The sequence below is a fragment of the Talpa europaea genome (genome assembly GCF_964194135.1).
Source record: "Talpa europaea genome assembly, chromosome: 7".
In the NCBI taxonomy this organism is placed as follows: Eukaryota; Metazoa; Chordata; class Mammalia; order Eulipotyphla; family Talpidae; genus Talpa; species Talpa europaea.
Window position 1 is genome coordinate 75,820,890 of NC_140074.1, and position 72,089 is coordinate 75,892,978.

Genomic DNA, 72,089 nt, shown 5'->3' on the forward strand with positions numbered 1-72,089 from the left:
GACATAACCACGTAGTTATATTATTTTTTATTCATGTTAGAACTTCTATCAGTGTTTGAACATTAATATTTAGAGAGTTTGTACATTTTCATCTTCCAAAGTTTAAAATGAGAACCACACTAGGTCACAAATGGTATCTAATTCATGTTTCATAATTGCATGAATATTCACTCGATCTCACTCTCTTAACACTGTTAACATTTTCTTTTCCTTGCTGTACTTTACAATGAAAAGTGTGCCCCACTCATGTCTCAGCAAAGTTCCAGACATTATGGATTCATCACATATAAATTCTTTAAAAATATACTTCTGTCAAAAGACTTGACGACTACTATGTACACTACAAAAATAAATTTTCATATAAATAAATTATATGGCATACTTTTATCTTTGTAATTGAAATGACACAAACCCATTTCCACCAAAACTGGCAGACAATGAGACCCAGTTTGAATATTTATTTCCTTTAAACTCCTTACACTAAAACCTACCATGAGTCCTTAATGAAAATGTTATATACTCTGAACTATTTAACATTAGTAAGCACTCTATACAAATAAAAATTCTGTTCAAAAGTAAAACATAGCTGTAATAGTGTTTCCAATAGAAATAAAATCCCTGCATTTTTTTCTGTTATAAACTGGCATGACAAATACTGTAGGAAAACATTCTTATGATACAAAATTATAAATATCAGCAAAGATTTTTTTAAAAAATTAAAACATCCAAATGAACAAACAAGACAGACAAAATAAAACTATTTTAAAAAGAGAGAGAGAGACAAATTCTAATTGCCTGCCAGCCCAGAACAGGTTCTTCACTGTGCAGCGAGCAGGGGCTGTGCAAAGCCATCACTCACCACACTTGCCGAGCTGGGGAAGAAGGCGGGCACGCCCAGAGCCAGAGGGAAGCAGGCCTCATCATTTTGCATCATCTCTCTCCTGAACACAAGACCTAAGTTTTCTGAGCAGAGCTGGGTGTTAGGTAGACAGACAGTATGGCTGACAGAGCCACCAAACAGTAGCAGTGGGGCGATCAGGGCCCCTGGCATATTAACACACACAAACTTAGCAGCCACAGGTGGCTTCCAATTATTATCTTACATATTTGTGGAGAGTTGTGGGGTCTGAGGTTACTACACTGCTGGTACTGCTGGGGGGCCTTGGTCTTTTGATGAAGATTTTCCATGTAAAACAGGAGGGCATCATGGGGCTGCCATTGTGCACTCCAACAGTAGCTTAGTCTGGGTACCAAGTGCTCCCCAGACATTGGCTGGTCTCTGGCTATCAGGAGAGGAAGACCAAACCTCAGAGCAGGATGACAGAACAGATACAGAAGCAAATCTTTAGAAACTATGGCTGGTTGAGATCTGCCTCGATATACATTCTTCAGTGGGTACAAGCAATTAGCATCTTTCTGCTCTTCAATCAATGCCACATAGAAAGAACACGAAGAATGATGAGATGAGGGAGATGCCTCATGTGGGAGGTTTGCACCCAACATATTGACACACTGACAAGGATCCTTCTGAAGCTCACATCCTATAGAACTCTGACTCTGAATCACCATATTGGATGCTCACTATTTATTTTTAAAAAAGATGCAAACAGATCCACAAAGTTGCAACCAGCTGTGCAATTTAGAAAGAGAGGGAGTTTAAAGTGTAGGGACTCAAAATATCACCTTTGGGTGTACTGCAGACCCAAAATTAATAGTTTTTTCTACCAGTAGCAGGATCTTTGTATCCAAAAGATTTCTAATCCATCCTTAAATTGGGGTGGCGAGGGGTGATATTGTGTGTGTGTGTGTGTGTGTGTGTGTGTGTGTGTGTGTGTGTGATGAGAGAGGTACAATGAAGGCTGCATATTTTAGAGTACACACTCAGGGCCCCACTGAGGCCCACAACTAAGCATGTGATCTAATTCTTTAACACCAATGAAGATGAAGAGATGTGGGCTCTATACCCTGAGATCTACTGTCTATCACAATGATCCATGAGAAGGAACTTCTGTGAGGCATAAACTGGGGTGCCAGGATGGTAGTCAATGATCCTAAGAGAGGCCTGGACTTGAAGTTAAGTCTGGCAAAAGGATAAGGTGATGTTGAGGGCTCGCCCTCTACCAGCATGAAGCAATGAAGATGTCCTGACTCTTCCAGCCTGACGAGGTCAGAGCCCACTAAGGGTTGCAGACAATGAGAAGAAACAAACAAAAAAAAACCCCATAAATCACAGTATAGTACACTGGGAAATCACACACGTGTTCACACACACACAAAGACTGGAGAACTGCATCTGACTACACCTGGAGAAGCCACCGGGATTAACGTGCTTTCTTCATATCTGCTCATTAAACAACAAAATTATCACGCATAGCGTGTTTGCAAGTTAACAGTAACATTTCATACTACCACAGGGTTGTGATATGCAAATTTAAAATATTTTAAACAGAAATCTTTACAAAATAATCCTATTATATAAGCAATATTTGCATAGAATTATACAAGTAAATTATACAATATTTAAGCAGCAGCAACATATGCTGGAATTTAAGACTAAGTTAAGCTTGGTTGTGGCACAGGGAGGGGCCCTGTGTGGCCTTCATGCCCACTCCGGCAAGAGTGGAGAAACCCGATCATACTATTACTTTACATCCGTTCCTTCTATATTACATATGTGTACACCTCTTAAATATTTATAGAAATATTTCACAAAATAATACAGTTGGTTACAGTAACAATGAACCGCTCTTCTGGTGCAGCACGTCTTTGTAACTCCCAGCAGTTTTCTTCAAGCAGTTCTGGAAAGAGGTGGGGGGAGGGGGCGGGGGGTTTCCAATCTTTGGCCTCTTTGCTTCAGATTTTACTCACCCTGTAAAGGAAAATAAAAGGAAGTCAAACTACGCAGTAAGTGAGCCCATATCTGCAAAGCACAAGAACAGGCCTCACTGATCTGTGACACAGAAATCAAGATAGTGGAGGGCTGGGTGGGGTATGAGGGGCTTTTGGGGGCTGGTCACAATCTCTTCTTTCACCTGGGGGCTGGCAACATGGATGTGTCCACTTCATAAACATGCACTGAGCTGTGCATTTATCATACATACCTGTTATGGCACTTAAAGAAAGACTGAAAAACAGGTGAAATGTGAAGCTGTTAGCTTCTTTAAGTTGCACTAATCCTCAATAAATTAACAGTGAAGGGAGATACCCAACTGGTTTCTCAAGGATGACAAAGCTTGGACATGTCAACCTTGCCTTGGGGTTCAGCTCATATCAATGCCCAGGGGCACTGTAGCCTGTGGAACCCCAGGTGGCTTGGCTCTCTGTGCCCCCCTCTGTCTATAACCCGCCCACTGGCCAAGCACAACGCACCTCAGTTGGAGCTGTTTCCCCGGGGCCTCTCCTCACATTCCACGTCTTGCAGCTCTATGACTTCCACCTTGGAATCCCTCCTCTCACACCGGACGTTAAAAGGCACATGGGGGTCCTCAAACAGCCTGTGATCAGTTTCAGGGTAGTCCTCGTAGCCTGGACACAGCCCCCCTCGGGTGTTCCAACTGGGCCCTGGCCCCGCCGGAGCAGGTGGGGGATGCACAGCAACAGTCACAGATGCCGAGGCCGTCACCGTGGTGATGGGCTGGCAGTAGCCGGGCACAGAACTGCCCATGGCAGTGAACACTGGGTGCCGTGAGTGGTGAGAGCGGGCTCCCCGGGGGCCCGTTTGGTCCCTGCTGCTAGGACCAGAATGCCCTTCAGTAGAAATTTCAAAAGCGTCTCTGCGCGGTCTATAGGGAGGTGGCCGAAAGCCTTCTCTGGGGGGTTCCCTTCGGGGCTGCTGGCCTGGCCGTCTAGGCGGCAGGGACCCTGAGTCCAAGTGGAGCTGCTGTCGAGTGTTTGAGGGTGGGTGATGTCTTGCTTCAGGAGGGACCACCTGTAGAGGGTAAGGGCAGGTTAAGACAGGCCGAGTGCAAACCCCAGGCAGGCATCTCCCCCGCCCCCTAGCCCTCCCTTCTTGGCTCTGGTTTCCGCCTGGCCACCCACATTCAGCTCTTCTTAACCAAGAGCTCAGTCAAATCCACCAAGGACTGGGAGAGGCCCTGGGGAGCTAATGGGAGCCTTCCTCCCACAAAAGAAAGCCCTTTTTCTTAGAATCTCCACGGTATGGGAGAAGAGCACCTAATTTGCACGCTGTCGAGGCTTTCTTCAGCGTAGCTGGCTGGCTGGGTATGGCCACGGACCACAGATGCAGGGCTGTGGTTGGACAATGTCTTAGCTGCCTTACTCCCAAAGTCCACCACCCCACCCTGCTTAGTCAAGGCAGATGGGAGCAAACTGAGCTCTGCCCAAGAATAGGATGTTGGCAGGACTATCTATACCTAGGCTATTGCAGCTGCTAGGAACATATGGCTATTTACATTTAAATTAACTAAACCTCAGAATGCAATTCCTAAGTCATACTAGCCAGATTTTAAATGTTCAACAGCCACATGTGGCCAGTAGTTACTGTACTAGGGAGCACAGAGAAAGCATTTGCACTGCGTGGAAAGTTCTATGGGGCAGCACAGCTCTGTCTGGTTGTTAGGAGTCTGGTTTCTGGGTCTCTATACAAAGCATGGAGCAACACAGTGGCCACATCAATCAAAAGGACCGTGACCAACTTCAAAGTCGTTCAGCTTGTACCTATTTTTAGGCTCCTGCTGAACAAAACCAGATTCACACTGCCGCTCAGCAGGCATCGTCACGGGGGGTAAAAGGAGGAAAATTTAGGTTATTTGGTTGGCCTCTCTCTCTTTCATGGAAGAGCTGCTCTGGCCTGGGACTGGAATACCCATTTCCTGGAGGGACAGCAGGAGGCCCCCAGTCGGAGCAATATGAACCTTAGAACCTTCCGTGAGTTTTGTGGGCTGTGCTTCAAGTCTGGGGGGCCAAGAGCATCCTGCGGAGACAGTCCAGGATGCAGTTCCTGCAGCCTCTGAGAAGGGGGGGCTCCTAGGCTGCTCGGGGGTTTCTTGAATTACCAAAGGCTAAGCATTCAGGGATGGTTCTCAGCATCTCTGCTCCTTCTAGCCACCTAGAATATGTGCTTGCAGCCACAAAAGCTTCTGGCAAAATCTTAGACAACAGCAACTGAAATAATTTTGTACCAAGGACAATAAACAGCAATGGGAAGAAAAAAATCACTTATGCTGGCAATAAAAATACCACTACAGCTTTAAAAATACCATTCTAAAAATGACACACAGCTTTTTAAAAAAAATGCAAAAGAGAGGTAAGGCATGTTTTGCATCTAGTCCTTAAGTTCAAGCTATACTTAGATGGAAACAGATACATGCCCACTTTATGTAGTTACTGTTACTGGCCCTGCCCGTTTTTTAGTCAAGAGTCAAAGAGTGGCAGATTTGTATGATTCAAGCTAACCTCTCCTTTACTTTTGCAAACTATGTGATTTTCTGCTCAGACCAGGCAGGGACTGCCCTGTGGGGTGACTTACAGTGGAGCGGGCGAAGACAGGGTTTTCTGTGGCCTCCACGATCACTTGGTGTGCAGGGCCCCTAGTGCCCTGCTGGGCCTCATAGTGCCGAAGTTCCTCACTGATGCCTGACACTGTCGTCTGAGAACTGTACTCTGAGTCAGAGGAGTCAGACCCGTTGTTCGTGTGACCAGGGGGCACAGCAAACCGGACCACGCTGGGGGGCGGCTCGGGGGAAGGGGTGGGCAACCGGTTCAGCCCATTGGCCGGAGACACCTGTTTAAGAGGATTCCATGTTAACAGTGTTATTTATTTACCCGTTGGCCACATTCAAAGGTCAAAGCACAGTATAATTCAGGGGTCTCTGCCAGCTCCCCCACCACTCACACTAACTTGTAGTCATCCCCCAACCCCAATCTATCACTTTGGGGATCCTCCAGTTTGACAGCTGGACTGTGCCCTTTTCACTCCGGTTTAAACCCAGATAGTCATCTTGAGTGGAAAGTGCTTCATCAATGCAGACCTACAAGATTCAGGCTGCCAATCACTTGGTTTAAGAAAAGATGAACCAAACAAGAGCTACATCCCCAAAACTATATTAAATTGAAAAGGATAAAAAGCCCTGGTTATTGAGATGTTTATTGAAAAAGTAAACAATTAGCAGATGTGGATATAGTTAAATATCTAAATTAAGAGTGACACCAGGAAAAACAGCATTCAGGTGTACTGTGGATGACACATCATGCCTGACATAATTACTGACCTCAGGGTACGGTCCGAAGAAGGACAAAAGAACTGGAAGCAAAACCAGCCCATTGAGAACACCCAGGATCGTCAGGATTGCCAGGACAGCAAAGAAATACCTTGAAGATAAAAGGGGAAGAGGAACATTTACTGTGACAAAAGTAAATTAAGCTACCCTTCAATACCTAAAGATTGCAGCACATCAAAACCCCAAATTAACAAAACCCACAACGGTGAAAAGGCTGTTACAAAACTGCAGTTCAAATCTAGCAAAAGATTAGTTTAGTTCTTTTTCTTTTTTTTTTTTTTTACCTTGTGACTTTGAGGACTATATTCCACAACCCATAGTGTTAGTTCATGAAGGGAAGAAAAAAAATGTTTGTTAATTTACTGAAATCTCATGGCATGTAATGTTATTATGAATGTGTTACACAAACACAAAAATATGGAATGTGAACTGAATGGCCGAGCAGACTGAAAGCACAAATACAATGCAGAGGGGCCCCGTCCATGAAAACCCAGCAGAAGCAAACAAATGAAGTGAAGGGTGTAGAATTTAAACAATTTAGCCCAGAAGGAAAAGCGGCCCACTTCTGCAGGCAGCTAATCCACTGTGAAATGCTTCTGCATCTTAGAGCAGAGGCTCTAATTAAGTCTCCAGCGGATCAGGTAAGGCTTTCCCTGGGCTTTTATTAATCACAACTTTCTGCCTAGAATTCTGTGAGTTCCCGTTTTACCATATAGCTCCCATTGCAACCTTTTTAGAACAGAGGAACCAGCTTTCTGCAAAGAAAGCTCTGCCCGTTCTGTGGGTGCAGGGCATCTGCGGGGGAGGGCAGTCCACAATGGCAGGCTGCTCTGTGGGCCAATCTTTTGTTGAACAATTTAGCATCTCTGAATACTCTTGTTTTGCGTCAGCCAATTCAAACATAAAGGCCGCAGCACCATGAAGAAGAGGAGAGTGCACGAGTGGCCTTGCTTTCCCACCACTGAGGGCTAAGGTCTGGGATCTTTCATGAATACCAAGGTAAACCTGTCAGCTGGGAAGACCCCAGGCCCACACTCCTCCACACAGCTGGAGGGAGTGGGCACCACAAAAGCACAGCCTCTTTTCCTAACTAACAATTTCTAGGGCGATTCTGCTGGAAGCAGGCTAGGTTTTGGGTAGATGTTCTGGGAAGAGGAAGGGCAAGATATCTGTTAAAGTTCTTTTTGATCATAAAACGGAACAGGCACTAAACTATACCATGTCTATATATACTTTGACATTAGATGAAAGGAGAGTGAGCCGCCTATAAAAATATAAATACCTCACAGCTATTGTAAACACTAGAAACTTCTGAGCTGCATTAGTAAAAACCAAGAGGCCAATGTCTTGCTCTAATGTAAACTGCTGGAACTTTAGGTGGAGGCATATATCAGCAGCAGGCATTAAGACATTTGCATCCCATCCATCGAACTGTAGAATAAACAGACCAATTAGATTTCTGACGGCTTAGTGTATACAATGTCTGCTCATTTAGTGGACCTTAGTGAGGGCTTTATCTGGTTAATCCATCCAGTTCTAGAAAACGGGAAGCTCTTTTAAGTGCTTGAAATAAGAACCCTGATATCTCTGGGAGAGAACAAGAAGTCACAGGTCAGAAGACAACTGGGATTCTGCCTTCCAGGGTCCCAGCTGGTTGTGCTAACTCAGGGTAGACTTCCTTCTGTGGCTCCCTCGGTATCCCCCACAAGGTTAAAACATCCTCCAAGATCCTGTCGCACCCTCTTTTTCTCGTATTTTGAATTGTGTGTGAACTTATCTCTCCCCTCCTAGAGGGGGGAAAGGGGCCCTGGTATGCGCTGTGTGCAAAACTGCCTTATGAGGTACTTGTTACATTTGTATTGAATGAGAAGTTATACAAAATAAATTCTATTTGACATAGAGCTTTAACTCCATCAAGGGACAAGTACAAATGTCCAAATAAGTGTATGCGAAGGGAATAAAGGAAAACTTCGAGTCGAATTAAGAGCTTAAAATAAAACCTAGACAGGATTCAAACTGTGACCTAATCCAGACATATTGGTACTGGCAGACAAGAATATACTACACTAAAAGGCTTGCCAGGTGATCAACAACTGTGTGGAGGCCATCAGCCTGGGCATCACCCGGGCACTGGGAACCGGTGAGAAATAGAGACTCCACATCACAAGGAAACCCAAAATATATTTAATAGAGCCTCAAAGGACTCATGCGCTCATGTACCTCAAAATGGTTTTGAGAAAGACTAGCCTACATTATAATAGTAATATTTATTTCACCTCTTTACTCACCCTACACCAAAACTTCAATGAGCAAACTCTGGTGCTCAATCTAGCAGGCTAACTCTTCATGGTGCTGGAATGCCCAATGGGGTATGTCACATACCAATGGATTAATGCTTTTTCCATAATAAAGAAACTATGGCTAAAATTAAGGCTAAAAGTCTTTTTTCTACTTGAAAATGGAAGGTCTACTATCATAGATACACACACCAGGAAAGCCTCGATAGATTCTTTCTCCAGATTATGGAAGCTTCCCAAGAATCCAATCATTTCTCACTTTTGGTTATTTTGCCATGGTTCTAATTCTGACTATCTTTTTTACTTGCTCCTCCATTGTGTCAGAGTCAAGAGAAGCTACTTCATAAAGTTTCAGAGGCTGTTTGGAGAAGAAAACAGTCTTTCCCTGCAGTTCTCAAATTCTTTTCAAAAGGAAAGCTTGTATTCCTTTTATGTTTCACAAAGTCACATTCTTCATTAAATTCACCAGAAATTGCTTACTCTAAGGCCTAGAGAAGTATCCAAAACAGGCTTGGATTTTTAAAATTTGACACCAAATACACACATTAAATGCTTCCTAAATCTTTGGGGGAATAAGAGTATGAAATTTGGGCACATTAAAAGAATAAAATATAGGTGGCAATTTTACGCATTTGTAAGTTCTCCTTTCTATAGTTCTGAAAGAGAAGTGATGGTCAAATTTGTTCAAGTAATGAGGACCAGGGTCATCTCTTCCTAAAGATATTTCTAATCTGGAATACCAATAACTAGGAAATTGGGTGGTACTTCAGTTTCAAGGTGACCTTTACTGCTAGCCCTAAGCTCCCCATCTTTTCTCTTTAAGGTACTGCCTAGAGCAGTCATAGAAGGGAGTTTGTCTTTATACCCGAGTGTATCTCTGAGTTAATAGAGCTACCGATTGTGGTAATCATTGCATAATGTATTTATGAATATCTTAACACCACATTATAACCCTGAAATACAGAAATTTTTGTCAATTATATCCCAATAAAGCTGGGGTGGGCTTAAGAGCAAAAAGACAAAGAAGACATGCTGCAATGTACCAGATACAGAGGCAATAAGCAACAAAAACTGCATGAGAAAATACTAGTGATTTTTAAGACAAGTCTTCCCTTTTGTTCCTGCTTACCTGACAATGAAGTCAAACTCGGATCCTGCGAGCATCAGCACTCCCAGCAGAGTGGAAACAGCACCGTCCAGAACAGGTGCAAACATGTGCTCCAGGGCAAGCACAGCCCTGCGGTTCTTATCGCCGATGGCTGTTAGAAAGGCCTGTGTAAGGGAAGAATTCAGATGATCAGACAGCAGATTCCTGGACTCCACCTGGTCAGTGTGAGTTTTGTCTTAAATGCAGTGAACTGCTTTCTTCTGCCTGTACAGAGCTTCTCAGGTCTTCCTGTGCAGCTATGGGAATGTAGCTCAAACTAGCCAAAGCTAGATTACACTAAAATGACCTGTTCATGAGATTGAGGCTTATTTGATGTTGATGTAAATCTTGAATAACAACAGATGATAAGCACATTCACCTTCAATTTAAAAACAGCACCAAAACTATACATAAGTGAGTAAAAAATACTTTCCACTGCTACTCATCCTCACGTTTTCTCCCCCACCCAAGTGATCTTCCTCTTCTCCTATCCAGTTGGCAAAGGGACGGCATTTTGCCTGATTTTTCTGATGGTCAAGATCTTGTTTCCAAATAGGCCTATTTGCTCATTGTTCTGTGCAACTGAGTGCTAATACTTATTTTGCTCATGATCATGCTGAAGTCAGAATTTCCATCACTGTGTTCAAACAAATGTGTTTTAGTATGTCTAATTATCACGAGGGTTTCATGAGAGAAATACAGGACTGTAAATTCAAATCAAGGTTATTCTAACTATGGGTGGGTATACCCCACCTCCCTTGCTTCTCTGAAGTTCCTTTACATCAAGAATATTATTGATACCATATGGGAAGAGTTTAGAGTAAGTCTTGGAATAACAGATTATGGGTTCTAGAATATGACCCAGACTGTTTTAATGTTAGACCCTACCTGGTTCAACAGTGGGACCCTGACAGGGAAGCCTGAGTTGGGTACAAATTCTCTCTCTGCTTTAAAGGCCAGGCTACCCTGGGATTTGGGCTCAGAGATTTTGGACGTTGTAGCTCCTTAAAAATCAAGGCCTAGAGTATGCTGCAGGGTGCATGCCCATCCCTTATTCCCCTGTGTGAGGACAGGAAGGTTATTTTTAATGAAGATATAGAAGCAGACCAAGACATGCTATGAGTTATCAAGCTTTTCCCTGAAATGGGTCCCATGTACATGTATGCTCTTTTAGAGTTGGGATTTCAGGATCAGTATATTAGCCCTCTTTCTCTTGGGAGAAAAACATCATGATGGTTTGAAACCGTGTTGCTCAGTGCTTAGTATTGGGACCAAGAGGCCATAAAGGTTGGGGTAAGATGATCCTCTCACAGACAACATCCATCATGGACTCAGTGAACCGACAAGAACACAATGATTCTTTAAAGATGCTCATGGAAGAAGTCCATTTCACACACCTTACTCCATCATTTTACAATACTGTAAAAGCAGTAACTGCCCCCTTTAAGGGGACATTCACATAGAGGGCGGAGTAAGAAAACTCAGCGCTACTTGGACAAGTGGTACTGAGCAGGGGTTAGAGCTACAAAATCAAGTTGGCTCTTGAGGCTCCTTAAATTCTTGGAAGCAAATAGTACGTGAATAATAGAGACATTCTTAATTGTTTATTCACCACTGGGGTGGATATTTATGTTGATGCTACCAGCAGGACCCAGGGTGCAACTACAACTTAAAGACAGTAGTTAGCATTTGCAATTTGAAAATCTTCTCTAGGATGCACGTATTTGTAGCGCTAGCTACCAGAAAAAAAGAAAAAGTGATTTTCATTGCATCAGATAAAATGACATGTAGATTCTTAATTTAAATGCCAAGTTTTCTCCTTTCTGAAGAAATATTAGATCGATGTGTTTTTTAAGCTCTAGGTTGGTAAGCTCTTCTTTTAAAAAAATACTCTTTTCTTTCTCCCAGATCAACAGGGGAAAGGAACTCAGGCATGTTCAAAATTTAGAGAATACTGTGTCCAGAGTATCAGATTTTTAGTGTACACTAGTGGAAAAAATGGGAAGGGGAATGGGATAGCTCAAAAAAAAAATTCTTTTGAAACACATTAGTCTACAAATTGCTAAGCTGTATAAAAATGGCCCAAAAAGAAAGACTCCTTGTAAAGGACTCCAGCTTATGTGTGGACACACAACTATCATGTGTTAAGTCTAAAGACTCAACACTGAGATCACAGAAGCAAGGCTAAAAGTAATTAGCCGCAAGTCCAATGCTAGGTTTCCAGCTAGGCATTCCAAACACCAGTATTTATTCAGTCAATAAATATTTATTGAATGTGTACCAATCACCCCCAAAGACTTGGCTATAAGCACAACTGCAGATGGCACATCATTTACACATAATTTATGAGCCTTTTGAACAAGTCCATGATAAATGTACACAATGAGTTTCTCTCAGAATCCTGAAGCTTAGCTTCCTCAACAAAGCCTTCACATGACTGGGCATAGAAAGAAAGAGGGGAAAACATTCCTGTTTAGTGCAACACTAGTTCTCTTACTTTCTGTTGTCATGAATTTGGAAGCTGGGAGGTCGAAAGCGCTGGGTGGGCTTATGGGGAAGAGCCAGCTCTTTGGCAGTGAGCACCTGGGCCTTAGCTCATAGGCCTCAGGGTATTTCCTTGGCTGCCAACTTGCCTCACCCTCAATTATGCCATCTCTACCAAGCCTGTGAGTGTGGTCTCATTTTATCCCTGGCTTTATTGCTGTGGTTTTAAAAAATGGAGTGATTTCGTGCACACATCTGCATAAGTATAAACACACACACAGACACACACACAAGCCATCTCAGAAACAAAACTGACAACTTTAGGACCCATGGCGATACTAATGACAATAACAAATAAGCAGACTTCTTGCCCACTGACAACACTCCCTACTGCTGTTGTGGACCGTTTAACTTTCACTTCTAATGCCCTTCTTAGACATCCCAAGAGGAGAAGAAGTCCAGTTAAATTTCAGTCCCTCTCAGGGAATGGTTATGCTCTAGACTTTTTGCTGTGATGTGTGCTGGGTGTGTTGTTCCTTGAATGGATAAAATTAAAAGGTTCCCAACTTAGAAGCTAAAAGAGCTACAGGAAATATGCTGCCTATTCACAATGCTTCTGCTGCAAACGTCTCCCTACCAAAGCCACGTGAACAGTGAATTCTACTCCGATGCCGACAGATGCGATCAGGATGACTACAGGCACAGCACTCAGCTTGATTCCAATGAGGCCCATCATGCCGAAGAGTTCCACCGTCATTAGAGCCAGGACTGTCACCTTGAAGAAGAAAAAGTGGGTGAGATGCTGGACACAAACACACTTTAGGTTTTGAAAATAGGGGTGTTAGAGAGCTAACATGGCCTCACTTCAGATCTGGCACTGAGAAAGACCTGGAACCCAAATACAATGAGGGTGCTGATTTGCCTTAACAACTGCTTTTACTTTCTCATGTAACATCTCCGTGCTGGGAAAGGAGTCTCTGGGACAACTCTGGGACAAGTGAGGCTGAAATACATAAAGGCAAAGAAAAGCCAGTACTCTACTGTAAAGTGCTTAATATTCCTACTCTAGCAGGCAACAAAAATTCACAACTATTCCACAACTATTCCAGCCAGCTACAAAGAATCACATAAACTGGGGTTTGTTGCTAGATACACATTTAACCTAACATAAAGCAAGGTATTTCCTTCTGTTTTGATCTTAGCCATCCTCTGACTTATAAGTAAGCTGAAACTAGAGTTTTTGATTGCTCACTCTCTATTCTAAAGAAGCGGAGAGAATGGCATGTATATACTTTTTTTCCCCCCTTTCTTTTTTATCTTTTACTTTTACATAAAAGTAACCATGCTTTTGCTTGGAGAGCCCATGGACTAGTGAGGATGACTTGGCAGCAAGTTAAGCAGGGAAACACGGGAAGAGTGGTCAGCTGATACAGGTCAGGTTACAACCTTTTCACTTTGAAGAAATGTGGAGCAAGTGGGATAGACACAAGGAACAGTTAAACTCAAGGACAAGCTTTTTGTTTGCCTTTCATGTGCCTTGTAAAATTTTTCAGGGAAATGGAAAGAAAATCTGTGAGGTCAACTCTGGAGTTGCTTGGGCCAAAGGGGAGAAAATACAAACAAAACAATAAACTTGACACAGATGTAAGAGAAAGAGAGAATGAGTTTTCCTCTTTGGGGGTGGAAATGTGGGCAGTGGCGGGAGGGAAAGACAAGTATAATGAAAGTTTCCTTTTCTTTCTTTCAATAAGCTAATGAAAGATGGACAACATCAATTTCTTAAGGACCATGAAAACTCCTACAGACTAAACATTTACTTTTTAACATACCTGCTATATACAGACAGTTATGGTACAGAAACAAGAACTGGTCTGTTTTTATAATTTTGGCATTTTGAAGGCTATACCACAGTTCATGGAATTTTAAACACTGCCATGATTTTATTAGGCTATACATGAAAACTTACTTAAAATCTGAAAGTATTATACTTGGAGAAAGGATGCAAAAAAAAAAAAAAAAAACAAAAACAAAAAACATTAGTAACAATAGTTTTTATCAGTTCCCCAAAGAGTTAAAACACACCCCAGAAAACCATTTCATCCATTCACCACTGTCCTAACTTTTCTAATTATCCTCTGTTTAGAAGAACTTCCTATATATTAGGTCTGAGATGTAGTCACATAAAAACACTTAAAAAAATTAGGTATGCTCTGAGTATTTGTATTTAATAAATGTTCAGAGCTATTAATGGAACATATGCTATCTTTACACAAAATGTTTAAAGCTGTAGGAGAGGGGACACAAAATTAAAGCCATTAAGGACTCTACCTAACCATGAACCTTCCCACCTCGAGCAGAATAAATATAGTATGGAATGATGCAATCTATACCCTCCTCCAGAGGCCCAGACATAAACAAAACTTCCCGCCTGCAGAAAGAGCTATGCTGAAAGGAATTTGACTTCCACAAAGACCCTTAGAATAAACTTACAATGATCCCAGCCGTCCAGGGGTTCAGGAGGAAGACAGCACAAACCAGAAACGTGCAGGCCAGCACCACGCTGATGGACAGCAGGAGCCAGTGGCGGAGGCCAATGTACTGCTCCCAGAAGAGGAAGGGGTACCCGTTGGGGTAGCTTGAGAGCCCCAGGCTCGTGTAGTTGTTGCAGATTGTTCGGACTTTTTCGATCGCTTCCACAAAGTCTGAGGTGTCACGCAAGCCATTGAGGTAGAAAGGGAACTGAGCATATTCGATGGGCTCTGCTGCAGGGACTAGACAGAGAAGCAGTGGGGAAAGGACACGTTAAGGGACTCCTTGTAAAACTGAGAAAGGCAAATGGTGTAATTCCAGCAGGAAAGAGCTGAGACACATTCTCATTGTTGGCGAGATGTTGTGTCCCCCAATTCTCCACAACTGCAAAGAACAGAGAACGAGAACTCTGCAAGGAAGCCCATGTCCTGCATTTCTTTCAACACAAAGGACAAGAAGTACCGATGATAGTCACTGGGTCTCTGGTATTTTAATCTTTGATTTAAAAAATTTTAACATTAATCAAGCTTTGATTTTCTTTCTTTGGTGGTAGGGGGAGCCTGTGATCTGTTTACTCAAGCTTGATTTAATCTTCTAGAAGCAGTCACTCTTTGTAATAGGTCTAAACAACTTAAGAATGAAATTGTGGCACCAGCTTTTGTTCAACTGACACAAGCGAAAATACTAAGTTCAAACTGCTTTACTCAGTCACTTCTGAGAACAAAATAACTCAAAAGTCATGCTTTGCTGAGAAAAACGCTTAATTTTCTTATCCTTTTAGGGATCTAACACACTTAAACCTTCCATGCTTCTTTTTTAATGCAATGCTAAGTCTTCGGCAGCAGGGGAAGAAATCCTTACACAACAAGCATTTAGTTACTGCCGTTGTGTGTTCCAGACCCTTTGGGGTCATTCAGTTGACTTGCTAAACATGATTTGCCCTATTATAATCTCAACTATAAATTTTCATTAAGACAAGCCTTGGCTGCTTGCCATAGGCTCTGGGGTTTAGAGACAGGGAAGCATAACTCACTTGCTCTCCAGTCACACCGTCTTCTTTCTCACATCCTCCCCTGGCCTAATCAGCAAGGTATAAGTTACTAATATCTCTAACATAGATGCAAATTCAATCCACACAGAACCACCACTCAAAGTCAAAGCTGAGAGGACAAAGGAAGAGGACGCTGTTGTATACAGATTTTTCTGCTCTGGTTTAAACAGCTTTGACAGAGTACAGGTGCTTGGTGGCTTATAGGAATAACCCAATTGCCAAAAATCCCTTCAACACCAGAGTTGACAAAGTTAAGATAAACATATAATCCCCAGCGATAAAACTCTGTAATAGTAAAATAACACTCAACCTGGAGGCGTCCCCAACTTTCATTTCACATGGAACAGCTGGCATTAGAGAGAGAAGCCTGGTGGACGTCTCAGAGTTAAAACTACAAACTGTGATTAGACTCTTATTTCTCAGTGTGATAGAGCATAGGTTGTTCTCCATTACACATCTTCATCTGTCTTCCAGAGTTTTAAACTAAAAGGAATATATTGTTCTGTTTACACTTTTGAACCCTGGCTAGTGTCAACGAATGGGGGTGTGAATGAGCATTAGAGAGTAGGGTAGGTGCCTTTCTGTGCTTGCAGGCTCCTGACAGAAGGCTACTTACTTCTCAGCCTGGTTTCTGGCATGTAGTCAGCTTTGTCGTGGACCCACTCCGGACGGTGAGGCCGGATGTTGGCCTGGGAGGCTGCGTAAGCCACAGGGTCATTGCTGACCCAAGCGGTCAGGTAGATGTAGAAAGCGCTGGGATTAATGATGCCATCTGCATCCACCAGGCGCCGTTTAGTCAACTGCAAAATGGGAGAACAGGGGCTTTCAGAATGGGGTTTGGGGCAAACACACTCCTCCTAGAGAAAAAAAGAAGCAGGGATTTTTTGCACTGGCATTTGCAACAAAGAATAGAATGCCCACTGTTTGAAAGTGTAGAAAATCCTATCAGAACACCTTTGGTTTCTTTCAAAATGCACTCATCGGAGGATGCAATAATCAGTGTGTTTATAAAAAACACACAGTTCTGCAGATGGCCCAGGAATTGACTGAACCAATTAAATCTGAATGCTAAAAGAGTGTCTGCAGCCAAGGCGGAGAATGAACAATCTGGAGAAACATATTTATAGGAGGGGAAGGGGGGAAAACCTGGCAAGAATCCCTGTACACGTCTGTGTGCAGTTAACCTCTGTTGTTAACACTGAAGGAAATGCCACCCAGTAAATGGAGGAGAGCTATAAAAATAAAACAACATCTGTATAAATTTTGCTAACACTAGCCTCCTATGACCTGTGTATTCAAAAAATGTCCATCGCCACAAAGATAGGGGAGAGCAGAGCTCACCACAGTCTTTCTGAGAAATCTGATTTCTGAGAGGCCTGGTCACATTCATGATGCCAAGTCCTACGCATGCTCCAAACTACACTCCTCTAATGTAGGGTCTTGTGGGCTTTGTACGACACACACACATTCTCTCTCTCTCTCACACACAGACACACAGACACACACACACAAACACACACACACTCTTTTCCTGTTTACTTTAGATTCAGGCCTAGTTCCAATTCTTTTCCTTTTTTTCCCTCCTTTTTTAGCAAAATGAAAACACCAGTGACAGCAGCAGTTAATAGAGAATGAAAGAAGGAAGAAAGAGAGGAGGAGAGTGAGAGAACTAAATTTCAGGGATCTGGAGTCAATTAATCTACAGGATATGTAACAATTGTATGTCTTCAAGTCATCCCTGGGATTACCTAGCATGGCTGGCCTTAGTGCGTGAGCTGCTCTCCCTCCCAGGCAGAGGAAATGATGTCCAGGGCCTGGCCCAATCACATGTGCTCCTTGGTGTCCCTGGCCCCTAAAGCCAGCTCTATACCTGGACTTCCCCCCCACCCCCCAATAGCTCTCAAACAGGCACCTCTGCTCACACCTTTGTCAGTCTTGACAGCTTGCCGCATGTACTGTAAAGCGCCATGTTTCACTCCATAATAACTCTGAACAATGTACTTTGTAAATCTGTCACCTTTAATGCCAGCAAAAAAGAGGAGACGATAAACAGAGCTGCTGGAAAGATCATTAGCATGACGATTTTCTGCCTGAAGGTGAAGCAAGTAAGCTTTGTACAAAGAGCAGAGGGACTAGGACCTCGGAAAGCCAGTAGTACTGCTGGACTCATTTGAAACCAGAAGGGCTCAAACACACTCCCTGACATGCCAGAGAAATCAAAAGGGATATGCTGGAATCCCAGCATCACAGAGAATATGCAAATGCAGCTGGAGAACATGACTGTCAAAGAGAGCCCCTTTTTTTCGGGGAGTGAGCAGAAAGGCGAGCCCACTCAGATCCCATGGATTTGCATTTTTGGATGCCTCACTGATGACAAAGCAATCTGCTGTCCTCTTTCTCTACCCCACGGTCCAGAGTGACCTAATTCAACAAATCTCGAACACCTCAGTAACTTCTCCTATCTCCTAACCCATCTACCCACCTCAAATTCTGTTCATTCAAATGACTCGATGAATACATCTTTCCAAGTTTGAATATAATCAAGACCAACATAATAACAAGCATTAGAATACAAAATAATACAATGTAATACAGCACTTCCAACATGTGAAATCCTACACTGCCTCACTGTATTCTGTTTGTGCTATCTGATAGAAGAGCAAACCCTACCCTCTGGCTTGCCTGCAATCACACAATTAGCCAGTGGGATGAAGTGCATTAAAAGCCAACTCAATATCCTTTCTACCAGCTTCAATGATCAGGCCTGCAGACAGCACAGACTGGGGTTGCAGGCTTCAAAATGGCAGCAGCACCAAAGCTCTGCTTAATAGCACCCAAAACTCCCCTGGTGTGGGGCAGTGAGTGTACCTGACTGATGTCGATGGGTTTATCACGGCTGCCAGTTTGTACCAGGAGCTTGTAGGCAAGGACTCCATCATCTGATCCATTTTTGTAATTGTTTGGCATGATTTTCCCAGTTTCCCAGTCACTGTCAAATGCATCCTGAAGTCCTAGAAAAGGCAAATGTGTGTAATACATTATAACTCTTACCCAGAATCATCGTGGTGCTAAGTGGGGTGGGCTGAGCTCAATAAGCAGGACAAGAGAGCCAGACGTGAAGCCAAGCCCTTGGCATTCTACTTGTCTTCTAATTCAAGTTCAAGAGATACTGGTAGATTTTTCATAAATGAAACTTCAAGTTGGTAGTAACCATTGTTTCAAAGGTGGAAGGGGGAAAATACTTGTTTCTTGGCAGCAAATATACATGCATTAACTTAAAAAAAAACACACAAACAACACTTCCCTTGTCTCCCCCATGACTACTCCAAAAGAAAGCGCGAGAAAGAGCTGAGAGAGGACTGACTGGTGGGTGAGGAAGACACACCATTCCCACTAACTGGGGCGTGTCACCAGGAGGTGCTAAGCCATGGGCTCTCCAACACAACCTGAAATCTCACTCAGAGGGGAGAAAACACATTCAGACTCCCAACTTCAAATAGCAACTCAGCTGCTTCTCCAGCTCAGGGTGAGTGAACACGATTCTGTCAATTTGTTCCATCTGTTTGACTTGTGGAGCTAATACAAGCTGTGGGATCGGCTGCCAGGTTGTGTAAAGATCACAGCCAACACCTATTCACTCTAGACTGTTCTCTTCCTCTTTGCCACCCTTACTCCAAAGAGGGGGTGCGGAGGGAGGGGAGGGAGGGAGCACGCTTGTGCACAGGGAAATACCTCACAGGGTAAATTTGGATCAGATTGAGAACAGGAAGCCACAGGCCAATACAAGGGGGCTCTGTGAGAACAGATGACAAACCACAAGCCCAGGGAGGGGAAGGAAAAGAGCTTTCTGGACTTGGGGGATGGGCGGACGCGCCAGCCCACCACACACAGCTGCGCTTGGCCTCTGTAATCAAAACCATCATTACAGACCTGACGGTTTGGCTACAGCTGTAAAGAGATAAGCGTGTTGGAAGAGAAAACAGGGCCCTGGTGACCCGACCTTAGGGTCTGAGTGATCGCTGGCGTGCACACACTCTCCTCTTTCCCCCTTTCCATAGCCCTGCTCCCCCCAAATCACCTCCCAAGTAGAACTTCCAAGCACCAGCGGCTGAGGAAACCACATCTTTGGAAAAAACTGCACATGCCTGGGTTAGGCAAGGCTGGTAAGAAGAGAGCAGGATTTATTCATGTCATGACATGCCTTGAGTGACTTCAAAGATACCCCCTCCCCAAATGTGCTTCTTGGGGTTAGAAATGGGGGGGAATAGGGAGTACAGGGCTCTTTTCCTGTCTCTGCCTCTCTTTAAAACAAGCCTTTCGTCCACGTTGCTGTGGACATTGTTTTTATAAGAACAATTTGGGGATGAGGACCATGGGCTCCGGGGTAAAGAAAGCCCTGGCAGGTGGCAAGTGTGAGGGGGTGACAGGGTTGGGGGGACCACCAGCATGGCTAAGCTCCGAATTCTCACACAGACTTTTTCACTGCAAGGAGGCAAGCACATGACAAGCCACAGTGAACAGATGTTATTTTATTACCTAAAGCTTTTTTTCCTTCAATTTTTGAAAAAAATAAATAGAAGAGGAAGAATAATCTCCCCTCCCCAAAAGAGGCCTGGTCTGTTTTCCTCACCATGATAGAATTTTCATCACTTCATGGCTTATATGGAACTTTCAACCCTCTTAACCTGTTACTCCTAAAGAGGAGCTCATGCTCTTTGGTGCACTGAGTGAGCTATTTTACACTGATTGCCCTTCCTTTAATTCTTCCAACAACTTGGTAATAGAGCCCTATTCATATAATTGTTCCCACTTTAGAGATGGGGAAACTGAGGCTTGGAACAGTGAAGTAATGACCAAGGACCATCCATCACACATGTGTAGGGCTAAGCTTTGAACTCAGACAGCCTGACTCCCACTGACTTGAGCCACCCAGGTTTCAGACTATCCTGTAAATATTTGTTGAAGGCAGTAGAATTAACCTGGGTCTGACAGCAAATAAAAGTGGCCCAAAAATCTAAGTGCAGTTCTAAATATTCATGTAGTAACAAAGGAAGAAAGATCCAATTTGGGAGATCAATCCCAGTGCCAATTCAGCTCATCATTCTCACTGCTGGCTCCCTGGCATGCCACTCAGTCTACCAGGGATTCGATGATGAGCAAGAAACAATCACTGACTGTACAGAGAAGTTGAGTTCTTTCATAACCAGTGTATTATTTTCTGAGTAATTATCCAAAACCTAGTATAACAATGCACACTGGCCTAAGTGAATGCACAGTAAGTACATGATCCTGGACACAAAACAAAGGACAAAGATTTGCTTTCATGACCCCTTGGCCAACAATTCATGTTCCAACACATGTACACTGTAGGAAGGAACTATGACATTTATTTTATAGCAAAACATTCAAGTTTTTGGTCTAACTTTTCTGATTTTACTAAAATTTATTTTCTAGTGAAAAGTTATGAGCTCATTTATCCCAACTGATGATTTTTCCTTACTTGGGACCCTAAAAATAACACATTAACCTATACTTTATTAACCTATACTTAATTCAGTGTGAAATATAAATGAATACCATTTGCACATGACATGCACAGCATGGATTTAAAAAAAATCTCTATATTCGCCTCATTTGCACGCTTAAAGATGACACCTGGGATAATTTCTGTATTATCATTATATATTTTTATGAGTTTAAAAAAAACCCAAAACTATTGGAATGTTGATAAAGATAATAGGATGATATTAAAAAAAAAATGAGGGTTCCCGCTTCCACCATCACTTAAAAACCACACAAAATGTTGGGAAGGAAAGCTGACATGAGGATAAGAGTGTTTCTGAAGAGGACTTATTTCAAAGACAAAATCAACCACTCAGTAGGCCTGAAAATTTCACAAGCAGCCACGAGTCCCGGTATCTGGTCTCCTGTGTATAGGGCTCTGCTAGACCTTTTAAGATCCAATGCAGAATTTCAGGCTGGCTGGGACTCTAAATAGACCTCATGTGGTCTAGGTGGGTGCTATTTACTTAGCAACCAAAACATGATTCAAGTGCACCTTTAAAAAGAGATTCTCAAGTCCAACAGTTTTAGGTCTGTAAAGGGATGAAAGCATAGGAATAACTTACAATACACTAAAAAAGTCAGCCCTCCACCCTGTCTGGAGACAATACTCCTTGCCCCCTCCCCAAACTCAGCCTAACTGTGCCATATTGAGCAGCCAAAGGAATGGCTGAAGACACTGAAATGATTCTACAATAACCCTCCTTTGCTCAGATGCTGGCAGGCACTGCAGATCTCTTTGTCATTTGTGGCAAGTTATTTGCATGTCTTTGGCCAATGGGGAAAAAAATGAAAAGAAGGGAAACTCAACTGTCTGGTCCTCTTTTGACTCATTATCCAAAAAATACTGTTTCCCAAACTACTGTACAAAATCAGACTTGGAACAAATTCAAGCTGATCTCACAAGCATGTTAAAAAATAGTATTAGTGTCATGTTGCTTTCTTTACCTTCCTTAAAAAAAAGTTTCAACCTGGCATACATGTATGAATAAAATTCTAGGAACACAAATCATGGCCAGAAACGATAGGGAATAATTTTCAATCAAACTCAAGTTGTTACTATTTCATACGAACTCACAGGGAAACTGGCAGCATAACCTTGATATTCAAGTGTATTGACTTAAGACCAAAAAAAGCACTTAAATCTGTGTTTAAACAAGCCTAATTAAGTGGGAAATTAAGACAATCATTGGATAACTTAAGCCAAAAAGTGTTGGGGGGCATAATTATTTGGGTATTTCAGTAAAAGCATTTTTGCTTGAATTGTGTGGATAATTATCTTGATTCTCCACTTCATTTTGCATGTGTCAACACAGAATAAATGAACAGATGTCCTTGAAATCACTGAAAACATTCATATTCAGGCAGCAGTCTGAAGCAAATTTAGACCGTTTTTTTCTTCTGCTGACTACCATTTCTTAGAAATATTTCTAAGGGCAAGGCATGAAGCTAAGTAAGGTATTTAAAACAGAATTTGATTATTCATGAAATACTGTGAGATGTGATTAAGCATTTATAAGTTTCCTTCATATGCCAACTCAAAAGGTGGGTCAAACTATGGAATTTTAAATTATATTCACTGATGATACAAAATCCACTGGCAGAATAAGCTATAATTTAGTAATGAGTCAGTCTAGAAATTCCATCAAAACTGATTTCACTTGGTTACCAAACTAAGTACCCTGCCCCCCAAAAAAGCACTGGCAGTATCTAGTCCCACATTTTATGACATAGTTTCCTATTTCCTAATGTGCACTCATAAATTCCTACAGAAGTTCCTGAGTAACCTGCTTGAATTATATGTACCATTTTATAGGTAAAAGTCAGATTTGGGAGGTTGCCCCAGAAATAGCATATGTAAGAATTTGAATCAACACTTAGAAATCAAGAAACATGTCAATGTTACATTATAATCTAACATTTTAATAAAACAAACCAAGGGAACTTACGGAAGTGAAAACACACCAAAGACCAAAGGGTGATTGCTTAGGAAGGACAAAAGCCCCGCAGCATCTTACCTTGCAGCCAGTCTCTGAAGTAGTGCAGCCACATTTTGGGAAGCTGTTTATTTTCTTCCAACATGACATACTTCACATTACTGAAACTCTTATGGAGATCATACAGTAAGTGCTGGATATTCGGGTAGTCTGCTTTCTGGGTGACTATATACATGTTGTAGAAAGAAAAGTATTTGAACTGTGCAGCAATAAAGTCATATTCTCTGGTCTCCCGAGGCACAATGTCTGTAAGATCCAGCCCATCGCGCACTCGTGTGGTCCCGTACAGGCTGACTCCCAGCAAGCCCAGGAAAAGGAAGATCACGACCACCTGCAACAGAACAAGAGGAAAGATCAGATTCAGAGGAACAGAACCAACAAAGACAAGTTATTTGGTTTACACCTAACTTTTACCACCACACTGGTCTGACACAGCATCGAGGGGTCATTTCTCAACGGGAAAGATGTTTAATCACAGCAATTACATTTCATAAACAAGCTAATGAAAAATCAAATGTTGAAAATGTAAGGAGCTGATCTAAATTCACAGAAATGCTACATAGACCTTCATTCCTACAGACAAATGAGCTCATGAAAATGGCTTCCTGCTCTTCATGGATGGACTCCTGAAGAGACCTGAAAGGTATCATGCATGAAAAAGCCATCTGATGAATTCCAAAGGAGCCTGTTATGTCATTTTTTGGAACTAGAAGGAGTCTCCTATTGGTAGATTACCTTGGCTTTTGGTTTTAAGAGGAAAGGAGCATAGTGTTTCTCTGCAAAAGATGAGAGGGTCCACTTGGTGCAGGGGGGTTCCAAACAGTGGAGGCTGGCATCTGAGAACTGGGAGAGCAGGTCCCGGGTGGAGCTGGTACTCTCAGGGCTCTGGCAGCTAAGGGTGTCCTGGGGCAGGGAGACAGGCTGCACGGAGATCTCGGAGCGCGGCTCGGCAGTGGTGTAGTACACGTGCGTGTGGGGGTCGTACTCTGTGCGCAGCTGCACCGTGGACTGCATGGTGATCTGTGTTTCGTGGGCAAAGCTGTGGCTGCTGTAGGGAGGTGGGGGGCTGTAGCGGGTATTCTCCTGAGTCTCCGCGTAGGCCTGAGGTTCAACCTGAATCACCCTGCTGACACAGGGGCTGAAAGAGGGAAACACATCCTTAATGTTTTATTGAAACTTCATTTTTGATAGTGACTGAGCATATCCATTTTACATAGCTCTGATTTAGGAGAGAAATACTGTATCTTAAGTGCCATGAAAAATGCCTGAATTAAAACACAGTAAGTCACAGGAGGCTAGTAGATGGTTGATCCTAAATTTGGCTGAATCAAGTTACATGCTTTGAACCCCTTAAAGAATAATTCATAAGAGCAAAACAAGCAAACAAAAAACCAACACCTAAAGGGCTCTATTTTTTTGTAGGTGGGTATTTTTCAATTTTTGTTCTTCCCTAATCACAGATATAAGACATACTGCCTATCATCAGAATTGCTGGTTCATGATAGAAAAAATGATCATATGTACCAGAACCTCAGGGAAGTGAGAATGTTCAGTTTGGTGGGGGGGGAACCCAGTGATTCTGACATCCCCCCAGGGAAACATTCTCTGTTATTTCCTCTCCCTCCAACACACTGGGATAAACCATGCTAACTGTATTCCCTTCTAAGCCCACAGGCGAGAGTTCCACTCTGAATGAAAGGCACAACAGCCAGAAAATGTACCTGGTGAAACAGCAGAATATATCCAATCTCCTGTCTTCACGTCGGTACAAATCCATGCTGAGAATTGCAGGAAAAATGAGCAGAACCATAGCAAAATTGAAGACCACTACTACAGCGGCCTGGGTGCAGAAAAAAAAAATGTAGAAGTCATCAAGATGTATCCTGACAGCCAAAGGATTGCTTTGAAAATGAACATACTTTTAAACAACCTCTCCTACTTTCCTACTGAAGAGTTCAATCCTGAAATAGATGTGTTTCTCATCATTTTACTTCCTGTCCCTCTGACTGGACTAGGCCTTGCATTCTCATCCTTTCCATCTAATAATTCCATGAGCCCATAAGATATAAACATAGGAACTAAATTAGCATCTCAATAGCAATTTCATAAAACACAATCTACAAAAACAGAGTAGCGAACATATTTGAGATATTTTAAACGAAAACAAAAAGAAACATTCCCTTTCAGAACATTTCTAAGAGTTCATGCAGCCCTGATCTTGCACTTAGAAAATTACATATAAAAGTAGACTAAGTATATCAAAATGTCACCTTTAAAACATGAAGTAAAATTTCAAACATGTCCCCTGAGGTTTTTAATAGGCACATTCCAAATAGCCTCTGGAGGAACCTATGGGGTGCGCAGCACAGTAACATAAAAGGTCAAGGAAAGTTAAGCAGAAAGAAATTCCTGTGTGTGATTATAGTATGCAGAATAAATAAGTACAGATTCAAAAGTCACTCTATAACCTAGAATAAACATGGGGTTAGGTTCTGTAGTGCTTTGGCAAATCTCCTGCTGACCTAGTAAAAATTACACAATTGGGCTGTTAATAGGGGAAAGTCAACAGAGGACAGTTGAAAGGGCTCCCCGTTCAGAACGGCAGGGAAAGAAGCTACACAATAAAAAATGCAACTGGAATGCTAAGTAACCAAGAAATCATCAGAAAAAATTTTAAAAAGTATAAACTCTTAAGAGTTTTTTCAAAGAATTGCCTAGTTCTAAAACCTTCTCTGACTATAACCAAGAAAGCTGAACTATAACTGGCACCTATCAGAATCAGAGAACTTTGCAAAGGGCTTTTAATAGTTATCTTGAGTTTATGCTTGAGATGAAATAGCATGTCTGAGTTCTGGAGCAATGCCTTTCAACAACTAATGCCCTGTCAAGACTACAAAACTGAAAACCACCAAGATCTCGCCACTAAGCTCTCCCTTCTTAGTCTACCTTGAAAACTGTTATCAATTCAAAAATATATAAAATATGCTGACTTACTACTCTAACATATTAAAGCACTTTAAAAACTTGCCTCAAGTAGACTTGTTTTAATAAGCAAAATCACTATTTTTGACTTGAGGATTCAGTTAAGAGACAAATACTTTTAAAAAAGTGGGGATACTGTATGGGTTACCAGAGCTACAAAGATAAATAAAAGAAAATCCTGCTCTCAAGGACTGACATAGCCAGACCTATGAACAAATTACAATTCAGGCTCATAAATGGAACAAAAGCAGTCACAGGGCTCCTGAGCAGTTTAGCAGAGGGAGAGCATGTTTGTGCGCGTGCATGTTGCAGGTGGGGGTGGTTGCATGTATAGGAGGAACTGTATACGGTAGAGTTGTATATGTATGAGGGGGCTATGAGTATGTGTACATGTATGGGGGTGCATGTGTGGGTTACTGGGGATGAGGAGAGGGTGGTCTCAGAGCAATGTTAAAGACAAAAAAGGACGCAGACAGGAATCAGGAGAAAGGTGCAGAATCAGGAGGAAATTCAATAGGCAATGTATTAGAGGACACACCCAGTGCAAGCCACTCAATACCACTGGATTTAAAGTTCTGCTGGGGGAAGAAGAGAAAGGAAAAATGATGGGAGATGAGGTAGTTACTATATGATCTGTTCCATTCCTTCATTAATCAGGATAGATATTACTGCTATTGACACTGTGACCTAATAAAGACCTTATGAAGCAGAGTAAGGCCACCTGTCTGAGGCTACCTAGTAAATCCACTCAAATATAGAGGATGCCAAGACCCCAGCGCAGCTGTGACTGGGAATTCCTGTTAGATCTGGTCAGCTCCTGAGAATAGGGACACAGGTAGAAGGACTATGACCAATCAGAGCAGAAAGACACCAGGAAAAACCGATCTCATTCCACAGGAGATTTTCCAGAAAACCTTTATTCCAGGAGTAGCATCCTTTCAGCCTTTCTTTCTATTACAGTCATGTTTTCGAAATGGAATGCAGACAAGAAACTCTGGGCCTATCTCACTTTGAATAAAAGTTCCTTGGACCAGGGCAGAGACTGCAGCTACAGGCCATGTGGTGGCCCAGGTCTTCTGGCAAAAATGACACTGAAGCCTTCCACATCCCATAGAGGCATGTATCTGATACCAACCTTACCACTGGAGAAATTTAATGGGCTAACACTAGTGATGGGAAAGAAGGGATGACAGGAGAACCCCAAAACAGCATCCCATCTAAATGTACAATCACATGGTATATTTTATATATATAGGGAGAACATTCTGACAAGAAACTAACAGAACCTTAACATCCCCTAAAGTGCACCAAAATAGTGAAAACAAATAGCAAGGATTTCTCAGTAAGGGAGAAGTATCCCTGCACTGTCAATCAATTCTAATTACTGTGCCTAGAAAATGTCCTATTCCTCGCAAAGCATGTATGGTGGCCGTGCTGAGACACTTTCAGAGAGCAGAGATGAACCGACCTTGCCTAGGGGGCCCTAGTCTAAACTCTCTTACCATCTGGAACAATAAGGTGTTCTGTTCTGGGAGTTTTCATAGAAGAACAAACACTATTCAGTTACCAGCAAAGCCGCAGTGTGGGGCATTGGTTCCCAAAGAATTACAGACAGTGCCACTGCTTTCTGGTACAGAGGTGGCATTTGGACAGATGGATGTAAATTGACAAGGAGGTCTAAGACAGTTTCTTTGCCGGGGTAGGGGGGAGAAGATTTCCATTTATTGTAGGAAGGCTACAAAACTGGAAAAGTTCCACAGGGAAAAATCTGAAGGTAATGCGCATAGAATCTGTCTCTCCCTTTTAATGTTTAATCTGTAGGATCCTGAAAATATGAACACAAATGAATACCCAAAGCCTCAACGGTTGGGAAGGGAGAGGGAAGCTATAGAATGGTCAGTTACACGTCAGTACACTTAAAAGGGAACCAGCATAAAATTCTTGATGGCTATTGCAAAAATCATTGTGTGCTCTTTTCCTTTTTTCTCTCATCTCATTCCACCACCCTCGCCCCCCTTTATGACAGAGAATGAGCCAGTGTGATGGGAAGCTGTTCTTTGATTAACGAGGACTCCTGGTAGCTGCAGATGTAATTATCTAAAGTGATCCTCTAGTGGCTTAGAACATAAAATGCAAAACCGACAGTACTCATTGCATCTCAGTAAGGTGCTTACCTTGGGAAAACTTAGTGCACTGGATTTTCTAAGAAGCGTAAGAAAAACTCATGCAGCTTTTCAGACCACCACACCATAAGGATATCATTAAAGAAGAGTATGCCTTGATGAATCATCAGTGTAGTACTGAGAGAGGAGAGGAGAGAATAAGAGAAAGGGACAATAAAAGAGGCGTGTGAGGCCAAGCAGATAGACAGAGAGAGAAAGGCAAGCAGGAAAGGCGAGACAAGGGAGACAGGACCCCACTGTCAAGACTCTAGAATAATTTCTATGTACCAGAACCTGCAGCTTATGAAATAAGAGTAGCACATCACAGGGCAGAATGGGTGTGTCCCTGTGCAGATAGGCATTCTGACACTTTAGTTGTGCCAATAGTTGAGCAGGCACCTTTTACTTATTTTCATATTAGTGAACAGTTAGATATATTTTTATTCTTCCTGTGTTTTAGTCCTAGTTTCAACTTTAACTTTATTCAGTATTTTTCTTTTGGGAGCTGGTAGCCACATCAATTGGTTCAACATCTTTTTCATGTTATAACTTACAGTAAATATTAAACAAGTCTAGTGTCCCAAACACAGTAGGATCATTAGTTGCTTAGGTCTTTGTAATTAGTGAAATGAAATTCAAATACAAAAATTGAAAAAGAGTTAAACATGTTGACAAAAATATAAATCTAATATATCTGTCATTTTCTTCTTGGTCATGGTCCTTAAAATCTGCTGGTAATCAGAAAGAGTAAAGCAGTATGAATAAGCTGAATATCACAACAGTTTAAAATGTGACACTGAAGGTCATCTCCTTTAAAAACCTGGTCACGAATTACCTATCACCTGGGAAGAAAGGAGAACACCACTGCTCCTTTAATCTTACTTGGGAAACAGCTCTTCAGCTTGCATTTAATTCACAAGCTTCAATAAAATCTTTGTGTTATCAAACCCTAAAGCATTTGGGATTTAGGAAGACACAGTTTCAGCTGCAGAGCAATGGCAGTCTCCTGCAGCCCTCCTGTGGCATGCTTGTTCTTGTAATTCACAGAAGCTGGCTCTGTGTTTGGAAAAGCATCTTGATAGCCTCTAGATGTGAAAGGTCTTGGTTTGGAATGAGAGAGCAGAACTATGTGGGCGCCAAATTACCTTGCATAAGAAAAGGAGAGGGATTTTGAGTTTTCTTGGGCAGAGGAGTAGCGGACAGAAAGGAAAAGAAAACCAGAACAGAACAGAACAGACTGAGAAGGCTAACTATGCAGAGGTGCCAGGCAGGGGTCCGGCCAAGATGCCCACACCCCCAGACCCTGCAGGCAGAGGAAGGCCAGTGCATTCTCATACAGTGCCATCTAATACACAAGTTTAAGCTCTCACCTTGGGCTACACAGCAGAATTAGGGAGTCTGCTCTATACCACTGCCTTATATAGGGGCTACTCTAGGGAAGTGAAGAGAGAAGGTGTTGGGCTGAGATGGACAGCAGGAGGGGTGGTAGGCACAGAAACTGAGAGTGCGCATAGAGACAGGTTGCATGTGGATGCATCCAGAGGACTCCTGACTACGTGAAGCAGGGGCTTCTGCGGTCTCAAAGGGAGTGTCCCAGTACCATTTTGGTTTAACTACAAAGGAAAGGGCAGCTCATTGAGGTATCAAATCTTGGGGATGCTTGCGCCACAGGCACCTAGGCTATAGGACTTGAAAGGAAGGAAAGAATCCTAAAGCTTTGTTATTCTAGGGAGCATAGGGTCGCTGCTTAAAAAGGCATTCAGGGCAGGTGCAGGTGATTGAGCAGGTGGTTGAGCGCCTCGCTGTGAAGCTGTCTGCAGCCTCTGCAGCGCTGATGTGATCCCAGCTGGCCGGCCAGCGAGGGTCCCACATGGCATGGCAGACCTCTCCTGTCTTGCCCGCTGCTCCCCTCAGCAGTGTATTTCATCGGTCTGCCTGTTCTGTTCCCCGCTGTCTCTAGTGAATCCTCTCACCCTCCCGTGCATCTGGCCTGTACCCCAGTTCTTGTATAAAATAAATAAATCTTAAAAAAAAAAAGAAAGAAAAAGGCATTCACCCACGAGAGCCCCTAGGCTGGCACACTGCTTTGCTTCACAGCAGGAAGACCCTGAACATCAGGGAAAAGCATACATGGGAGCTCATGTCGGTGCAGTGCTCAGCATCACAGATCCCAGCTGCAGACACTCACCTGAAGGGAGAAGGCCCGCAGAGCAGGGATGGGGATTAGCGCAGCCATAAAGAAGGCGGTGACGTTGCTGATGGATGTGAGGGCCACACTGGCTCCCGTGCGCTTGAGGCACTCCCCGGTCCTGTCCTGAGGATGAGAAATCACAGTGCTGAGAGCTGCACAGATCGTGCGGACAAATCAAATGTGGGGCAAAATGGTTTACAGTGCTGACGTCAAGGCATGAGAAATGCCTTACCCAATAACATGGGCACTGAAAGGGTTTTCACTGCTTTCTACATAGTCATGTGTTGTTCACGGTTAAACTATCTAAAGGAGAAAGTTACAAGATAATGGTTTAAGTAAAATTATAATGATTTAAAAGGAAGGGAGGTCCGTTAGGAACAAAGTGACAAAAAACCTCAGAGAAGCATGTGTGTGCTTTGAAATACAGGTCTTGAGTCTTCTAACTTATCTCTTACGCAGCATACTCTGACTTGAGACTGTAATATTTACCACACCAGACTGAGAAAATTAAAGGACAAATAGGAACAGAAGGGATTCTGGTTGTCCCCAAAGCTTTTTTCTTTTGTTTTTCTATTACCTCAAAAGGGATTCTTTTATTCTGTCCTGTTTCACTAAATGCGTGTGCCAGAAGGAAAACATCATCCACACCAACACCAAGAGCAAGAAACGGCAAAACCTATGATGCAAACAAAGGACAGCAGCATTAGACATGTAGGGTCCGATCATTCTAAACCCATCAAGAAAACAAGCCACCTGCACCTCCAGTAGATACCCATAGGAGAATTTCCATTAACTTATGGTAAAGAATTTCATTTTATCTGCTATTTAAATCCCCAAAGTCCAGCAGTTTTAGCTCACAGTAGGTCTTGTATGTCTCTAAGCTTCATATAAAATAGTTTTTGCTTTTTTTTTTTTTTAACTTAATGAGAAGGAATCTAACTCTTCTAAGTAATGGCATGTGACCCCTGGACCAGCATTGTTGTGAACAGGTGACAATTCAAATTCTCCATCTCCAGCCCAGACTGAGTTAAAACTCTGGGGGTGCGCCCAAGAAGCCCTCTAGGAAACACTAATGCCCACTCAAGTTAGAAAACCGCTGCTCCAACAAATGACCTAAATTCCACTGTAAGGGGAACATTTCTCCTGATCAACAAGCCCGTTCTGACCTCTACCCACTGCCAAGTGGTCCATTTAGACACAGCACTCTCCTGAGAAATGAGGCATCCTGGTGAAAGGCTTGTAGACCCGTTAGGTGACATGGACATAGGAGGCTGGCTGGGCCGAGCCCCAGGAGGGGTGTCTGTCAACACACAGTGGATGGACAGCTCCTTTAGTACCTGAGTTGTTGCAGCGTTAAAGGAAATCCCGATCAATGAGCACAGGCCCAATCCTGCAGCCACTGACAGTGCAACCAACAGGACGCCAGCCAGCCCCACGGCACCCTGGGACTTGGAGCAGTCCCAGCGCAGCATGGTTAAACAGGCATAGGCAAGCTGCAAGCAGAACAATGGGGGGAAGGTGAGGTTGGGGGATGAAGGATTCAAGGAAGGGAGAAAGGGGGGGGGGGACATAAAACAAAAGCCAAACATTAGAATGTGTAAGGATTCTAATGTTTTCCCCCACCCATCACCCCATATCAAAAGGTAGAACTTACCATATCCAACAACAAAAATTTTTATTATGGACACCACACAAATGATACAAAGTCAAAGGTGGGCAAACTGCAAATGGGAAATGCTTTACACAACCACTCTGTGACCCGTTATGAAGCTGAGCTCCCGCTGTCTCAGATGCACGTGGGTGTTAAGAGCAGTTAAAAAGCAGGAGCGGTCATGGAAAGGTACAAAATAAAAAGTAAAACAAAATGATGCCCTCCCCCAGAAGCAAAGGAATCATTACCATGAGTAGGTAGCCGCTGGCCACTCGAATGACGCTGACATCAGAGAAGGACTTCAGGATGTCGTCCAGGGTCGTCGTGGTAAAGGAGAGCACCTTCTGAGTAGAATTCTGGGCAACACTTTGATGAACCACCTGCAGTCACAACATAATGATAAAGTCCCCAATGGAATTAAAGTTTCAATGACCTTGAATAGCACAGACTCAGTGAAACATGCTTTCACCCAAGCTCCACTTGGGTGACATGTTAAAAAGAATCCTACATGACTGGGGCGGGGGTGCTAAACTTGGACTAACAGTAAACAAACAAGCCTGGGCCTAGGACAATGAAGGCTACAGCTAAATAAGAACAAATCTGGTGTGTTGGGGAGCTGGTGTAATTGACATTCACTCCAAGTTCTTTATTTACACTACATCTGAGGCCACTGTTCTCCTCCCCATAACTCTACAACTGATTTCCAGTCCATCGGCTTCCCCTTAATCCAAAACAATTCCCCCTTACGGGCACTTCTCCCCCTTCATTTGCTGGCCACTTTTAAAAGGTCACATGCAGCTCAGTGGAGGTCACTCCTTGGGAAACAAAGGCCAGCTCCTGTCACATGACCTAACTAAGGGGACTGCAGCTGTGAACAGATTCCATGCCTTGCTAATGTTTTCCAGACACCTTTTCTCGCTAACCAAGTGTTTTTCAAAACACGGTTATGGTGTTCAAAACTGGCTACTCAAAATATTTCAGGGCATCCCAGTTGAATGACATTATTTAAGACTTTCAATACCAAGGAGAGAGAAAAAAGTCTCACCCCAGAGTGAATGATCTGTTTTGAAAGTAAATTCTAATGAAAGAAAGTTTTAAGAAGTCATTAGAAGGCAGTATTTAGTAAGGAATTTGTACCCAGATTCCATGGTAGGAGTCAGATAGGTGATGATTTACCTCCACATATGTCCTCTGCCAAGCTTCCAGGATGGCCGCTGCCTTGTCCTCATTCCAGTTGATGTGAGAGACATAGTCATATCCCTTGAAATGTTCATACATTTGCTTGGGTGTCATTAACTGAAACATGGTCTGCAAGGCATGGGCGCTGTGCAGGGTTGATGGGGTAGGAAAAACAACATAAGCACCCCCAGGAAGCAGCTCTCACTGCCTCAAGCCCCCAACTCACTCACAGCCATTCTATCCTTCTACATGAGCATGTTTCCATTAAAAGGGGACTTAGATGGCTATTTTATTTAGTAGACTGATATACCATATTAAAGGTGTAATCTTACAGACCTTTAACAGATATACTCCCAAATTAAATTAATAAGCAATTTCCTTTCTCAATTTCTAGTCAACAAAACAGGAAGGGTAGAGGCACAGATAGCTTGAGCAGATACGCTGGGCTCAGCCATGCACACTGGCTTGTGTGAAGGCCCAAGGGAGAAACCGCAGCCTGAGAGCCTGACTCCTGACATAACAGAGTGCACAGAGCATGGGGGAGAATCTGGGTTTATTGGCCAGTTGCTGGTCTTGAACAGTCTGGAACAGGGTTTAGGGCACATTACTTAACTCCATATGTTATAACTAATGTTTTTTGCCAACTTTACCTTTGCCCTGGTTTCTACATAATGGGTAGGTCTCAAACCCTACAGTCACTAGCTTGCTAAGGAAAACAACCTACTCTTGAAAAATTCCCCACAAGAGCTTTCTCAAGCTGTCTGACCTGCTAATATTTCCCAATACTCTATTACACCAGACAGTGAGCTAGGCTAACAGCTCAGTATTAATGGAAATATACTTGCAGATGTGGGAAAGGAGAGTGATTGCTCAGGAAAGGAGAAAAAATAGACAGCTGGGATTTTCCTGTGTGTTGGATTACCTGACAAGTTTCCCAGTGCTGTTCTTGACTGTGCCACCCACAATCAATTCTTCTTGCCAGTGCATATACTTTCTGGATAATCCATGACATCCACCATTCAAAACAAGGGCCATATCAAGAGGCTAAAATAAAAAGCCACAGAATTACAGGAATAAGTAAGCAGGTCACATGCCTTATTAAAATACAGTGGCTTGTTTGCTTCCAAAAGAACATAAATAATAAGGCTAACTGAGAGGCATATGGCAAATCTTACAGGAAAATTTAGCCTTATAAACAAACTTAGTTGTGGATATTGAAATCTTAAAAATGAAAAGACTATACCTAAAAATGGGGAGAAACATCCCGCCTTCCTTCTGGCCCTCTGGAGAAGCATCAAGAACTGTACTCACCTTGGTTGCATTTTTATTGGGGGCTGTAGACGGGCAATCGGGATCAGCAGGATTGAGGCAGGGCCGGTCCATGTAACCATGACCAACTTCAGCCTTATTCAGCATTTCCTCCCAGCTGTCTACCTGATAGTTTATTTTCTTTAACTCTTCTAGGAATTCCAAAGGGTCAAAGTTTGTCCACTGCAAAGGAGGCTTACCTCTGTGAAAGAAATTAGGAGGTAAGACAATAAAAAGAAGCTTCCAAGCCCTTAGCAGAATACCAAGACTGCAGCCAGGTCACAAGAGACTGTTTGCAGCCCTGGCATGAAAAATGCTCCTTTGTGGCACATATGTATGCAAAACTATACCAAGAAAATAGCTCATGAGTGAACAGGGCAGCACAGAGCTTATAAATTAATGACAGTGCCAAAGACTTCACGTGCCTGATGCTATGTTTATTACCTAAAACCAAAATTAGCCCATGGGTGCTTCTAAGCAGAATACGGAAGTCCAAATGGGGTGGGGGGGAAGAGAAGGAATCGCAATGTCAAATTAGCATTTGCCAGCCTAATAAATACTTTGTAAATGTCATCAATCAAAATATTTTATCTCCATTACCTTTAATAATCCCATACTTATGAGCTCTCTCTGACAGACTGGCAGTCAACCCCACCAGCCCCCTGCTGCCTCTGCCATCACCGCCATCAAGGCCACTTCCCCCACACTCACTTTTGAATTTGTGCTGTTGACAGACCAGAAAGGCTTTTGGCTGCCTGTTATGTGGTTCAAACCACACTGTAGCTGCCTAACCAGGCTGAAGTCATTATTCAGAATCTCCCAACCAGAAAACACAAAACCCCTTATTTCCCATCTAAAACTGTACACTGAAGGTCAGGGTATGGCCACTGCAAATTGCTTTTGCAGATACATGCAAGCTAGGACAGAAACAATAACCCAACCATTCATTCTTGCATAATTAACTGAAAATGTCTACAGTGATTAACAATTATTCTTTAAATGATGCGGTGTATATAATATCCAACTGCTAAACTGTGCTGCACCCCCTACCAAGGCCTTGAAAGATATCGGCTTTCCCCCTTAAATGTCTTTAATGTGATCCAAAGAAAGGTTAGCATTTTACTTCATAAGAAGATCTTGAACTTTAACTCAAGATATTTAGTGCTGACATGCACCTACTAATAAATTTTTTCCGTAAAAAATAAGCTAAACCTACAAAAGGACCTGGTCTGCAAATTTGTGCATGTTTTAAAGAGTTAAAAATCACACATACTCTGAAATAATTTGCATTATATTTGCATATAAATAGGCTGGTAAAAGTGAATGAAACTTAATGATGCCTACAGAACTTTTTTTGCAAAGTGGAAAAACATTCTGCTGAAGCCCCCTTTCCCCCAACTATTCACTTTAAGAAATGCACATGAAATCTCAATGTTTTTATTCCTTACTCAGAACTAAAATGGAACAAGCAATGATTAGGCAGCATCAGAAACATTCTAGAGCTTAGAAATCACAGACATCAGAAAACACTTACAGTAGATATGCTGTCCCAGATTGTAACTTCGCCCCCTCCCAGAAGCAGTCCAAAGGTGTAATAATTAAACAAGGGTAAAGATATTCTATTATCTGTCAAAGTAAAAAAGAATATGTCACACTTTAGGTTACCACATACCAACAGGGTGGTTTGTTATTTTTTTGCAAACAAAAGGAAAACATACCTGATCCATGTAGCCTGTCTCTGTGATAAGTTCTCCAGATTTGTAACACAAATGTTCCAATTTCCACTGCCTATTAAAATAAAGAGCAGAGGCAAAAATTCCTCATTGTTATAAATTCAGTGCAAAATCATAGAACATATAGGAAGAATTGCAATTTCAATCACTCTTAAGTACCTGTCAAAAGGAGTAAAGTTTTTGCCAAGTAGAGACCCTACAAGCTTGCTTTAATGAATAGATAATACTGGATTGCAATTAACATGTGGGGTGTTTATGTAAATGAATGCTACTAAAGTGCTTGAAAAGTCTTGTTTTCTTAAGAGTTCTCCCAATAATCTTGTTTACACTATTAATCTGCCTTTCTACATACATTAACAAACTTCTGAGCAGATAATTTAGAGTTGAATTATCAGAAATTCAAAGCAAGTGAGGACAAAATTAGTAAGGTTTATAATGTATTAACATATAGTAAGGTGGGAAAAATTGTTATTGGCTAATAATACCCTTATTAACAGGTAGTGTTCACAATGAAATTTCCTGCTGTAAATAACACTGCCAAGTAGACTGAGTTCCCACTTCACAGTCTTCTAGTCAAGTTGTGTCCTCTAGAAATACTAAATGTACTATCTCTAATTAACTGTATTATCTATCATCTGTTATTAAAGAGTTCTATTATCTCTATGAGACACAGACAAATGTCTATGACTTGCCTTTCTGAATATACTGTGGAGAGAGTCTAACTTAGAAAAAGAAAAAAAATTAGAAAGGGTGGAAATGGAAAATCCAAAAGAAAAAAGAAAAAGAAAAAACTTCACTTTCCAACTCACTCATCCACCTACCCACCCACCCACCCATCCATCCACCCATCCTTCTACTCACTCATCCTTCCCACTCTCCATAGTCCACCCACCTCCATCTATGCATATATTTTAATTTGATATTGTATTCATACAGACTCTCTAGTATAAGTAGGTTCTCATTTATATTATTTGATCAATTCACTCTTATTTATGCTTGCTTGTGAAGGGCATGGTTGTGCATTACAAAAGCCATTGGACTTGAAGCTATAGCAAAGGTTATGAGGTATGAAACCTGGCAGTTATTATTGAAACACTGTATTAACTTATATATATGCTCTAATTAATATCTAATTGCCAGTTTTCTCACCTAAAAAATGAAATGGGGTTGAAGTAAGTGTTTTTAAAGTTTAATCCAATGGGTAAAAATTCTCTGGTTGCACCTTAGTTCAAGAGTATAATTTCACTGTACAGACCCTCACATCTTTTCCCTAAGTGTGTAAGTGACAAGCTCCCTCACATGAGGGGTCCTGTTATCTTAAGAATGTAAAAATGATTAGAGTGGCCCAGGAAAACCCATTTCCATCTTCTTTATAGGACCTTCTCTTGTAAATTTTGCAAAACTGTACTGGGTAGCTGCTTCCCCTACAGCATGGAACTATGCTCTGGCCTGACAAAGGTGCTAGAATATATCTCCTTACAACTTTCCAGAGCCCTTCCATACATGTATCTGATTTTGTTCTGTTAATCTCTTGAGGATAAGAGAGCACAAATGATCATAAATCTAGTTTACAGATGAGGAAACAAGATTATGTTAAAGATATGTTCACTTGTCCCAGGCCATGCTGGTCCCTTGGCATCTGTCTCAAGCTAGACAGTTTGAGAGCTAATCCAGTTATGTCCAAGAAGAGCTAAGGTTATAGCATGAATAGGTAAGAGTCTTGAGTCCTGTGGCCACTACCTTCCCCTATAAAGAATAAATCAACACATGAACTACTCAGTAGAGGTGTTTGAAAGCCGAGGGGGTGGGATGGTCTGAGGTAAATGACAATTTAGTGGTACCCTGGAAATGGAGCTTAATGAGAGCCATCTCAACAGTTCAGGGAGAAGATCCACTTTAAATCCATCAATCCAGGCAGCTAGTCAATCAACAAACACCCTGAGTGCTTGCCCTGAACTAATGTTGGCATTCAGTATATAAGACCAGGTTTCGGCCCTGAAAAATGTAACCAATTTAAACAGACAAGAAAAAAGACTTAAGTTTTGTAGCAGAACTCCTCCTAGGCTTTTACCATACCCACAGAATTGGTACATTAGCTAAAGGGGAATATTTTATAAAGACTGTGTAAAGGTGTGTGTGAATCCACTTTATTTCACCTACCTGTTGGCAGGAATTCACTATATTTGTTCAAATCCCTCCCACTACCAGCGCCTTGTTTGTTCCTTTGTGACGTATATCAACTGTTAATACCTGTAGTGAATCTAGAGTAACATGAAGCAACTTTTCTTTTTTGCCTTTTCCATGGGTTGTAAGTTTACTAAAGGCAATTCAAAATATAACTGTTCCAAAATGACCTTAAGCAATGAAACATCTTCAGAAAGGGTATATAGCCACTCAAGCAATGCCTGAAGGATCCTCCTCATTTGGGCATAAAGCCCAGGTACTGACTGAATAAAATATTACAAAAGAATGTATGAGATTGGTTTCCAAACTCTAGAAACTGAATCAAGATTTAAAAGAGCATTTCATTAGAAAATTATTTCTAAAAACTTGTCACTCCAGATATTACTTCCAAGTCAACCTCATTTACTAAAGCAAAGCAGCAGCCTCTTCCCACTGCTTACCTGTTATACATATATACATGGACCCGGCTGGCCTGCAGCGCCGAGTCCAGGTGTTGTCGGAGTGCTTCTGTGGTAAGGACATTGGCGCCTTCTTCTTTAGGGGTCTGAATCATGAGTTGAGGATTGAACATTGCCTCTTCTCCAATCTTCTGGCGAGTATAATTTAATTCACGACTTACTCGTCCACCAACTGACCAACAGTACAGGTTTCAATTAGAATAGCAAAATCCCCACAAGTTAATGTTCTGTTATCTCACTAAGACATGCAGGAAATACAATAAATGGTCATAAAAATGAATGCCTGATGTTTGAGTAACTTCACTTTATTATTACTGGCAACATTAACTTGACCAATAATGAGCATACAACACACTCACTAAACCCACGCAGGAATGTCCTACCCAACACAGGAGCGTGGCACTCCCAATGGAAAGCACTCCGTGCACCTTCCAATTAAGACACCAGGTGGAATAGGGGGAGGAAAACCTGAGACACCTTTTCCCTCAGACAAGACCAAGTTCCCTATTACAGTTTTCTCCACTTCCATAAACAGTGCCCTGCAACACATTTCAAGATAAATAACTTCAATTTACACTCTTCTTCTAAATAATCTGGCAAAAGCAGTAAGGAAATGTTTCTCTTTGTTGAAAAAGAAACAAGAAGAGGTAGTACATGTGTGCTCAGCATAAAACTTGCCAGTAGATAAAGAACATGAATCATATGAGATGCTCTGGGAAATCCCACTGAGATGTACCCAAGGCATCAGCCAGGGCCTTCATGGGTAGTCCTAGACCTGCCTCCAAAAGACCCACCTGCTCAGCAGCCAAATCGACAGTTGAAAGGTTCTGAGTGGCCCAGGGCAGGTGGCCTGTGGTCTGGAAGCTCCCCCAGGTGATCCTGAATCCACCCCAGCCCTAACCCTGCTCTCTCTAAGCCAGAAGGCCAAGGCATAAGCTGCTGTCACTGCAACTGTTTTTTGGGTTTTGTTTGTGTCTACTTCCTCAAGTCCAAGGCTGTATTGTAATTATGATTTTTAGATCCAGTCAAGCCCAGGATGTTGCACCTGGCTGTGGTGTCTGTGGAAAGGGAGTTTCATTTCTCACCTGTGCAGGTGTGTGCATGGGAACAGTGAGAGGACAGCACTGGAGACAGGGCTTTGATCCAGTAAGGTCAAAGGTGGGAAGGAGGCAGCAAACTGAAAGAGAATCCTAACCCTTCTTCCCCACACACACTTAAGATGGAGCAAGTGAGTCTGAACAGTTCTTAAAGTCACTGATAAGTTGAATATTTGCTGAAAAAGTGGCATTCGGCTCTAGTTTAGGAAGCGCCTTCAGTGATCACTGTGGCTTTCCCATGGGTAGGAATCCTTGTGCTTCAAGCTTAGTATTCAAGGACATAAACATTTGGTTTGGTCAAGTAAATAAGAACTGGGAGCGGCAGACTGTTTAGTTCTCTTGGCATATTTTATAAACAAGGGGGCAGGATAACAAGCAAATAATGCCCTCATTAGCAAAACCAGTCCAGATTCACAGGCTGGCAGGTTCACACAGATGGCCAAGACCACTCTGTGAGGTGAGGCTGAAGCACTCAGTGTGTGACAGCTGGAGGGGAGGGGAGGATGCGAAGACAGGGAAGGAGGGAAAAAAGAAGAGGGAGGGAAGGAGATGGGGAGAAAGCAATTTATTAGTTGGTTACAAAGTATTAAGACTCCCAGAAAATTCTGACAAATGCCCTGGAGACTTGTTGAGGCTGTTGCAAACAATTGAAGTTAAAGAAAGACCACAAGAAAATAACAAGAAACAACTGGCCACAGAGGATAAATTTACCCAGTGCCACCAGCCTTTTCCAGAAGTTGTACCCAAGCTGCCTGCAGGCAGGGTCTGGCTTCTCTGGACAGGAATCACAATGCATTATTTCAACCAATTAACTATTGAATTAGACTCAATTCACATTCTCTAGAGATAGAAAAGCTATTTGAAGCTAAAAGAAAAAAATCAAGAACCCTAATTATTAGCCTGGAGTTTTCTTCTGAAAAGCTACAGTAGCTGAACACCCAGAAGTTCCAAATAATCTTTTTTCTTGGGGAATGGAGGGTTGGGAGGGGGAAGGTCAGCCCCTTGCTTCTATTGGGCTTACTATATAACATCAATACCTCAAGCCTATAAATCATTTCTATTTCTACCTGTCTCCTCAAGTATGTGCACACCATGCGATTTCCCTTTCTACTTACAACGCTGCATTTCCTTAACCATTATTGAAGCTTAGAATTTCAGGTAAATTAAAAGCAAGAGGTTAAAGGCCACAGACGTGTGCCCCGCTCTCATCTGAGCAAAGAATTGCCAGTAACCAGCAAGAAAGGCTTGCAAGCAAAATAAAAATCAATTACAAAATTCATGCCACTAATAATTCTGACCACACTATTCTGACCAGCCTCATAATGGAAAAAATTTTATCACAGGGATTTTTAGAGATTATGCCATTGCCTGTAAGATGTGAAATGCAACTCCACAACCTCATCTTTTTAAATGTCTTGAGATGTATATTTAAATTAACACCTATGTTTTAATAAAGGTATTTATTATTTGTCATTCTCTGAAATGAAAAGTCATTTGCCCATCCACCTCCTAGCTCTAGTGATAATATGAATATTTTGCTAATATGACCAGTTTTAACCAAGACTACCATATAGGTGGAACAAATCAACCAGAATGTAAAGGAATTCTGAAGTTTGCTCAACCACTTAATGATGTACCCTACTTTTGAGTATTATTAAATCCAATTTACCTTTACATATTATATGGCCAATTTTTACCTAAAATTTCATTTTATATTTAACCAAATATGCATTTTTTTTTTTTGCAAAACATTTCAGTAATTTAAAAAGTTAAGCTGACAAAGAATCACAACATGATTAATTCAGCCAACAAGAATTTGGGGATGTATACTCCTTACTAAGCAGTGGGGTGCTATAGCGGATGGGAAAGATATGTTCTCTTCGTCGGAGGCTTTGCCAGAAAGAAAGCAAACCAACAGAAGAATCTCCTGGCATGACAAGTGGCACAGAAATAATTAAGATGGTGAAGCCATGTGTATTCTTGGGTAGTGAGTGGGGGGACCACTCCAAATGGGATGAGAAGAGAAGTCATATTTCCACTGCCTTTAAAGTGTATGGGGAACAGTGTTCTGGGTAGGGGAACCAGCAACTGCAAAGCCCTCATTTGGCTTGTTGCAGGGAGAGTATATGGGAGTGCAGCTCCAACTTGGTGAGACCACAATGATGTCATTCACCAGTCGCATGGTAGACTTAGCTCCTTCTCAGGTATACCTGTGTCATAAACTGCACAGCATTCATAAGCTCTTACGTCAATGTTTAGCCAAGGCACTCTGGAACAAGCTACCAGAAACAGAAACCCCTCTGGACAGAGCAATTTTATGAACTGGTCTAACTTTTGCTACCTCTGCAAATGCCAATCCTAAATCACAGCTCAGTGACAGCCCTGAGCTGTTCTTATCTTGCATGTTTCCCTACCATGTACCCTGAGAGCACTGCTCTCAGGAAGCCCACAGCCTATTTCAAATGATTGAAAGTACAGGGGCAGGGGGCACTCAGGGGAGGATGGGTGGCTTTCTCTCTCTTTCCTGTTTTGAAGGTCAAAGTCCCTTCTTATTTTTAAAAAATTAATATAATGTTCATGAAATACTGCACAGTATTTTTTGACTACTAAAATGAATCATAAGATCCAGTATTTGTAATGTAAATGTTTGTATTTACATATACTGACAGTCACCTGTGAACAGCTGTTACTACTATGTGATGTGGTTTATGGATAATATTTACCTGCTTCCCTTTTGGATAATTTGTCTGTTTCTTAATTTTTATGCAATGAACAAAAGCTAAAGACTTCCAGGTGACAAAAAGAGAAAAATTAATATGAAAGCTAGTTTGTAGGGATTTTAATTAAAAACAAGCTCAATGCAAAAGTAACATGCTTCTCAACCATATACTGAAGTCCTCTTTTTTTCTTTCCCTTCTTCCAAATGCAACAACTTTAACAACCTAACAGGCAACCTCTTTGAAAGAAACTTAAAAAAAAAATTTTATCCTAGGATACCGAGATACAGAATAACCTCTTATACTTGTGTGGTGCTTTCCATTTGCAAAGGACTTTCACACTTGGAAGTTACTTATTTATAAATCTTTTTCAATGCCACACATACTCCATCAAATTGGGGCAAGCTAGAAAGGTCAAGTAATGAGGATGAGGATCTAAAGGCATGGATGCGAGGCCCAGCAATGGAACTATGGCACTGAGATTTGGGACAAGTACTCACTATAGCTGAGCCTTCAAATATAAAATGAAATAAAAAAGCTACCAGTAACCTCAGAGGACAATCAAAGGTCTGACAACGTATGTGAAATCTCCCAAATCCTTAATCAGAAGTTGAGCGGATGCCTACTCATTTATTCATTCACTGTAGGGCAGGTATCACCCTTCCCTCACAGAACAGGAGAGGGAGCTGCAGAGTTTGGGTGACTTGCCAAAGGTCACCCCAGCAGACAGGAGGTAGAGCTGACCCTTCCGCCCTGAGCACTATTACCCTTGGAGACTCAGGGCTTCTGACGACCAACACAGATATATTTGGAGGAGCACGAAATTCAACCAATCAGGCTCTACTATGCTCACTGTGAGAGTTATTAGAATGCATGAAAAGTATTATATGGGACAAATACTTGGTATTTTTATTTCAAGGACAAAACTGCCTCCTAGATATTTTCCCACTACTGAGGAGATGCAGTTTTTCCACAGGGTGTTTGCTTTCTGTTCCCCAGAGGGGCCCGCACATTAATGGGGGTGGACAGAAGAGGCTAGCAAAATTTTCTTTCATTACCTGAAAATTCTGCCATCTTGTTCTCTAGAAATCTGAGGCTTAAACCAATTATTTGGGGGGGGGCCTCCCCGGTGGTGCAGCAGTTGAGCGCTGGGTTGCGAAGCTGCCCGCAGCCTCTGTGGCGCTGGTTCTATCCCCCAGCTGCTCCCCGGCCACTGGAGGAGGGTCCCGCATGGCGCGCAGACCTCCTCTGCCGCCCGCTGCTCCCCTCAGCAGTGTGTTTCGTCAGTCTGCCTGTTCTGTTCCCCGCTCTGGCTCTGGTGAATTCTCTCACCCTCCCGTGCTTCTGACTGTACCCAGTGCTTGTATAAATAAGTAAATAAATCTTAAAAAAAAAAAAAAAGAAAAAAAGAAAAGAAAACCAATTATTTGGAAGGGCAAAGGGTGAGAGAGGGGTGGGTGTTGGTGTAAAAAGCACCACCTCTGGAGACATTCTTAAGCTCTGCTGGTTCTTTCCTTTCCAAATTAAACTGAGGGTGATTTGTTTCCCAAGGTGAAGAAGGGCCAGCAGAGGCTGGAAGCCATTCCACCTGGGGCCTGCTGCTCCAGACCATGGGAGATGAAAGCCAGTCCATGCCCTGGTGATGCTCTCCTGTGCTATGGGTCTTCAGCACAGACTTTCACACAGAGCTTAATAAACGCCTGTGGCATTCATGCAAAAAGCTTTTAGCAAAAGCTTATTGTGATCCACATAAAGATAATCTAAGAGGCAACCAACGTTTTTTGCAAATAAATTCCAAGTCCTTTCAGGGAGGCACTGCCTGCTGCCCACTCACCTTGGCACACCAGGCGCAGAGCACACACTCAGTGTTGTCAGATGAATAAATGAATGAGCAGTCTCAATACAGAGCCTTGGGAACAGGCAGTCATCTGTATAAAATATTAATTCTCCCCAAAGGCTACAAAAGTCAATCAGTCAAAACAAATGACCTTTTCAGTCTGAAAAGTACCCACTCAGAGTCCAATTAGGAAAATGGAGTGTGTGTATATGCAAGCGTAACATTTGCATTTGATTAATCCCATGAATTATCTAACAGCCTTGAGAGAGACCCCCCTCTTTAGTTGCTTCAGATCATTCTTTCAATGCTGCGATTAGTTATTGTGAAGGTCAAGAAAAACAAAGTACAAATATCTAAGAGTACAACTGCAAAATTATCAGCACTGTCTCATTTTCCAAATTGAAAAAAATGAAGATTCAGTAATTTGGGCAATTGGCTTAAAACTCATGGGCTGTGAGTTTTCACCACTCTTCCACCCATCTCTTTTATTCATGACTAGCCAACTGCTGCTTGAGCTTCTGGGCTGTTTTTCTCCTTGTGTGATTGTGCCCTTGGGTGTTGCCATGGGAAAATGCTAGAATCAGATACCTCAAAGAGAATTTGCCTTTATGAAGTGAACCCAGTGAGATGAAAACCACAAAAACAGGCAAGAGCAGGACACATCCCGGCTCCTCCCCGGGGAGGGTGTGGGGTGCAGGAGAAGTAGTAGGCTGCAAGTATGCGCCTGCCATGAGCCCCCACACCAGCTGTTGGCGGTGCCATCTGTTACTGCCTGGGCTGCTTCCTCTGAATGGCTCTCCGTGAAGCTGCCGGCTCGCCCTGTCGGGCACGATCAGGTCAGTCCAGTGCTCTGCCCACACTGGACCTGCTGTCTGCTCAGCTCCCCCCACCTGGTATTTCCTATGGAGCCACCAGCCCCCAAGATGACCCTGCATCTGTTGGGAGGCCCAGTCTTCTCTGGTCACTTGTGGCCGTGGCAAGTGAGAGCTGCAGGCCACCTCACTGAAGACAGGTCAAATGAAATCCTAGTACACAGACCCAAGGATGTCCCTGGCTGCCTGCATCTCCAACTGCATCCTTCCCCACCTGTGTACTGTTCTGGGACCTCCCATAATTTTATCTGAATGCCCAAGTGCCACAGCAAGTAGATGCAAACCCAAGCCCTGTCTTTCTGCAGGTAAGTGAGCACCGGAGGGTCCATAAGGGGCAGCACCCAGGCATCCAAGACAGTGTGCACTGTTAACCAAGTTCTAAGTTCTGAGCTAAGGTCTCCTAAAGTTTTCATTCAAAACCATGAACAGAAACAGCCCAAAGACAACAAAACCCCAGTGCTTGCAGGTAGCACCTTCTCACAGCACTTAGGCTCCCTTCTCCCCAGCTTCTGTGTGGCTGACATCACCTTCCCTGTCTCAGAAGTCTTCTCACCATTATTTGGCAGGGCCTCCAATGGGAACAAAGGAGGGAGAAGACAGTTTGATTCCCCACTTTTGCAAGCAGCTTCCCAGCTCCCATGGAACACCACCACGCTGGCCCCATTGCTCCCCTGCACAGATGCTTCCCTCTGGATCTGTATGGGGAGACACCTCACTGGGGGCTACTTTCAGGATTTTGTGGCCATCAGGATTAGCTGGATTAGGGGCTAATGCATAAGGACCCCCTGGCACCATGAGGAAGTTTCATCACCAGGTCAGCATGTTGTGAACTATATTCTGTCACCACCACTTCTTATAGCCACCAACCAAAACAGGGGCCAACGGGCAGAAAAAAATGCTCTGAGCACAAAACATGTGAACTCGTTATAGCAATAAATTGCCCATGGTGCATTTTCATGGGCATGAGCCATTCAGGACTTTCCTTTCAAACAGGAAACCTACTGAGTCTTTTCTGATCTATGAAGAATTTGTGCCTGATAGTGGCAGTAGGTAGATGATAAGGATAACTGCCCCAGAAAAATAATACAAAGAAACGTCTAGTCTTTTGCTAAAACCAGTCATGCAGTTTGGGAAGAGCTGGAAACTGACATGTTTAAGACAAGCTAACACCTCCAGGAAGGTCAAATCCCAGTCTTCTAAAAGATAAATACAATCCCCTCCACTAGATCCCCCCCCCACCTTTGATGTGGAGGGAAACAATGTGGGCAGGAGGAGCAGAGGGAATGGGGCTGGGCAAGAGGCTGAGGAGAAAGAGAAGAACATCTCTTAATTCCTTTTAAAAATGCAGGCACTGAAAGCTCTCCCAGGAAATGATTTGGTTCCCTCACCTACCTAAACACCATCCTTCCTGCCTGCCCATGGGACCCTGCCCGAAATAAACACAACTTGCAGAAAAAGTAATAGGGTTTCTGCAAGGGAGTGTGTACTCAAGCACTCAAGAACTTGTGTGTGTGTGTTTTACAGAACAGTCCCTCTTGCACAAAACTGGGCTGTTCCATCAAAGCCGTATCTGTTATATTTCTGTCTTTCTCTTCTGTTTGGCGTATTCACCAACAAGAGAAAAGGAGGTAAGCTTTGGCGGCCCTGACCTGCAGCTGGAACACAATACTTTCGCACAGCCCTGCCGACCCCTGACATAAATTTTACACCGCAGCTGGCATTTACACACTCAGCATTACCATATGTATAGCTGCTCGGTGCTAATTATGCTAATCACCTGTCTAACTCGCTGCAGCGAAAAATGGTTGTATTTAGCAGTCCAGTGCCTACCAATGCAGCTTACTGTGTGGCTGAAATGTACATTCAGACGGTCCTGAATGGCAAGATTTTTCCACGTTGCTGGCTACATTCAGGCCTCAGAAAAATTTATTCAAGTCAACTGGTTTCGGTCCGCAACAAAAAAGTTACGAGAAAAAAGTGAGTGTGTTCTTGCCCTAACATTCTGGATCTGCTTGCAAGCAAAATGATAAATCAATTGGTGTGGGAAACAAAAAGGGAGAGAGATTTCTTTTGGGAGCCATGTGAAACTGTAGCCTATTTAAAAAAAAAAAAAAAAAAAAAACAGGGAAAAAAAAGGGTCATCCCAATCCCCAAATCTCTAGAAAGAGCAGTTAATAGATATTTAGCTCTAATCCCAATTCTCTCAAATTGCAAGCTTTGTTTGCAATTAAAAAAGTTATTAAATGTGTTCAATTTATTTTTTCTGGATCATGTGTGAACTAAAATGATGGCATGATAATTATCTTTTTTTATTACAACAATGTATGAACATTATTGGGATGGGGTAATCAGGTAAGAGGAATTTACCAATTTCTTGGGTAAGCACATAAAATCCTTTTGTCATCTCCACTCTTTAAAAGCCTCTGTTTAAAGACAAAGTGTGATGTTTACATCTATTTTTGTGAGGTTTTCTCATTTCCTCATGTAAAGGAGCAAGTGAAAGAAGAAAAAAAGTGGCGGGGCAGGAAAGAATCAAGAAGCTTATACTCCCCTTAATCTCAAATTTCCTGTTTTTATCATCACAGTTTCTTTAAGCCATTTTATCAGATCACTCCATAGAATGGATTTCTTAAATTGGAAGAATACGGAGGCAGGTTATTTTAACAATTCCCCAAATTCAAGCTGAAACCTCATTTCCTTCTAACTCACAAAATGCCTTCAGGTTAATTTTTAAAACCCTGAACTGAGTCAGTTTAAGGACTGCGTGGTATCAGGTCATTTGGATGAACAGAAAATGCCCGACTTCCTTGATTTGCTGTCAGCACTGTACAACACATCTGCTGGAGGACAGCCCAAAATACCTACTTTACTTTTTCACCTCTAAATCATCGTCATTAACAGGTTCTTTACTTAAATTTAGTAACTGAGGGTAAACTGGAGGGCTAGTTATTTTGCAACATATCTTGGGTTACCCCAACAGTGCTACAAAATACCGGGGCAGATGTTTGGTGACACATCTTAGGTTTACACCCAAAAGCACCCAAACCAGTGGACTTTCTCAGATACAGGAGGAGGTCATGAAGGAAGCTGGCCACTCCTTGCCTTGCTACCCTTCAATTTAACTCACAACAGAATAAAAGATGATGCTCACAGTAACTTCAAGATGCTGCTATGAAGACAACAACTTTCTATCAGCCCCTTCCCCCCCCCCATTCTGTTCAACATTTTATAAGCTTATCTGACCAATGAAGCAACATTATCCAAGCCACATCTTGCTCTCCTTGGCTCCCCAATCCAATTTTTTTTTCCCATCTAGAGTATTAATTCATCTGAGTTTTTGTACTTCCAAATCTTGACTCTAACAAGCCCACCACCGTGTACACTGCAGACAGACGAGTTACCCCTCTTTCTCTCGAGATCTCTCACTCTTCTTAAATAGGTGATGGACCACCCTGCTTCATGGCACAGAGAATGTTTACATTGCAGTTCTTGACTGTGTAATACATCTGGCATTTTTGGGCAGGATTCCTGAGCAAGGAGCCAGAAGCCCTTAAGCAATGATTTAAGGGGAAAAAAATGATGCACGTTGACTTAACAAAGTCCACTTCCAATTCCTTTTGCTTACTTCTGTACATGTTCCATCAATAACTGAAAACTATCTTGGTTGATAAATTGGGGAAGCCTGCTGTTTCTTTCTATTTATTCTAGCAAGAATAAATAAAGCCTGTACTGTGGTATAGGAGACCTGCTTCTCGCCAGCCTTACCTTCACAGCCAGTGGTGTTCTGGGACCCACATGAAATGTGGGCTATCTGGGCCAACTCACACCTGGCTTTCTGGATTAGAACTGAGGTCCTACCTCCACATTATAAATCTTTCCAACAAACATATCATTCATTAGGCAGGTACCTGAGTGCCCACCAACGATATAATTTCCCTAACATGTGACATCTGGTTTTCCAGCTATGTCCTAAACCCCGAATACAACAAAAGAGTACTAATCCTGGAGGGGCCAAGGGCATGCTGCATCTTTCTGTACACCAAACTCCTAAAAATCTCCACAGTGGTCAAGCAGTTCTTCAATGGCAGCATTCTACTGTTTGGGGAGGCTAATTATTTCTGCCAAACTTAAAGATGGATGTAGAAAAAGGAGATATTACACAATGAAAAACAAACAAACCTAAATTCAATTTAAGAGAAAAAAAAAATCTAGTTAAGTATTATCATAAAGCACCCAAATTCAGAATTTGGAAGTAAAGAACAAATAACAAAAGTGCATATATTTTGGTAACCCTGATGTTATCTGTGTAGTCAAGGAAGATTCTCACTGAGAAAATCCCAAGGAGCTTCCTTCTTCAGAACTGCCTTCAGGAGCAAAGTCTTCTGCTCTCTGGGTTATGAACCAGAACCTTGCATACAGATGGGCCATCTAATGTGGTGGTCAAAACTGGGATAAGGAAATAGATCCTCTCCCATCCCTATGAACATACTGTGCTCTCTTTGATTTGGGTATTTGTCCCAGCTAGGGAAAGCCTGTTTGAAATGTTATGATTTACATTTCACTCAGGACCCAGTGCTGTCCTATTCTATATGGCACCTTAAACACAGGAACCAAGACTTCTTCAACACTCCACTTGTCAATATATGCTAACAAGTCGCCTCAAACGTTCATAAAATGCCTTGACTCTGAAACAGGGGAAGCATATTTTCTGTAGATAAGATGCCATCGTAGTCAAGTCTTGGATGCTACCCTCACCCAGAGAAGAACCCCAAAGATGTAAATGGCAGCTGTACATCTATCATCTCCCACAGTCACTTTGAAATAATACAATTTCTAATTCCCTTCTGTCAGCTTGTAATTAGCCAGATTTACTGCCATTTCAGTTTTCACACTAGGAACTCGAGACCCATTGGGAGGAAATGCTTTGGGCAGTTCAGGAGTAAGTAGGTAAAGAAAGGAAGGAAGGAGGAGGGAGGAGAGCAGCGAGGGGCAGAGGAGGTGACAGTATTATAGTAACACAATCATACGGGTATGGTGATTATTTAGGGATGCCTCACCTAGTTGGAATTTCTATAACTTTTTATTTCCAAAATAGCGCTCAATTAAAATGTTGTACTACTGCAAAATAGTCTATTAAATCTGGTCTCTTCTAAAATAATTGTAAAATATTTTCATACTTGTTTTTGAAGTCAAAAAAATCTTTTAAATCAAACACGAACACATATATCCACACACACCATCTCCAGTAGAACAGACTACTCCTCAGGGTTTAAATCTGAGCAGACAGTGCACAGATGAAGTGGGTGCAGCAATGTATGCAGGCCTTGCCTGCAGAACGGTGACCCCCACCCAATATGAGAAGGGCAGACAAGTTACATAGCTCAGCCCTTAGTGGACGGGGCTCCAGGGTCACAGGGAGGTCAGCTTTAAAGGAGAAATCCCGATGAAATATAAACATGGCATTGTGGAAAGCAGACAAATCTCCCATAGCTTGTCCAGCCAGCGTTAATCTTGCCATCAGCTGTGGCGCATAATCCAAACAAACGGATCCTGTGGTTCATACATCTGGAAGTTGTCATCTTCTGGAGCCTCTGAGAGACGCTATGTGTGTCTGAAACACCCCATTGCCCAACCTGGCTTCTAAATTTGTGGAAGGGTCAAGAGGGGCAGGTCACAAAGTGAGTTGGAGGATTCGCACAGTTAGCAACCCTGGGGTGAAGGCACCTAAGGCGATTTGCTCTTTTTAAAAGCAATTATTGTTGGGTGTTAATTTGTCAATCATTTTTCTCTCGAATATGAAAAAAATACCACGACTGTCAACTCTATTTGCTTGTGTTGTGTTGGAGTCTAAGAAATGCCAACCTAATAAATGTGATCCTCATTTTAAAAAGTGCACAGGAGACCAAGGAGCAGAAAGGAACTGCTTTTCATTCTGTCTTTCTGTCACTTGTGAAATGCAACCAAAGTGACAGCCCAGAGAGCAGAAACCACTGAGGCCCTTGTGGAGGCCACAAGGGCAGTCCAAGCAGAGCCCACACTGCCCTGCTGACATGCTGCAGCCCATAGGGTCCCCGTGGTTCTGGTCTGTGAGGACACCCATGGAGGAGTGGTCAGAGACAGGACCACCTGGTGGGGGATGGGACCACTAAAGTGCTCACTTGCTATCTGGGGCTTCCAAAAAGTGACGTTACTTCAATACAAAGTCCAGGGATGTCTTTTATTGATTCACAGTCATGCTAAAATCCTTCAGTCTGCTATGTTTGATGTCTTTCTGCAAAATTAACCTATCTGAAAGAAAAAAGGGATATTTGAATATAAAGTTTTTTCTTTTTCCCATGGCCTGTCTCCCCCATATCTACCTATTCACCTATCTACTGACTTGCCTACCTACCTACCTAATCTCTGCTCTTTCCCTCTCTCCCCAGCACTTGTCATGGCATTTGATATTTAATGTCATCTTAAAGTATAGGAAAATTATAATTTTAAGTCATTAACGTGAAAAAAAATTCATGACGTGGGTCAGTAAAGATGAAAATGGGGTGGAAGAGTTAGCCTAAAAATTGTATTTTGTAATACCTTGACAGCCACATGGACTTCCCATCTGCACAGCAGGGGTATTCCAATCAGAGTCTCTCACCCAAACCATTGGTTCTCAATGGGGGGAATTTTTCACATTCTCCCCACCTTCACCTTAGGCAACAAAGAGAACATTTCTGGTTGTCTCTGCTCTGAAGATAGTGGTTAGAGACCAGCCATGCTGCTCAATATCCTAGAATGCACATGGATGGCAGCCCCCACAACAGAGAATGACCCAGACGGAGATGTCCACAGTGCTGAGGCTGAGAAGTCATGTTCTGGACACTGAAAGGGTGAAGACCACTTATCTCCTATACCTGCCAGTGTTCCAGCCAAGAACAGTGAAGGCATAATTCCAGTACTTGTAGACATCAAGCATATACTTTTTTAAAACATTAAATTCTTTTAAAAAAAAATTCGAAGTCACAACTTGTGTCTCTGTCCCTTAATGCTGGCTTACAGAGACATTAATAACCAAATACCAAAGCAATATGGGTTCATTTCAAGGCTACAATACAACCTGCAATAAAGGAGGCAGGGACTGAGCAAGCTTTGAGACAAAAACAAAAAGCGCAAAGAGATAAATGACCATTCTGTCACTGGAGAATCTTGACAATAAACCCGTGTTTGTGAGAGGATTGGTGTGGGGGATAGATATTAAGGAAGACAGAAAACAAAAAGGAAAAGTCAACAGAGAAATGGGCAAGATTGAAATGTAAGTGAAAAATAATTACTTTTCCTACTACCCTCCAGGGTCCTCTAACTGGGGCCCTGTAAATTGGGCTGACAAAAGACTACCAAGAGAAAAGCAAACAGAAGTTCATTAATCTGTATGCTATACTTATGTACCTAGGAGTTCCTAGGGAAGAGTAACTCCAAGAGGTGGTTTGAACTTGGGTTTATATAGTGTCTGAGCAAAGAAACAATAAATTTGTAGAAAAGTGACAAGGAAAAAAAAATTTTCCTTTCTGTGCTCCAAAGGGCAGGCAGGATCCAGGAGAGGTGCTAAGGTACCAGGGAGGGCACCAAATAGCACAAATCACTGGACTTGCAAATAATGGCTAATGGAAAAAGCTGTCAGCTCCCCAACCAAAAGCCCTAGACCTTCCTGCTGCCTTGCAGGCCCAATATTCCATGTCTCAAGGCTCCCCAACACAAATCTGACTTCCCAACCAAAGGGAAGCAACAGACATTCCTCAACAGCCCACCATCTTGTCATCCTCTGAGCCTCTGACTATGCTGTTCTTTCACCCGAGCTCTCCAGCCCCTGTACCTGGCATAAGCCTCCTTCTGAAGGTTTCTCTGCCACCCTGTCTCTCTAGTCTGGGTACCTGCCCACCACCTCCCCAGGGCAGGGACTGTGGCCTTTCCCCAACATCTCTCTGGAGCATCATGCCATGCCTGGCTCAGAGCAGGCACTGAGAACATGTGCTAAATCAAAATTTTTAAATCATTATTAATCTCTTCTTGACCTGCTGTATGGGCACATGTTTCATAACAGAAGACATCCATAGTAATAGATCATGTTTTCTTCCATCAACCTCAGGACTTCATTCACAAGTGAGCTGGATTTGAGATTTTTGACTTGCAAATACTATGATCCTAAAACTCACATTGGCACCAAAGGTATAGTGGCAGTTTCTTAAAAGATAATCATACAAACATTTTAACAACAGAACTCTCATCACCAATGCCATAAAAGGTATATGTGCAAATACTGCATATCTAACACATATATTGGCCCACACATTCTAGCAAATATATTCAGATTGTCCTTATATAAAAGCCACATTTACCTAGCATGTCAAACCAAGCATGGAAGTCAAAGATGCAGCCTATCATGAAGATTTTTAAATTTTAATTTGCTGGTTAAATGAAAAAAGATAACATTATTTTGGTAGAAACAAGGATGTATCAATCAAAGTATATTTATGAATGTATCTCCAGTTGCCTGGGTATTTACCTATGTGTGTATATAGTATTATACAAGATAAGAAATAGTCATTTTCCAAATTGTTCCTTGGCACTCCTCTCCCTTATTAATGTCTCTTATGCTTTCCTCTCTTCTAATGCTTTTTAATAAGGGAACTATGCAACCTCTCTTCACTTGGTTCATTTAGTGTAGCAAGCACCCTTGTTCATATACATTACAGTGACAATCCAGTAACAAAATACCATGTAAAAGATTCCTTCGCTGAAGATGATGAAGAATTTATCTAAGGGATTAAAATGCAAAAATAACCTATATTCTGAGTTGCCACTCATTTTAATCCATAAACTTCTACTACAGTCTAGGACAAAAGGAAACTCTTACTCCCGAAATTAAATGCCCACACTACTTACTTCTGACATGAATACTAAGCTCACTGTATCATAAACAATACCACCTCATTGCTTCCGTTATTTTGAATTAAAATTATAAAGTGGATAGCAGTCTCTCTCATTGGGCTTACAGGCACTTAAAAACTGCAGCTTCTTCTAAACACATCCTTTTAGAACTCTAGAATCTCACAATGAATGACTGACTGAATGAATGAATGAAAAATCTGGGTCAGGGGAACAGGGACCACACTGACTTGAGACATTTGGAAAAAAGGGGACAATAATTTGGAAAAAAGGGGACAAAAAAGTGGACAAATATTATATATAAAAGCACTCCATAAGTTATTTGCAAAGAAAAGATAATAGCTATTTTATTGAGTTGTGACAATGTGTAATTGTCACATGGTAAAGGCATGTGATTGTCAAATGGTAAAGGCAGTGGTTTTTATTAGTAATAGTATTTTAAAAATAATATTTAGTGGGAGAACTAGTGGACCACACTAAAACTGCAAAAACAGAAATGGAGAAATAGCTCAGAGACCCAAAGTAGGCAAAATGAATCCTGTTTGAGGTGTGTCACTCCCTAACACTCATTAAGCTGGTGGCTCCAGCAGAGGGGGTTGGGGGGGGTGGAGAGAGAGAGAGCAGGAGCTGCTAAGCATATGTCTCCTCCTTCCAGGAGTTGTGAAGAGTTATGCAATGCAGAAACATAGTTGCTTCTAGAAATATGGAATGTTAAGAAATAAATCACATAACTTTTTAAACTTACTAAAGGTCTACTAAAAGTTCTTGCTCAAAACAACAAAAAATTATCTTTTGTTATCATCACTGATGCCCAACAGATTTGTTGGCCCAACTGGTGGAGAGAAGCATATAGGAACACAGCTGGGAGCTTCCTCTTCACCCAAGCTCTGTTTCCAGAGACTACTCCCATAATCTAGCCAGTCACAGCATTCTCAAACCAGTGTCCACGTGAGCAATTGCACCCTATTCTCACTACTTCAGGGACTCACACTACCATCTGTCCTCTTAACTCATGTCTCTGCTTGACTCCCTTTACTCTGAAACCCTTAAATATAGAATTCTCTCCTTCCTTTCTCTCTCCAGGTCCAGTAATTTGCCTTACCAGCTGCATGAAGTCTTTTCTGTCCTTGCTGCCTTTTCCCCCCGACCCCAAAACTTTCACAGCCCACTTTAAACTGTAAACTCAAACAGTGCAATTCCACTGAACTCTGGTCTAAGTAGTAGTGTAGGAATTTATGCCCAGGGAGTGTCTCAAATACTTCAGGGTCCCTTACAATGTCTAGCACAGTGCTGCAGACGACATAGATGCTCAGGAAACTTGTGGCTAGGGACATCATAGACTGCTCAACACGACCCTTCTTTTCTCTACCAATGACATTGAAGGGCTGAACTGAGGTAAATTACTCTGTGGATTCAATCCAAAGAACATTTTTGTATTAATTACCAAGCTACTTAAGGCAAGAATGTGTTCTGGTCTTAATTATTTGGGCTTTTATTTTAATTGTCACTTCTCAACTAAAGACTCCACCATATGCTTGCAAAACACTGAGGGCTAAATCTTCACAAACATGGCAAGATTAACAAAGTATTCTCCAAGGTTAGCTCTCCCAGCATCCTGGAAGAGATCACTGAAGCAATTACACATAACTCTTAAACTTGCAATTTTTGTGTTAGATAGCTTTCACTGGGAATGCTAGATACTGTGGCTGGACCTATCTACCTAATTACCTGGATCCTTCCTTCCCACTGCCTAAGAGATAGCCAAGGTTATGTTTGGGGGCTAAAATGTTTCCAAATAGCAAGACTGTTACTTTCCTAAGAAATCATTTAAAAAACAACCAAGAGCAAAACCAAAACCGAACAAAACAAAACAAAACAAAACAAAACAAAACAAAACACAAAACCCTAAACCAAAACAACCTGTATCACCAAAAGAATGTAAAATGTCTCCGTTTTCGGGAGAACTAAATCTAGCTGAAGTTTACAATAGATTATTCCCCCCACCAAAGGCTGCAAGAACCCCCGAACAGAGGAACGTGGACGAAAGACTGGCAGAACCCCTTGGAGAGGGCCGGGGGCCCCTCCCTCCAAGCCCGCCTTCTAAAAACACATTTCTCCTCTCAGCTGGCCAGCAGCAGCCTTCCCCCAGAATAATTCCACTTGAAAAGCCCCCACCCGCAAGGAAACATTAATCTACTTCGCAAACATGCGTTCCAGTCTGTGCTTTATGGATTTTTTTCAACTCCTCCCCGCCAGCTCCCCCCCACCCCCAAACCCTTTTTTTGTACCTTGAGACAAATGTTTTTTTCCCCCGGAGTTGAAAGCTGTCCAAAAACAGGACCACACACGCCGCCGCCTCCGCAGGCCCGCGCCGCGCCCGCCCCCCGCCTCCCCCGGCGCCGCGGCCGCGGCCTCCGGGGCGCGCGCACTCCAGCCGCCGGAGGGGCGGCCTTTCTCGGCCCCCCGCCTCCTTTCCCCCCGGGCGCGGCGGGTGGGGGCGGGGGAGGGCAGGAAGCCGAGGAGGAGCGCCTGGGGCGGAGAAACCTTCCCCCGGCCGCATTTCGGGGCGCGGCGGCGGCGACCGGCGGCGGCGACGGCCCTGGGGTCCCCCGGCCCAGGCGAGTGGTCCGCCCCGCGGAGGGGCCCCGCGCCCCGCGCCCGCCGCGCTCCCCACCACACCTAGCGCCGGCCGCGCCCCGCGCAGATTACAGCGCGGCCTTTGTCGGGCCCGGCTGGCTCCCGGCCAGGCGCCCAAACAATAAACAATTCCCCGGAGCGAGCAGGGGGTTCGCTCGCTCCCGCGCGGCCCGAGGTGCACTCGGGGGCGCACGTCTCCATCAGCCGGGCGCGGGGCGCGGGGCCGGCGGGGCTCTTACCTTCCACCCACAGCTCCTCCACGTTGGTCTCGAGGTTAGCTGCCTTTAATCCCACCGCGAAGGCCCCGAATATGAGGAGGCCCACCACCAAGAACTTGCCGCAGTTCTTTTGAATGTAACAACCCAGTTTAAACAAGAGTCTCTGAAACTTCGCTCTCAGCCACAGCGGAGCTTTCCGGCCGGTCGCCTTCCCCTGCGGACGAAGCAGAAGGGAGAAGTGAGCGCCGGGGAGCAGCCGCCCGCGGGCCCCCCTCCGCCGGCGCGCCCCGGCCTGCGGTTGCCGTGGCGGTGCCCCCGGGACGGCGGCCCCGGCCGGCCCGAGAGAGCGCGGCGGAGCGGGGGGCGCGGGGCCCGCCGTGAATCAGCGTCGAGAGGCAGCGCGGGAGCCGCACCTCGGCGACAGCTGGGGCGCCCCCACGCGCACCCCGCGCGGCATCCCCGAGCGTGGCTCGCGGTCCTGCAAGCAGGGGAAGGGGCAGGCCAAGCAGAGAGCGCGAGCCCTCAGCACCCCGGACCTGGGGAGGGAGGGGCTGCGTCGTCCCAGCGGTGGCGCCCAACTTTTAGGGTCCGGCAGGCCATGGCTCCCCGCCCCTCGGCGTACCTCGGGGTTTCCCTGGTAGGGACGCGGGTGTTCGGGGCGAGCGCGCTTTGGGAACAGTGTATTAAAGACGCCCCCCCGGCCCCCCCGCCCTGGTAGTAAGTGAGGCTCCACGTGGTGGGCACGGCCGCCGGGGCTCACTCGAGACGCACGGCCACGGCGTTGGGGGACGCCGCGGGAGCCGAGCTAGGGCGCGGGGCAGCCATCTGCAACTTACGGCAGTGTGTGTGCTCGGAAGAGGGCGGCCACAGGGGTCTCTCCCTCCTTTCCCTTCCCTTCTGGGCAAACGTAAAATGAAGCCGCGGCCCCTGGGGAAGGGCCCGGGCCGGCGCAGGCGGGGGTCCCGGCGGGGCGCGGGCGACTCCCGGCGGCGGCGTGTCCCTGGCGGCGGCCGCGGCCCGGGCGGGCCCCCGGCTGGGTGCTCGCCTGCCCCGGATTCCACACATTTCAGCGAGCCTCGTAAACACAATGAACCCGGCCGCTCGGCAGCCCCGCACCGCGGATTTAAGGTGGCAATTTGTTTACAACTTTCCCTCTTCCCCCGGGCTCTGAGGAGAGGTAGCCCAAAATTTGGAACAGAAAAGGCGATGCCCTCTTCCGATGATAACTTTTAAGGGAGCAGAGATTTCATACTCAACAAAAGCAAAGCCGGCTGCCAAAAAAGGAAACCACCTTTATTTTGCGCCCCCCCTTCTCTCCGCCTCTCTCCACTCCGCCTCCCCCTCCAAGATGTTAAGAAATGTGGCAGCATTTCAGGCTTTTGGGCTGCAAACAGGGGCAGCGCGCGGGAGGAGGGGACGCGGGGCCGGGGGCCGGGGCCGGGCGGCGCGGCCGGCCGCCCTCGAGGTGGTCCTCCGGGGAGCGCTCTCCAGGGCTCCGGAAAGGGCGCCCCGGGGAGGGCCCCCGCGCACACGCGTGCGCGCACACTCACCCTCGCACACACTCACGCGCTGCCCCCTGCGGACCTCAGACAGCCCTCTCCTCCCAGGACTGGAGGGAGAGTTTGAATTCGTAAAGCCCCGCTGGTCTCCCTTCCCCGGGAGGCGCGCGCGCGTGGGGGGCCCCAGAGGAAGCGAGGGCAGGGGGAGTGGAGGAGAGGAGGCTGAAATGCACCTTGGAAATCTGCTCCAGAGCGAAGGCGGCGTCGCAGTAGCTGGGCCGGTGCAGATAGTCCCGGTCCGGCGCGGCGTGGCGGCGCGGCCCCCCCGCGCGTCTGCGCCTTCCCCCGCCGGCCGGCCGGCCCGGGGCCCCGCCGCCCCCGCCGCGGGCCTGGGGCTCGGCGGCGTTACCAGCCGAGGCCATGTTGCCGCCGCCGCCGACGCCGCCGCCGCGGGCACCGAAGCTCCCCGGCCGGCCCGGCGCGCTGTGGCCGCGGCCGCGGGCTCCCGGCGCGCCCGGGCGCTCGGCTCGCTAGGAGGCTGCTGGCCGCCGGCAGGTCGGGCTGGGGCTCCGGCTGACAGGCCGCCTGCTGCTGCCGCTGCTGCTGCTGCTCACACGGCGGGCGCTGCTGCCGTCGCGGCCGCGGCCGCGGCCGGGGACTCAGACCCTGTGCCTTCCATTGCCACATCGCGCGGGGGGCCCGAGGTCTCCGCGGCAGCTGCTGCCCACATCCAGGTCGCGGGCGTGTGCGGGCCGGCGCGCGCGGCCAGCCGGTCCTCCGGGCGCTCCTCGCGGTCCCCGGCGCGCCCTACCCGCCCCCCGCCCGGCGCCGCGACCCCTTCACTGCAGAGCGCGCCAGCGAACCCCCTCCGCTCCCGCGGGCCTCGCCGGCGCCCCCGGCGCCTCCCGGGCTGCCCGCGCGGCCGCGGAGGGCGAGCGCAGGGCCGCCGCCTTGGGGTCCGAGGGTGCCCGGCGAGTCTCAGCGCTGCCGGGCCGGGGCAGCCGCCGCCGCCGCTGCTCCCGCGGCGGCCGCTGCTGGCGGTGGCGGCTCCTGAAGCTGCTGCTCCGGCTGCTCGGGCTGCTCGGGCTCTGATCGCTGGGCTCGCGGCGGCTGCTCGGTCCGGGACTCTGCTTTCTCGGGCTGCTCGCCGACCCGCTGGACCATTCTGCCCCCGCGCCGCGCGCCTCTCTCGCTCCCGGGACCTGGGGACTCCGCGGTGTGTGTGTGCAGCGGGCAGCGGCCGCAGCAGCTCCTTGATTCAATAGATGAGATGGAAGAAGAAAAAAAAGAACTCTCTCCATTTGGAGAAAGAGGAGGAGGAGGGGAGGGGGTGGAGGGGGAGAGAGCGAGCGAAAGAGAAAAAGGCTGGAGCGCCCGCCCCCGGGGCTGTCAGATGGCTTGGGTTTCTGCGACGCGATTGGCTCGCGGAGGGCAGAAATTACTCAGCAAACATGACTATTATTAGCTGCTTAGCAACAGCTCACCAAAGTAGAGAGACCACCCAGGTAGGCAACCCCAGTGTGTGCATCCCCGGCTTCGGGGGGAGCCTCCGAGAGCGCCAACCTTCTCGCATGCAATACTTCCATTAAGGAATGCTCCCTCCCCCCCTGCTTACTCCTTTTCTTTTCAACAGTGTCTTCTTTTTGTAAGACTTTTTGCGCGTAACCCATTCTCTCTCTCTCTCTCTCTCTCTCTCTCTCTCTCTCTCTCTCTCTCACACACACACACACACACACACACACACACACGAGCGTTTGCCTCGCGATCGTCTTGAGGGAAATGCAATATTTTTTAAAGCGCTTAAACAATTTCTGAGATTCCTCAAAGAAAATCCTTTCAGAGGAACCTTGGCCTCAAGCTGCAGCAAATACTGGGAGGTCCGGCTTGAATTCCCAGGCCTGCACCAATAATGACAGGGTGGTGGATAGTGCGCCTGTGTGTGCCAGATTTTTTTTTTTCCCCTCCTCTCTTTTATAACTAAAGAGACGACTTAGGCTCTCGCAGGGAACAACGCCTCGCATTAAGATAAACAAAATGGAAAGTTAAAGAGGAAAGTAAGGATGTTGGGAAAAGCCACCCTTTCTTAAAATCCGTGCTCCCCCTTCCTCCCCCCATTAAAAAAAAAAAAAAAAAAACCACCACGGCAGCAGAGTCCTGGCGTGAAGGAGGGTTTTATAAACGTGGAATCCAGACTCCGAAGCAAACTCTCGTAGAGGCACAGGCGTTTTTATTGGAATCTTTAATGTGACATAATAAGTAAAAGAGAAACAACAGAATCCTTTTAACAACCGAAGAAACGGGAACTGTTTTCCTGAGAAAGAGACAGGTTTTCTTAATATTTTGGATTCATTTGGGTTCCCTCTGCCTTTTTTTTTTTTTAACTAACCCCAGGTTCTTGTTTACTTAGTCTGTTTAAAACGTTTTTAAATCCCAAATCGCTCCGCATTCTATATTTAATAAAAGCGTGACGTAGGAGAGAATAAACGCTTTGATGTTGATCCATTCGAAACACTGTGGGCTGATTGCGGGAACTTGTCTGGACACTCGTGTCACCAAGACATCCCGGGATTGACGGTCCTGGGAAGAAAACACGCGCCCTTTGAGGTGGATCCTGGGATTCTAGGCAAATGAAATTGTCTACACAACTCCAATTTTTATTTCAAAGTTTGCCTTGGAGGATGGAATTTGGTCATCTTATTTTTGCAAATTATTGGATAGGTTAGAGAGCAGACCCACAAATCCTCGATTCTGCCTCATTTTAGTCTTTTCCACGTTTTTTCCTTTTCACAACGGGGTTGAACGGCAGCGGGACCTTGGCAACGAGAAACCACCGCAGCCATGAAATGGGGCGGTGTGGCTTTAAGATGCACACGGTGTGTGTTCATTGAAAAAAAAGAAGAAAGGAAAGGAAAGAAAGAAACCCAGATGGAGGGACCAGGAGGAGGGCGCGGGGGCGGGGCCACGAGACCACGTGACCGGGCCGGGCCGGCGCGCGCTCGGCGACCGGGGCCTCTCCGCGGGTGCGCGCGCAGCCGGGCTCCGAGCCTGCCCGTGCCCGCGCCCGCGCCGCCCAGGTGGAGCAGGTAGGGAGGTCGGTCCGCTCCGCAGGCGCCGGGGGCCTTCCACGTCTCCAGCTCGGGCCCCCGGGAACCCGGGCGAGGCGCGCGCCCCACCGGCGCGGGCGGACGGACGTGCCGGACGCGCCGTAGTACATTCCTCCAGGCGGCCCGGCCCCCTGACGTCGCCCAATGCCTGCGCGGGCGCTGCGCCGCCGGCCAATGCCGAGCGCCCGGGCCCGGCCCATTCAGCCGCCGCGCGCCCGCAGCCCGGGCTCTACCGGGACGGCGGCGGGGCGCGTCGGCCACCCGAGCGGCCCACGCGGCACCCGCGGGGGGCCTGCCGAGCAGCCCCCCGTCCCCCTCCTTCCTCGGCGGTGGCTTCCGCCTCCCGACTTCTTCCCCGCGCCCCTTTCCTTTCTTCTTCGCCCCTTCCTTTCCCATCCCCGGTTCTCTTCTCCCCACTGGGTCTCGCCGCCTTCCCTCTAGCCTTTTCTGCTAGATTTAACTGGGAGGCCCTACCACCCTGAACCCCAAAACGGCAAAACGCACGCGGTACCCCGGGAGGGCAGAAGATTCCTGTAGAATAGAGACAAAGGGAGCCGGAATGTCCGGGGGTGTTCGCGAGGTCGGGAGGAGGACCCCGCCAGCGCGGAAATTCAAAAACACTGAACCTCGAAGGAGCACGTGATTTTGTGCACCGCTCTGGGAAGAGCTGCTTGCGTCCTAAGGGGAAGACTAATATTGCAATTAAAATGACACCACATTAATAAACACTGTTGCAGTACGATTGGGCTGAACACAGCAAGTTCAATCCGTGAGCAAAATGCTGATCTTTTATTGTATTTCATAAATAGCATAAAGCAGGAGAGGTGATTTGTTATTCTAGCTTTTCTTACTGAATGGTTCTGCAGACATTAAAAGTCAAAACGTTTCGTGCTTGCCGCTGGAAGTTTTTCAAGGCTTGTGGGTGGTGCCCCTAATTTTATGTCAGTCTTTTTATATTTGAGGCTTGCTGTATGACAAAGTTGCTGTCAAGGACAGGTTGCTATATTTATCTTTTCAAATTTCTTTACCGTGTTTTAGGCAAAATATTAGTTTTTCCTCCCAGTCTTTTATTATAGCAATTTCGGTATAGCTATTTGGATTATGGATTTCTAAAGTGAAATTATAGGCTGTGTACACATAATGGCTCCCTATTCCTCTCCACACGCAGCTGCATGCCCTCTCGCTGGGGACTGCTGGTACATGCGCACCATTTCACTGGCAATGCTTCTTCCATTCGGGCCCTTTTCCCTCAGTTTGATTTAATTCCTAAACGTTTTGAACATTGATCTCCGGGGTTTTCAGCTCTCTGAGCCCCCTCACCCGCTGTTTGATAGGTTAACTTTTCAGCATCTCAGACAATGGTCCTGGCCTGTAAATTCTACCCAAAGGTTCCAGGACGCAATCCCCAGCTTTGGCTCTAACAAGCGCTATCTTAATCTCCCCACCCCCACCCGCCGCTTCCCCTGTGGTCTGCTTTTTTCATACACAGAGATGAATTACTTTGAGGATCTAATTGGTCTTGTTTCTGTAACGTTTTAAGAAAGGGAAGAGGAGCCAGTGTAAAAGCCTGCTCGACTTGGGTGGTCAGGACTGAGGCTGCCCCCAATTTGCCTCATTGCTGATGCATGCGAGTGCGACATTCCCAGCGATAATGTTGTTCCTAATCAATCTGCCCTTATTTACATTTGTAAGCATTGTCGACTTTAATATGCATGCCCTGTGCAGTGGAACACTGAGCCACACCGGGTTTGTTAACTTCAGCTAACCACAAGGATTCCAGAGACCTGTGAAGGAGCTGACTGGGGGGAGCCAGGCCTGTGGAGATGTCCCTCTGGGAAGACAGTCTCCTTCAAAGACCTTTAGACAGTGTGAGTCCCCTACAGAGAATTACCAAATAAGCCAGAGCTTGGGGCCTGTTCAACCAGCAGGAGTTGCTGGCTGTCTTTGGAGCAACTGTTGAGTATTCCTTCCATTTTCCCTTTCCAAGTAAAGTTCATCCCAATGCCTTAACTGTCATTTTCATCTCCCCTTTATGATCCAGGACTTCACTGGAGTCTGCAGCTTTCACAACAGATTCCGCAAACTCTTAAAATGTGATTCCCTTATATCTTCTCCCTTCTCTGCTCCAGTACTTCAAATCCCATGACTGTACCACACACATCTCAAAAATGACATCTGATTATCCAAATGATGAAACTGAAATAAAACATCTGCCCTTTGTTTTTGGACATTCCAACGATAAGCAATTGTGGGAGCTGGACTTGGTGGAGTAATGAGAAACCACAGTGAGATTTACTTTTCACTGGTTCCTTAGATCCAACCAAATGGCTCTTTGAACTCTAATGTAATTTAGTTAATTTTTGCAGAGTATAAATGAAGAAAGGGGTAAATGATTCTAGTAATTTGACCCTTGGGCCATGTTATAATTTTGTCTACTGAGTTTCGTACTCTTCCACAAATGCAAAAAAAAAAAAAAAAACCCTGCAAATAAGACATTAAGTCCTGGGTATTCCTGTTGAGGGGGTAGGATGGGGAAAGAAATTGGGGATTTGATGTCATAATGTATTTATAGATGGGAGCCCAGGCTACAGCATGAGTGACTAGCCAGAGCCTCAGCAGTTTCAAGCAGGTACCTCAGAGAAGATTTGAGTCTTGACTCAATTCAAGCCAGTATGCCACCACAGTTTCTTGGCTCCCTAAGAATGCCTTATTATTTTCTCATTGGCAGCTTTTGTATTTACCTAAAAAATGATGGTAGAAAATGAGCCTAAAAGGTTTTAGAGGAAGGGAAAAAAAGATTTAGCAGCCACAGAATGTAAAACCCCTAAGCATGACACACACACACCCTCTACCTTGCTTCCTCCCCTACTGCTTCCTCCCTAGGACTACTGGAAAGGGAACAGCTCTAGCCAACTTGTCAAAATAATGCTGCTAATTACCCCTGATCTCCTTTAATGGGAAGCTGCTCCCAATTCCACAAAGGAGTAAATGAGGGGTCTACAGCACAAACCAGAGTACTGGCATTTTTTGAGCTTATAGTGAGCTGGGGATGGTGGCAGAGGGGTGATGTCTTAAGAAGATCCAAGAAATTTCCACATTTTTTGCTCCAGATTAAAATACTAGCTTAAAAAAAGGAAATTAGACTTTATGCAGTCCAAAGCTCTCTTACTGGGAGGTCACCAATTGCAATGAAAATGATCAGAGCCTATAATGAACTTGAAGGAAATCCTAGCATTGATCCTTATATTGATTTCCCCTCTTCTCTAAATGTGTTTTTAGTCACATTACTCTAATGGATAGAGGTGTTATGGAAAGATCCAGACATAGCACACTTTTTTCTCCATCTTTGGCCTGCTTCATCTCTGTCCATCTAATATATCTATATCAAGCTTTGCATTTGGCAGAAGGCACTCCATTGATTTCAGTGATCTCTGCCATTGGGTCTTGCATGAAAAAGCAGCTGAGCAACATGATCCCTTTGACCCACTGCTGGAGCAACAAATTTATTAGAGATATAGGCATGAGAAATGAAAGGGAAGTAAAACAATTCCTGCTTATTGTGTGTCTTTCTTTCATACTGCTAATCCGGTTTACACATCACGCCTACATGTCTCAATAGGCTTTATACACTGTGGCAGAGGCGGGAGAAAATAAAAGGTGTGTGTGTGTGTGAGAGAGAGAGAGAGGGAGAGAGAGAGAGAGAGAGAGAGAGAGAGAGAGAGAAGGAGAGAGATTATGAGAAAATAGGGAAGATATTTTAATCCATATTGATTTGTCTCTTCAGCTTTTCAGTCTGTAGAAAGTTGAAAACAATTTGTGAAAAAAGCCTTTTTCCCCACAAAACAATACTGAATGGTACTAACTCTTATTCAAATAATTCGTTAAATTATGACTAGATTATAGTCAGAAATCAGGTACACTTCAAGTGATTTTGAAATAATACTAATACCCCAAATTGGGAATGGGGCTATTGGTGTCCACCTTGATTCAACAGTTTAATTTAAAAAAGATCTTGACCTCAAAGGCCTTTTGCAGTCTTGTGGAGGAAGCTGGTGACAACTGGAACACACACAAACTCACCATTGAAGGCCCCTTGTTTTACAACATGGGCACACAATGCACCTGAGGCAACAATTTATCCTGAGGTACCACCCACAAATAATAAGTTATAGTAACAAAGGGTGACACCAAACAGCATTGTCTTTCTTTGTGGAGGCAATTAACTGCATGTTGAACTACTCCCCCCCTTCCAAAATAAATCGAACACACACAAAAATGGGAAATAGAACTATTGTAGTAAAGACCTCAGTCATCAATTATTAAATATTTAGAGGCACCCAGGTGGGTCTTTATTATTTATGTCTAGTTTTTCATATGTCCCCTCCCCAGGAAGAAAAGAAGGATATCAGGGGAAAGATGGTCTTCTCTCCCAGGTGTGGGAAAGTAAAGGTCTCTGGGTCTCTAGCACAGACAAGAATCCAAATGATTCTTACGACACAAAAGTTGAAAGCCAAAAACTTTGGACTTATGGCTCATCCGCCCAGTAGGAGTCATTTTAAATCTGAACTTAAATAGCTGACATAGCACATATCACCCCAGAGGTACAGTCTCTGAACGTCCTGTGGCCCCACCGTTGGCACCGGGTCTAAAAGGATTTGGATCCGTCTGCCCACTTCTGGGCTCCCCTGAGGTCGCACTCACCCTTCTCAGCCCTGGGCTGGCCGCCCACCTCTTTAATGGGTAGCAGGCACCAGAACGCCCGATTCCGTAGGCGCCAAGAGTCAACATACACCCGGCCCCTGCCTGAACTCAAAAAAGCTCCTCTGACCCTTTCCCACCACTGGCGGCGGGGAAGGGATGTCTGAGTGGCAAGCTTGGGTAAGGTGCGTCTCTCCTAGCCGTGGGGGGTCCCACTCAACAGGGCTTGCGTGCCCCGGGCGGAGAGCGAGGGCCGTGGGTGCCAGGGCGGGCGCCCAGCCCCTCCAGCAGGTCTCCGCCGGCTCCACCCGCACCGGCGCCGCGGCTCGGAGCGCGCGCTCGCGGCCCGCACCTCCCCCCGGCGCTGTCACTCGGGCCGCGCCAGCCCTGCCATCCACCGGCGAGTCTCGCCACCGCCAGGATGATGAGCGGAAGCCAAGGTGGCGACCCTTTCAAGCGTGAAAATGGGATCCCCGGCGACCCCCTCCGTGAGAACGCCCCCCGGAGCCGTTCCCCGGCCCGGCCCGCGGCCACCAGCCCCCTCCCCGCCCCGCCGGGCAGACCTCCGGGGGCGGGGGGCCCGGAGCGGGCGAGCGAGCTGGAGACTCGGGGTCGACACTCGCGCCCCGGTGGCGCAGCCCACCCCGCCCCGCCAGCCTCGGCGCGCCGCCCGCCCCTCCCGCCCGGCGCTCTCGGCCCCTGGCCGGCCGCGCGGGGCGCCCCGGCCCCGCACCCCTGCGTACCCCGGGGGCAAGCGGCGCACGGGCGAGGTGGCGACGCCGGCTGCACTCACCATCGCCGGCCGTCCAGCCCGGCCCGGAGCGCGGTGAGGATGGCGCGGACGCTGGGCTGGGGGTTCACATCAATTCCTTTTTTCCCCTGGCCCCCCTTTTCTCGTCCGCCGCTCCTCGGTCTTCTCCCCGGCTTGCCTCGCTTCCCCGAGCCCGGCCGCGGCGGGTCTCTTTGTCTTCCTTGTCGTCGTCTTTTTCTTTTTCTTCGTCTTCGTCTTCTCCTCCTCCTCCGTGGTCTTTACAAAAGGAACGGAAAGTGTAAAAAGCCCGGCGCGCTGGGCCGCCCGAGGCTGGCGGGGAGTGCAGCGCGGACTCACAATTACAAGGCTGTTTCTATTAAGCAGTTCCATGGCCCTCGGCGTGGGTGGTCTGCCGCGCCATAGGCAGGACCTGTCAGGGTCACGTGACGGATCCGAAAACTTTACCCCTTTACAATAAACTCCAGGAAAGCAAAGTCAACTCGAGGAACGTGCTATCAGCACAGCCCTCCTGGGTAAACAGGCGTTCCCCTCCCCGCCTGCCTGGGAGGCGCCCGGCCCCGCGAGCTCCAGCGAACCCTGGCCACCCCCGCCCCGCCCCCCTGTCTGCGGGGGGCCGCCGGGTGGGGGGTCTCCGCGCGCCACCTCGCCTGCCCCCACCTTGGGCTCCACACCCCACACACATTATTGGCTAACATTTAGCTACTTGCCCCAGCCCTGAGCGGGAAGGGAAGAGGGTGGATGTTGGGGGTGCAGGGAACCTCTTTGAGCATCTCCGCTCTCCCGGAAAGTGCGGGGTGCCCCGGGCGCTGCAGAAGAACAGCACCTTTCATGCCCCTGCTGCTTAAGAGTCCTTTCCTGCTCGCGTTACCGCGGAAGCGCCGAGAAGCTCCGAGCATGCCGCTTGACAGGCCCGCAGGCTGCCGGGGAGGCTTGGAGCCAGGGCAGCCAGGCTGATAAGCGCCTCCCGGGGTTAGTGTTCGAGGCAAGAAGTATGTGAGTTCGTGTAGCTTCCGTCGGAGATCCCCAGGAAGCCGCTACTTGCAGAGACCAAGGTGGATTCCCGTGGTAACCAAGATTGGTAGCTGGCTGAGGAATCGCTAATTGATATTTGCTTCCCCCCCCCCTTCCAATTACTGTGGTTTTTGGGGTATGCCACCCAAATGTTCCCACCCACGCTGCCTGCCCAAAAGAGGCAAGCTGGGGTGATTGGGTTAGGAGGAAGTGCTGTGGGGCCAGAGGACTCTGAGCCTCCTTTCCTAAGTGGAAAGTCCTATTCGGGCGCCACCCTGCTTCAGTGTTTAATATTATATCTGCTCAGATCCCAAGGGTAGGCTGTTTCACAGACAGCCAAAAGGTGCTGTTTTAAATGGATCACACTTACAGAATAAAAATGAATTCCGGTGGCAAGGGGGAAGGCAGTTTACTGAAATCATCAAGAGTTAACCTAGTTGGTCTTCAAGTAAAACCAATCTTTCTCACCTTAGTCTAGGCTGACAGTGCGGTGTGTGTGTGTACACGTGTGTTATTTAAAAACAACAACCACCTAGGAGTCACAATTTATCTATCTTCCCTAAAGGTGATATGCTATTCTTTAATAGAAAGGGTCACTTGAGTTTCCAGATTGTTTAATTATTAAATAAACATGTTTAATTATTTTATGTATCAAATAATTAAACATTGGAATGCTGGGCAGCCCTGTGAATTAGGCTGATTCAGGAAGTCATTTCCTATCAATTGACTTTAGTAAAAAAAAATGTTCTCAAGTGGATATTAGCTAAAAATAGATCTTAGGAGTCATAGTAATAAGAAAAACATCCACCAATATTTCTGTCAGTAACACTGTATTTTGGTATCATTTCAAAGGACCCTATTCACAATCTTTGATACATGTGAGTGGATTGAGGAAGAGGATGGTAAAAATGTATCTCCAAATACATAATCTAGGATATGAAAGAAAAAGGGAAAGAGAAAACAGATCAACAGCTTAGCAAAGGGCATTTAAATGACCCACAATATAAAGGTATTATGTATGCTAATTTTGTGGGGTAATTTCAATAGAAGCTGTGAAGTGTGCTGCTTCTGGTGGAAATGAAGACCCTTACGCAAGCACACTTGGCTCTATGCTGTTGGGTGTGGACAAGGCTGTTAATCAGGGGTGGATATAGATTTTGTGGGACCTGAGGCTTAGGCAGTTTGAAGGGGAAGGACTCTAGGAACTCAAAATTACAAACCCAAAATCAAGTGCAGAACCTTGGAGAGGGCTGTGGAGTGAGTAATGGTAGAGCCTTGTGGGCTTTGAGTCAAATCTCCCCCATTGTGGTATGAGCAAGGCAAATACACTACAATCTGAAATTATGAGACAGAATGAACAATTGAATTACATAGCAAGATGCACTAAAATAGTAAGAGCTGCCCAGGTTTTGTTAAGACCGAATGTGTTAAAATGTTACATCATATTTTAGTCAAAGGCTTTACAACTGGGTGCAAAGATTATCTTGGTTTGAGTATAAATAATAGGGAGTTGGGAAGTGGTGGTTCAGCGAGACAGGGAGAGAAAAGCTTGTTGGATCCTAAAAGGTCAGGTAGGGGTATAACCCACTGGTAATGCTCTCTCCCAAAAGTAACCTGTCCTTCTCTTCCTCTGAAACCAGTCTTTGAAAATGATCTCAACACTGCCTCTCAGATGCTAAAGGTGATCAATGAAATCATAGTCCCAGATAGGTGTTCCCTAGGACTCAGCCCTTATTAACTGCTGCCATTTCTCTGAGACTCCCCACCAGGGTGGCCTCTTCCTCAGGGAACAGATGCCTCTACTCCTCCAAAGTTGCTTGTGTCTCTTCCCACAGAACCACTTCCAGTACTGCCGGGTCTGATCACCACTTGGCAGCACGGTGACAATGACTGACAAGGCTTCCCGGTGACAGCTTAGCTGCAGCTGGCCCTGTCTGGTAAGCCAATTGGCATGAAGGTGTGAATGGCTGAGGAGGCTACCAGTCCAGTTAACTTGGACTTTTAGCACCATCCCCAAAAGAGTGATTCCAAAATTGGAGATTTTAGGGCATCAAGACAGGAGCAGATGGAGACTTTTGGTGCACTGGAAGAGGGGGACAAGAGAGGGACCTTTGAAACAGGTCTGAAAACTGACCATAATCAAATCCATTGATGGGCAAGGTCATCACTGATTCTGTTTGTATTTCTGAATATCTGTTGCTAGGCGGGATACAGTTGTTACCCTTGTTACACACACAGGTACACTCACACACACACACACACCCCTGTTCTTTTACACTCCCTTTTTCCCTAACCATGTGTACTCATCCTTACCCCCCATAGCTACCTCCATCAACAAATAGGTGAGGCTTTAGATGAAACATTTGCTCACAGTTAAGAAGCTTTCCAGGTCATGCTGGGGGATGACCACTGTTGCGCATGGTCAGTGACTGCATCACACTGGATAAACCTTAGGTGTGACCATTCTTTGATATGGGATCAGACAGACCAAACTTTCATAAAAGTTTCTTTTTCATAAAAGAAAAACCTGGACACGCAGCTTGTAAACAAAAGGAATGGAGTGGGAATTGGAATGTCATAAACCAAAGTTTCTACAGATCCCATTATCTGAGTAAAAGGCACAGGGAAGCATCATAGGTACAGAGATAGGATGACAATCTTGGGACAAGAAGAAATAAGGGAGAGAGAGGTACCCATAGGGCACCCCATCTTAAAAAATACCATACTCAAGCTGTTCACTCTTTCAACTGATGCCCACTATGGACTCCTTCTGATGAGACTTCCTGATGTAGAAGGCTGGCAGGGGAAGACTTGTAAATGAAGACTGTGGTAAGAAATGAAACAACAAGGGCCTCCCCGGTGGCGCAGCGGTTGAGCGCTGGGTTGCGAAGCTGCCTGCGGCCTCTGCGGCGCCGGTTCGATCCCCGGCTGCTCCCCGGCCACCGGAGGAGGATCCCACATGGTGCGCAGACCTCTCCTGCCGCCCGCTGCTCCCCTCAGCAGTGTACATCAGTCCCTCTGCCTGCTCTGCTCCCCACTCTGGCTCTGGTGAATTCTCTCACCCTCCCGCGCTTCTGACTGTGCCCAGTGCATGTATAAACAAAACAAACAAACAAATATAATAAATAAATAAAAACATGCCTCTATTAAAAAAAAAAAATTGTAAAAAAAAAAAAAAAAAAAGAAATGAAACAACAAGGAGAATTTTAAATTGTGGGAGCAAGTGTGCCCTGTCTGGCCAGTGGTGGCTGTGAGGATGAGGGTGACAGGTCAGGTCCATGAAAAATAGATTACTGCTATCAAAACCAGGTCAGAAAAATGATCATGCGGTTCTAATCGTACCTAACAAGACTAAGTAAGGATATTAAATATACTAAATGCAAAAAACAGCCTCCATCTAACAAAAAATGCTGTCTTATTCCTTTGGCATTGTCTGCTACTCACAATTCATTGGTCTTGATCGATAGGAATGAGCACAGGACTGAACTTCATTTACTTAATATAAATGAGAATCTGCTAAATCTGAGGAGCAAGCCAGACTTCATTCTCCC

At 44.9% G+C, this 72,089-nt stretch overlaps 1 protein-coding gene across 2 annotated transcripts; it reads right to left on the reverse strand.

Moving 5' to 3' along the window:
• Positions 1–3,370: 3,370 nt before the first annotated feature.
• On the reverse strand, positions 3,371–59,399 carry PTCH1 (patched 1; the record flags this gene model as incomplete). 2 transcript variants are annotated; one of them, XM_084237182.1, is made up of 23 exons in its annotated part: positions 3,371–3,928; positions 5,489–5,743; positions 6,231–6,330; positions 9,666–9,808; positions 12,805–12,942; positions 14,658–14,938; positions 16,364–16,547; positions 18,616–18,758; positions 23,328–23,637; positions 24,042–24,444; positions 25,028–25,146; positions 30,639–30,764; positions 31,219–31,317; positions 31,979–32,134; positions 32,541–32,672; positions 33,469–33,616; positions 34,394–34,515; positions 34,783–34,981; positions 36,314–36,405; positions 36,498–36,567; positions 39,137–39,326; positions 57,476–57,668; positions 59,187–59,399. In XM_084237182.1, the coding sequence occupies 23 exons, from the start codon at positions 59,373–59,375 to the stop codon at positions 3,371–3,373; spliced, it is 4,350 nt and encodes a 1,449-aa protein (XP_084093308.1). The 2 variants fall into 2 exon arrangements, with proteins under 2 accessions (XP_084093308.1, XP_084093307.1); XM_084237181.1 differs by lacking the exon at positions 31,979–32,134 and having other exon boundaries at positions 59,187–59,375.
• Positions 59,400–72,089: the final 12,690 nt, after the last annotated feature.